Genomic DNA, 72,089 nt, shown 5'->3' with positions numbered 1-72,089 from the left:
ACTACTGGAAAAACCATAGCCTTGACGAGACGGACCTTAGTCGGCAAAGTAATGTCTCTGCTTTTGAATATGCTATCTAGGTTGGTCATAACTTTCCTTCCAAGGAGTAAGCGTCTTTTAATGTCATGGCTGCAGTCACCATCTGCAGTGATTTTGGAGCCCCCAAAAATAAAGTCTGACACTGTTTCCACTGTTTCCCCATCTATTTCCCATGGAGTGATGGGACCGGATGCCATGATCTTCATTTTCTGAATGTTGAGCTTTAAGCCAACTTTTTCACTCTCCTGTTTTACTTTCATCAAGAGGCTTTTTAGTTCCTCTTCACTTTTCTGCCATAAGGATTGTGTCATCTGCATATCTGAGGTTATTGATATTTCTCCCAGCAATCTTGATTCCAGCTTGCGTTTCTTCCAGTCCAGTGTTTCTCATGATGTACTCTGCATATAAGTTAAACAAGCAGGGTGACAATATACAGCCTTGATGTACTCCTTTTCCTATTTGGAACCAGTCTGTTGTTCCATGTCCAGTTCCAACTGTTGCTTCCTGGCCTGCATACAGATATACCTCTTATCTGTCACTAAACACTTGATGTGCCCTTAGTGTATCTCTAGTGCTCTTAGGTGTTAAAAGGTATACAAGGGTGCTGAAAGATATCCCTTCTTTCACCAAAGAAATAATATCTCACTTAATATAGTAGTAGTAACATAAAGAAACCAGAGACTAATTTAAGAGGATATATAATCCAATCCTATTGTTTATTTCTAGTTTATTACTCCTTCTAAAATGAATTCATACCACTTAACAACATTTTATTCTTGTGAAATAGGAAATAATCTTTAATCTATATACAAGACTTATTCCTATGCTACTATGTAGAAAAAGTCAGTCAACAAGATACACCTGAAATTTATCTTTCTGTGTTTAGTGTGTGAAGTGTAAGTTTTAGTGTCTTCTCCAACAGCTCATCAGTGAAGAATCTCCCTGTAATGAAGGAGATACAGATTCAATCCCTGGGTTGGGAAGATCCCTTGGAGGAGGAAATGACTACCCACTCCAGTATTCTTGCCTGGAGAGTCCCATGGACAGAGGAGCCTGGCAGGCTACAGTTCATGGGGTCACTAAGAGTCGGACACAACTGAGCATGCACACATGTATAGATTTGAATACAGTTCGGCAAAGAATTTCAGGTTTTATAGTGTCACATATCCCCTAAGTTTGTGGAATGCTATTTGGTGTAATAGGTATTTGGCCAATCTTGTGATTGGTTAGCTAATTCTTGTAATCAGTTTGGTTTTATATGTTTCAACTTTATATAGTGTCGTTAGGTAAGACCATTTTACTGTTTTTTATATATCTCAAATCATCTCTCTTTTTTCTCATCCTTTTGTCCCTCTAAATATTTTTAAGAAATTCTTCTCTGGTCTGTCTTTCTGAATACCAATTCTCTTCCATTTTTCTATTATGTATGATAACAATCATCTGTTGAATTCTTTATTTTGGTTCTTGTATTTTTTCCTATTCTAGAAATTCTCTTGCTTTAACAGATATGCTATATCACTTATAGTTTCCAGTTCTCTCCTAAACAATTTAGTCTTGTCTTTTATGTCCTTAAACATTGTAACCATAGTCATTTTTATATCTGTATTTATTGTTAACTAGGATGGAGGAGCCTGGTGGGCTGCAGTCCATGGGGTTGCTACAAGTTGGACATGACTGAGTGACTTACTTTCACTTTACACTTTCATGCATTGGAGAAGGAAATGGCAACCCACTCCAGTGTTCTTGCCTGGAGAATCCCAGGGACGGGGGAACCTGGTGGGCTGCCGTCTATGGGGTCGCACAGAGTTGGACACGACTGAAGCAACTTAGCAGCAGCAGCAGACTTATTATGGTGAACATTTTGCAGTATATACAAATATTGAATCATTATGTTATATATCTGAAACTAAAGCAATGTTATGTGTCAATTATACTTCAATAAAAAGGTAAAGCAATACAACTTTCTAGATCTAGTTACAGCCTACATCTGTTGTAGAGAGCTAGTTATCTTATTCTAGGTTCTACATTTGAATTCAGTTCTCCTGTGAAGAAAGCATTTTACTTGACTTGGAAAATGAATTTTCCTATACTTTAGTTCCAACTTAAAAATTCCAGGGCTTTTCAGTAGGCATCACTTTCCTTACAGTTAATAGTTGGAGCAGGGTTACACACAATAGTATTTATTTAGGAGGTCAAGTTAAATCATCTTTGGGGGAAGAAAAGGAACAAGAAGGAGCTTTAAGTGAAAGTGTGCAATAAAAGCTCTGTGCATATCTAATAAGGCTAGAATTCATAGATTACTTAAACATGTCAAGCAAGCCAATATATCAGAAAGATAAATTCTGTGCTGTCCCAGGGTATGTTTGCAACATGGGCAAATGGGGCCATAGTATCATAACATTAAACTCTCACAGTGATAAGTAACATTAAGGATACTGTGTTACTTAACAGTTCCTGTTCTTCCAAAGGTGAAATAGATAGTAACCCTAATGATAACCATTTTGATGAAGTGATTATCAATGTGTATTATTTCTGTGTTAGAATAATGGAAACATTTCAAGGCTATTGACTTCTTTTTTAAGACAAAGGAAGTAATCTTTTAAATATGAAGCTGGAGGATTTTTCTTAAACTCCTGAATTTATATCTTGGCAAGATCTTGGTGCTCATTGTTTGGATCTAGGTAGATGGTCAGGATGATGATAGAAGATGCCATCTAAACTCTTATTTGTTAATTACACTGCGGGAAGAATAAAACGGTGTTATTTTGAGGGGGCAGGGGGAGGTCAGAGCTGATTCAAATAAGCAAAAATTTCTGTGACTTATTCAAAGTCAACATGGATTTCAGAATAGTAGTAGTTGTTCAGTCGCTAAGTTGTTCCTGACTCTTTGTGACCCCATGGACTGCAGCATGCCAGGCTTCCCTGTCCTTCACTATCTCCTAGAATTTGTTCGAACTCATGTCCATTGGGTTGATAATGCCATCCAGTCATCTCATCCTCTGTTGCCCCCTTCTCTTCCTGCCCTCAATCTTTTCCATCATTAGGATCTTTTCTAATGAGTGTGCTCTTCACATCAGGTGGCCAAAGTATTGGAATTTCATCATCAGTCCTTGCAATGAATATTCACGGTTGATTTCCTTTAGGATTGACTGGTTTGATCTCCTTGCTATCCAAGGGACTCTCAAGAGTCTTCTCCAGCACCACAGTTCAAAAGCACCAATTCTTTGCCACTCAGTGTTCTTTATGGTCCAAATCTCACATTCATACATGACTACTGGAAAAACCATAGCTTTAACTAGATGGATGTTTGTTGGCAAAGTGATGTCCCTGCTTTTGAATACCCTCTCTAGGTTTGTCATAGTTTTTCTTCCAAGGAGCCAAGTATCTTTTAGTTTTATGGCTACAGTCACTGCCTGCAGTGATTTTAGAGCCCACAAAATAAAACCTGCCACTGTTTCCATTTTTTCCCCCATCTATTTGACATGAAGTGATAGAGTACTGCTCTTTTAAAATAAAAGAGAAGAGAATTCAATACATCAGGTTGTGGACACTATAGAGAACCATTGAATATTGCAAGTTTTCTTCTGTTTTTTCAGTTTTAATGTCTAAGAAGTCTTAAAAACAAAAATGTGCATATGATAATTCCAATATCTGAAGCCCTGTGGCTCTATTTGTGTTGGTGTTGTTTCTGCTGGTTTTCAGTCATGAACAAAAGCTGGAATTATTCTTGTCTGAGGACCCACAGTTCAGATAACAGTAAAAGAATCATCCCCCCCTCCACCCTGGAAAAATGTGCATTTGTCAAAGAATGGCTGAGTAGAATGACAATGTAGTAGGGTCATACTCTATAAAAGTATAGTGAAACATAATGGTTAAGAGTGACATGACTGGATTCAGGCTGCCTTTGTCCAAATCCCAGCTCCTTTATCTGCTAAACCTCAGTTTCCTCATCCTTAAGATGAAATACTTACTTTTTTTAATTGAAATATAGTTGATATTACAATATAACACAATATCATATAGTATACAATATGCTGTATTATATACAAATTAATAATGTTGTGTTAATTTCTGCTGTACAACGAAGTGATTCAGTTTGTGAATTCAGGATGTGTGTACACATTATTTTTCATATTTTCCATTATGGATTGTCACAGGATATTGAATATAGTTCCCTGTACTATACAGTAGGACCTTGTTCTTTATCTATCCTATATATACTAGTTTGCCTTTGCTAACCCCAAACTCCCAATCCACCCCTTGCTACTTCCCTCCTTTTTAGCAACTGCAGGTTGTACCTATGTCTGAGTCTGTTTCTGTTTCATAGATTAATTTGTGTCATATTTTAGATTCCATATATAAATGATATTGTCTTGTATTTGTCTTTCTCTTTATGACTTAACTTCACTCAGTATGACACTCTCTAGGTCCATCCATGTTGCTGCAAATGGCATTATGTCATTCCTTTTTACAACTGGGTAGTATTCCATTGTATGTACATATCACATCTATTTTATTTATTCATCTGTTGATGGACATTTAGGTTGCTTCCATGTCTTGGCTATTGTGAATATGCTGCAATGAATATAGAGGTGGATGTACATAAGATGAAATATTATAGAGTTCTTATAAGTATTAAAAGAGAAAATGCACATAAAGTAATTAAACCAATACCTGGCAAGCACTCAATAAATGTTAACTTCATCGTTATTGTTAGATATTCAGAGGGAAGAGAGTCTCAAATTTTGCACATCTCAAATTTTGTTTGAGATGGTGTTGAAAAATGCATTCATTCATTCATTCATCATTTATTTTATTTGATATGTGCATAATAGTTCTTGAAATTAATAATTTGAGCAACTGATGGACAAAGTGAGCAGAATCCCAAAAGGAAGGTAGAGCTGTAAAGGGTCAGACAAGAGTAAAGGATATCATAGAAACAGCCAAAGCAAAGCTTGGAATCATGATTTATATGAGAAGATCACCATGGATGAAATGTATAAGAGAAAAATGTATACAGAAAAATAATGGGCAAGTGTATTATCTTGTAATGTTCTGTAATCATCTTATATACAGGTATACACTTCTGGATCCTGTCCCATTCCTAGTTCTATCCTGTGACATTAAGCTGATTATGTGTATAATAGTGCAGGAACCACATATCAACTAAACTGATGGGCTTTTTCCTAAGGAAATGGCAACCCACTCCAATATTCTTGCCTGGAGAATCCCATGGACGGAGGAGCTTGGTGGGCTACAGTCCATGGGTCGCAAAGAGTTGGACATGACTGAGAGACTTCACTTTCACTTCACTGAGTAACCTGGAAGGCTCCAAGCCATTAACGTCTTTAGCTCATGTGATCTGTCTTTTGTATGCACTGATAATCTTTGAGAGCCATTTTATCTGAAGCTACTCAAGCAGTGATTCTCAGGCTTGAGCATGCTTTAGTAAAACCTGGAGAGCTCTTTCCAGTGTCAGCTGCTGAGCCTCATCCTGAAAGCTGTGGATTTCATAGGTCTGGAGTAGGTCCCTAGAATCTACATTTCTAACAAGCTCCTAGGTGACACCCATGCTGGTGGTCCTGGGACCACATTGTGAGAACTACTATGTTAATGACCATACTGAGTACTAAACTATCTTAGAATTTCATCATGTTTTCTTTTAGTGGAATAACTTTCTAACTTGTGTATTTAGTTGTTTCTCCTACCTATGGAATTCAATTCTTTGAAATAACTTATGGGGAAATAAATACAATGCACTTTTTCATTTACATTTTATCTTAGCGGTTCCCTTATTCTGATTTTGGAGTTTCTTGCTATTAAGGTTAACTGCTTTGGGAGGCCTAAGCTACCATTAAGCTCCATTAGTAGTATAAATTTTCTAATATTTCAGAGAAATCCCATTGCATTATTCATAATGGGTTGAGTGGGGCTTTTTCCAAAAGTAATTGTTATAATAATAGGCCTTTCATAAATGTAAGCATGAATTCTTTCATCAGTACGTTCTTGATGTTCATAATATGTCAACATTTAAAATAAAGTACATGTGCAAATTTTATGGCATTTTCCCCCTTTGTGATCATAACTCTTTAAAGCAAATACACATCCCTTCAAATTCCTGTTAATTTTACCTGCTGCTGCCTCCTACCTGAATGAGTCACACCAAATTTTGCATGTCAGTTCTCCTGACAAGAAACTGAACACTGAAGTAATTTTCATATATTCTTTTTCACTTTTCCTCATAGTGCTTTCATGCACAATAAGCAGGAAATTACTTTGATGCAAAGAAGGGGTAAGAGGATGGTCAAAGCACATAGTGCCTAGATCATTCGCTCACCCTCAGCCTTCTCTTTCAGCTCTGACCTCCAATGTCTATTTCCCCATTGCTAGGCCTCATTTTATCTGTTTACTCAAATAAAACTAACTAAAGGCTTTTGTGCGTGGCCAGACTTCTAAATCTTGGTAGTAACAGGAAAGGGAAGATGGTGACAGCCAAGGCCTGCCTAGCTCCACAAATAACTTGCAACCGAATATCACACCACCATATTTACACTGAATCTCTCCGGAGGACTCCATATTGCTTCCACCCAGGCCCCTCTCACTCCCCTGCTCTCATCCCTTCTTTCCTTCTTGCTGGTCTCCCTCTCAGCCACCTTAATCTCTCTTACCCCGTTTCACAGAGTAGTTCAGCTCTCTTTTCTGGCTGTCATGCGTTTAAATTTTGGGCCAAATGTTCCCCATTTCTCCATTAAAAAACGAGTCAAGTTTCATCATGAAAGGATTTCTCTAAACAAACTACCTCTGTGGTGATTTGGATCATTTCCTTAGAGAGCAGTAAGTGGCTGCAGTCAGTATTAAGTGCCATTTTATTTTCTTCCTGGTACATTTGTTAAAGAAAAGACAATAGGGCTGCTTGGTGCTAAGAGGACTGGCACCAGGTTGTTGATGCAAAACCCCCCTCCCAACCCTCTCCCCTCGCCAAAAAAAAAAAAAAAAACAAAAACAAACCTGAGGTGAATTAGGAAGTATGTTGCTGGCTTAGAACTCAGATTCCTGGTCTTAGCTTTGTTTTTATTTGGCAGTGCAGTCATTAACAAGCCACTTTTCAGCTCCCAGGCTGTTGCTTCATTTTTTATTTTTATTTTTGGCTATCCTGTGTGGCTTGCAGGATGTTAGTTCCTCTACCAGGGATTGAACCGGGGCTGTCATCCGTGAAAGCACTGAGTCCATACCACTAGACCACCAGGGAAGTCCTGCTTTCATTTGTAAATGGAAAGAGTTGGGTTAGTGTTCTTCAAGTTTAAGCAAAAACTGAAAGGAAACAAAAACATTTCAGAGTGACTCCCATTGAAGTCCAGACTCACCCTCTTAATTCTTCTTCCCCAGTGGCCCCTTGAGCTTTCTCACAGTGTAGTTCTGAAAGCACTGACCAAATTTTTTTTTTTTTTGGCTCTTTGTCATGTGGGATCCTTGTTCCCCAACCAGGGGTCAAACCCATTCCTCCTACACTGGAAATGCAGACTCTTAACCCCTGGACCGCCAGGGAAGGTCATAATCTAGATGGTTTTCATCCCTCATTGTTCTCTGATTTTCTGGAATTTATGACTGGAGTTTCACAGTTTAATGTGAATGCTCCTCATAATTAGAATGAAGACAAATGATTGGAATAATTGATTTCATTGAATCATTGACTCATTGATCAATCAACCAATTCCAAATGATTGAGAGAGAAACTCTCCACGACCTGGCATAGCAGAGGGATTTTGGAATTGTCTGATGTTCAGTCAGGCTTCCCTTGTGGCTCAGGTGGTAAAGCATCTGCCTGCTTGACTGAATGATATTCAGTCATTAGTTACTTGTAGCCTTGAGCTAAGAAGTAATCAAATCTCCCTTGCTACCTTATGTATTTCCAATATTTAAAAGTCCTTTGCAGGTCTGCTTATTTTAGAAAAGATGTCACTCTTGAAAAATACTTCTAAAAAAGAGATGGGGATCATTTTGATTGAAATTTGCCCTTCAGAACTTGACAATAATTGATGAACATCTGTATTGTCTTAGGATCCCTGTGCAGTCAATAATATAGAAACCCATCTCACTAGCAGCTGATTCCATGAAGACAACAGCAATCACTCAGACCTCTCTAACAGGGTTTGGTGACATACCACCTGACACCTCAGGCACTTGATTTATGCTTATCTGTGAAGGAGAGTCTCCTGCAGTTGCCAGAGACCCATGTCAAATGGGCACATGGGGCCAAGAATGGTGTCAGTCCATGGATGTAGGCACAGATGAAAGTAGGGTAATGCTCCATGGGACAAGCCTCAGCCAGTGGTATGTATGAATAGGTAGATTAATGTCCTCACCCCCGCAAACATCAGTGGTATCCTTTTGAGGCATATACCTTGCAGTTTCTCATATTCTGTCCACATGAACTCAGTCCTGTTGGCTCACAACAATAATAAAACTTTGATTTTCTTTCCTTCTTTCTTTGCCCCACTTTCCCTACTCTGTCACTTTTACAATCCTGGGGTTACCTTGCAAATAGTTCATCTGCCCCCAAGTCCTTGTCTTAAAATCTCCTGTTGGGAGACCCAAGCTAAACTTGATGCAATGGAATAATATACAACAATGGAAAATAATAAAATAATGCAGTTTGCAGCATTGCAGCATTGTGGATGAACCTAGAGATTCTCAGACCAAGTGAAGTAAACCAGATAAAGACAAGTATCACATGAAATTAAATCATAAAATGATGTAACTTATGTGGAATGTAAAAAAGAAAAATACAGATGAACTTATTTACAAAACAGAAATGGACTCACAGACATAGAAAACAAACATGGTTACCAAAAGAGAGGGAGAGGGATAAATTAGGAGTTTGGGATTAACATATACACACTAAAATAGATAAGAAACAAGGACCTACTGTATAGCACAGGGAGCTCTATGCAATATCTTGTAATAACCTATAAAGCAAAAAAAAATCTGAAACAGGATATATATATGTAACTGAATGATTGTGCTGTATACCTGAAACTAACATAACTTTGTAAATCAACTTTATTTCAATAAAGTAAAAAACCTCACAGATTAAGCTACTAACTTTCAGTGCTGTTACAAAAATGCATAGTGTGCTGTCTATTTTGAACTCTGTGACCACTCTTACTTTTATATATTCACTCTTGTTTCAACAAATCCTACTGTGCTCTTGATGGCCCAAGCTGAAGAAAAGCAGGATGTAGGTAATTTTATTTTTCAGAGAATTATAAATCAATGTGGCCATGAATTGCATGATTCTAAATTTTATCATTTTAGGTCCTAGAACCAGTTTGTTGAGGATTTTTAAGTCATTGGGGGAAAAAAAGTGATACAGCTTTATTTTTACCAGGGAATTGCCCCCCAACTGTGTCAAAATTCCTTTCCCATAGATCAGATACTACCTTAAAGATATTTTAGACAGATTCTATAACTCTCTTCTTGCTTTGCATTCCTGGAAGAGGACCATTTCATTTCAGATAATTAGTTCCTCCCCATTGAAAGGCAAGAGAATAATTTGTCTTCATGAACACCCCCTAAAAGACTGGCAACCCTTTCCCCTCCTGCATATTCTCTTAATATTGACTGGGAAAGCAGGGTGGTGTTGGTTGATGGTAAGAATCATACTGTCTTGTCACACTTCAGTAGGCCTGAGGGGAAGAGGCTGGGTTGAGCTATTAGCTCACTGGTGGTTCATTGAACTTGGAGTGTCCTTAACCTTGGGTCTTAAAAATGTCATCTGCACCCTCTTATGGCATGTTTACTTAGCTCTAACAGTCTGACAGCAAATTAATACGTATGTCCTGAGTTCACATCAACAAACTTGTTATTGAGATAAGTCAATTTGAGTTTTAGAGATTTATCAGCTATGATTTACTCATGAGTCAGTGAAAGTCAGATAAGGGAGATAACAAAATCAGAAGCATCAAAAAAAAATCATGACTAGAATAAAACCACTGTTGGTTTTAGTGCTGAGAACTACAAATAAAAAAAGATTAAATTCAAGGATATTAGGGATTAAAAAATTAAATCGTAAAATGCTTGAAGCATGGACTTCCTTGATGGTTATCCTTCAAGGCCAGAGGGGAAATGTTTATGCTCAGAAAAGTTACATAAGTAGCTGCTGTACTCAATGATTGGGTGTGGGGGAATATAATCAATTCAACCATGAGAGTCCTTATATCTGTGGATTCTCTGTGATATTTGAGCCATTAAGGTTGATCTTGGAAGACATATAAGAGAGAAGAATTGCTTTGGTTCATAGAAAATTGATCTTTTCTTTTACTTCAAATGGTTCCATCTCAATCATTGTGACAGAAGCTCTTCTTCCAGAAGAACATCTTGCGTGATAGAATGTTCTTGATAATGGCTACTTTCCTGCCCAAACAGTTTCGCCTTCATCACTTAATTGCCCTAGTACCTCTTCTCTCCCATTTCCTTCTCTCTCTCTTTCACTGCCCCCCCTTACTTAATTTTCTCTCCCTTCTCCCTCACTCCTTGGGGTCTAAATTGGCTGTCTTTCTATTACAAGGTTCATTCTTTTCTTGGTTATCTCTGGTCAGTTAGCTTCACCCACAATTGCTTTGAGAACTTTGTTTTGTGATTGCTCTGTGCATCCAAGGGCATTTCCTATTTCCTTCAGGGAGCTGTTGTCATTTTAACTGGGCTTTGTATCTTTTTCATTTAATAGAACATTTCCGAAGAATACACCTATTCTGGGCATGTGTGATGGCTCCTCTTTCTCTGTTTGGTGGAAAAAGTCAAAACTACATCGATTTGGCAGACAGACTTTAGTGTAAATTCTGATCCTCCCAGTTTGTAACCTTAATCAAGTGATTTATTTGTTCTTTATTCAGTTTCCTTACTGTAAATGAGGATAATAGCCACCTCCAAATTTGTTGTGAGATTAAATAAAATGAACTACTTAAGTTTTGTGAACACTGTAAGCTGAAAACTTTTAATTTTCTTCTTGTTCCTATTTCATTTCTCATTTCTTTTTCTAATGTTTTTCTAGATTTTCAAACTAGATCAAGGTACCAAATGATCCAGTCCATTCAAATCCAAGTGCACAAAGTTTTCTTCTTCATAGATTCATTTGTTTTCAGCTGAGGGAACATTTCTTAAGTGGGCAAATCCTACTCCAGGAAGTTTCAGAGTTGTAGGGATTTTTCTCTTATTTTCTCACACTTACTTCATTTAAATCCTGAATAATTTCTTCCCATTTTGTTCTATTATTAAGCAGTGTAAGGAACAATGCTGATAGGGGAGCAAATAGAATAGTAAAGGTTAACAACAACCTGAGATATAATGGGAGCTGCTTTCATTTTGTAGAAATATTAGTTACTCTTCTGAATTTTTTAAAAAAAATTTATATGTTTTAATTGAGCTATAGTTGATTTACAATGTTGTATTAATTTCTGGTGTATAGCAAACTGATTCAGATGTACATATATTTTTTTTCAGATTCTTTTCCATTATAAGTTATTATAAGATACCAGTTTAGTTTTCTGTACTATACAGTGCATGCTTAGTCACTTCAGTTGCATCCGACTCTCTCTGCAACCCCATGGACCATGGCCCACCAGGCTTCTCTGTCCATGGGATTCTCCAGGCAAGAATACTGAAGTGGGTTGCCATTTCCTTCTCCAGTGATAAAACATGAAGTGAGTGAAGTGAAGTCCCTCAGTCGTGTCCAACTCTTTGTGACCCCATGAACTGTAGCCTACCAGGCTCCTCCATCCATGGGATTTTCCAGGCAAGAGTACTGGAGTGGGGTGCCATCGCCTTCTCTACTATACAGTTCAGTTCAGTTCAGTCGCTCAGTCGTGTCTGACTCTTTGCAACCCCATGAATCGCAGCACGCCAGGCCTCCCTGTCCATCACCAACTCCCGGAGTTCACTCAGACTCATGTCCATCAAGTCTGTGATGCCATCAAGCCATCTCATCCTCTGTCGTCCCCTTTTCCTCCTGCCCCCAAGCCCTCTCAGCATCAGAGTCTTTTCTAATGAGTCAACTCTTTGCATGAGGTGGCCAAAGAACTGCAGTTTCAGCTTTAGCATCATTCCTTCCAAAGAAATCCCAGGGCTGATCTCCTTCAGAATGGACTGGTTGGATCTCCTTGCAGTCCAAGGGACTCTCAAGAGTCTTCTCCAACACCACAGTTCAAAAGCATCAATTCTTCGGCACTCAGCCTTCTTCACAGTCCAACTCTCACATCCATACATGACCAGAGGAAGGACCTTATTATTTATCTGTTTTATGTAAAGTAATATAGATCTGTTAATCCCACTCTTGTAATTTGTGCCTACCTCTCCTTTCCCCTTAGGTAACCATAAATTTGTTTTCTATATCTGACAGTCTCTTTTGTAAATAAGTTTATTTGTATCATTTTTTTAAGATTCTGCCTGTGATACCATATTATGTTTGTCTTTGACTTCACTGCTGCTGCTAAGTTGCTTCAGTCGTGTCTGACTCTGTGCGACCCCATAGATGGCAGCCCACCAGGCTCCCCCGTCCCTGGAATTCTCCAGGCAAGAGCACTGGAGTGGGTTGCCATTTCCTTCTCCAATGCATGAAAGTGAAAAGTGAAGTCGCTCAGTCATGTCCAATTCTTAGTGACCCCATGGACTGCAGCCCACCAGGCTCCTCCGTCCATGGGATTTTCCAGGCAAGAGTACTGGAGTGGAGTGCCATTGCCTTCTCCTCTGGACTTCACTACTTATATAATAATCTGTGGGTCCATGCATGTTGCTGCAAATGGTATTATTTTGTTCTTTTTTGTGGCTGAGTAATATTCCATTGTATATATACCACACCTTCTTTATCCATTCATCAGGCAATATACATTTAGGTTGCTTCCATGTCCTGGCTGTTGTAAATAGTGCTACAGTGAACATTGGCCACATGTATTATATCTTTTCAAATTAGAGTCATTTTCTGAATACGTGTCCAGAAATGGGATCGTTGGATCATATGATAACTGTTTTTAGTTTTTTAAGGAGCTTCTGCACTGTTCTCCATAGTGGTTGCACCAATTTAAATTCCCACCAACAATGTAGGAGGGCTTCTTCTGGAATTTTAGAGTCCAAAAGCATCACTGGAATTGAGTCACTGCATTGGTGCAATGTATCATTTTGACAAAATGCTGAACCCCCAGGTTTATTACTTCTCACTTTGGCAATACTTTATAAAATACCTGTCCTCTTCTCCAGTTCACACCAGAGTCTTGATAATTTTCCTTTCAGTTAAAAAATAATCCTGTGAGGAATAGATGTGTTGGAATTGTGAAGCATGCAGTGAGTTTCTGTGGAGTTCGTTCAGAGAGATTTTCATATTCTGCCATCATTTGTTCTATGAACATGTATGAAATTTCTGAAGTGGAAATAAAAACATGAACAAGACAGCTTCTACCTACCCCAGATTCACAGGTGGATAGGAAGGGGAGAGCTACAAACAGCTACAACCTCCATTTATTTATTGCTGTTCTTTTTTCCTATGTAAACCTAAAGATCTCTATTTAATCTCATGCACATTGTCTGGTATGGCAGGCACATTTAGTTCATTCCCTGGAAACTATTTTTAGTCCTTTTTCTCACTGGCCTCCACTGTGGAGGCTAAAAAATCCTGAGAGTTACTTCCCTGTTCTTCCTTGTCAATGAGATATAAAGGAAATTCAACTGGGGCTTCTTAGAAAGTTTGTACTTTCTGATAAAAGGAATGACGTGCATGAGGGGAAAGAGTGATTTGGATTTAATTTCTGTCACATCCTGCCTTTGTTTTCTTGTTACTGTGACACTTGGAGCTAGGAAAGTCATCTTGCAGTCATGAAGCAAATAGCCAAGGGACCATATGCTGACTATGGTAGAACTTAACAAGAGAGAGAGGCTAGATCTTTGGTCACATGGGTGAGCCACCAAACCAACCTGACATTGCTCTTCCTCCAGTGGTTTATGTCACTGTAGCTTTAGCACCCTACTCCAGTACTCTTGCCTGGCAAATCCCATGGACAGAGGAGCCTGGTGGGCTGCAGTCCATGGGGTAGCGAAGAGTTGGACACGACTGAGCGACTTCCCTTTCACTTTTCACTTTCATGCATTGGAGAAGGAAATGGCAACGCACTCCAGTGCTCTTGCCTGGAGAATCCCAGGGATGGGGGAGCCTGGTGGGCTGCCGTCTCTGGGGTCGCACAGAGTCGGACACGACTGAAGCGACTTAGCAGCAGCAGCAGCAGCTTTTTTATCGTTGTTGTTCCTGATATCACTGTTACTTACTGCCCAAAGCATTCCTCATTGATAGATCTGGAAAGAGTAATCTATCATACCATTAGCATTTCAGCTTTAGTCAGCTTAATTTCTCAAACCTTGTAGGGCCTGAGTACATTTTGAATGTACTTAGTGGGTAGAACATGAAAAAGACAAAAAGTGAGTACCACATGATGGAATGTTGTTGGGCCCCAGGGAAGAAATACTACTTTAAAAACAAAGAGAAGAAAAAGGGAATGCAGAGTACAAGTTTTGCCTCTGCAGTTGCACCTGGGGTGCTCCTCGGTACAACATTTAAGGAGAAATGTAGTGTTGGTAATTTGCTCTGTGCTGTGTAATACAGTACTTACACATGAACCGTGGCTATCAATTATTCATGAACTCAGTGTTTTTGATTTTTTTAAGAATTGAAGTATAGTTGATTTGGGCTTCCCTGGTGGCTCAGATGGTAAAGGATCTGCCTGCAATGTGGGCGACCTGGGTTCGATCCCTGGGTTGGGAAGATCCCCTGGGAAAGGGCATGGCTACCCACTCCAGTATTCTTGCCTAGAGAATCCCATGGACAGAGGAGCTTGGCAGGCTGTAGTCCATGGGGGTCGCAAAGAGTTTGACATGACTGAGCAACTGACACTTTTATACTTTCACTTCATAGTTGATTTATAATGCTGTGTTAGTTTCTGCTGTACAGCAAAGTCAGTCAGTTATACACATGCATATATCCCCTCTTTTTAAAGATTCTTTTCCCATATAGATCATTACAGAGGATTGAGAAGAGTTCCCTGTGCTATACACTAGGTCCTTGTTATCTATTTTATATATAGTAGTGTGTATATGTTAAACCCAACCTAATTGACCCCCTCTTTTTCCCCTTTGGTAACTGTAAATGTGTTTTATATGTCTGTGAGTCTATTTTCTAAATAAATTCTTTTGTATCATATTTTAGATTCTACATATAGGCGATATCATATGGTCTTCATCTTTGTCTGTCTGACTTAAGTTTACTCAGTATGACAATCTCTAGGTTCATATTTTTGAGTTTTTAAGATGTGTTTACCGAATGCTTGTTTTAAATCCTCAGGGAATGCCATTACAGACAGGTGGGAACTTCAAAAATGTACGTTTCTCAATAGATTGAGTTACATGTATCTTTCTCTTGCCTTTCAGCCTTCTCCCTACATAAAGAAACACCAACCATGCCTTTGAATGTCCTCTTGCTCTTAGATGAGTCATGTGCTGATGTGACCCTTCCTGTTAGCACCTCTTCTATGCTGTTGGTCACTTACAGCAAACCTAGCAAATGTAAATTCGAAAGATACCCCTGTACTATGCGTATGTATCTTACAGGAATAATTACTTACTCAAAGTATTTTCATAAGAGCTCTCTTAGGTAGGAAGACTTTATTGTTTAATAAGACATATTTGAATTACAGTTGACCCTTGAACAATGTGAAATTGAACTGTTCAGGTCCATTTAACAGGCAGGTGTTTCTCAATAGTAAATTCTAGAATACTACACAGTCTGTGGTTGGATGAATCCATGGTGTGGAGGAACCATGGTTATGGAGGCCTGGCAAGCTATATGCAGATTAACCTCCATGTTATTCAAGGGTCAACTGTAGTACATTTTCAGAAACACTCACTGTGTAAAGCAGAGTAGATCTTTATTAACTTTTACCTTTTTGAAGTTTTTGTATATGCATTCAGTTATCAGAAGCTTTGCTTGAAATTCCAGGTACAGGTATAACTGGGAAGTATTTGATGCTTGGGAATCCCTGAAGGCTCAGTGGTAAACAATTTGCCTGCAATGCAGAGGACGCAAGCTCTATTTCTGGGTCAGGAAGATTCCCTGGAGGAGGAAATGGCAACCCAGTCCACTATTCTTGCCTGGGAAATCCCATGGACAAGAGGAGCCTGGTGGGCTACAGTCCATGGGGCTGCAAAGAGTCAGACATGACTTAGCAACTAAACCACCACGACCATGTAATGCTTTTCTATTTAAGAAATTCAGACCAATGTGTTGCTTTTTAGGTGGCTCTAAAAATGATGGAGATTACCTTTAATGTGTGATATGTATTCAGTTGGTTGTCATAGAATAGCTTACTCAATAATAATTTTTATTACAAAAGTTAGTAACTTAAAGTACTAAATATTGGCTTTTGACTAAATGAAATAAGTAATTTTCCTGAGATCTTTTTAGGCTACGAAAGGGTAAAGATATTTGCAAACATACTTTGGATTTATGTGCTACTTTTCCTGTGTACTGAAGTTTTTGAATAGTGGTACATATGATGGGTACTATCCATCCAGTGTGCGCCACTAATTTTACTTTTTAGTAATTACCATAATTGATTCTGAGGCAAAGAGCTTGAGGAGAACACTAACAATGGAAGAAATTGAGTAGGTATAGATTGATTTGATCTTAGAGGATAGAAAGGATTTCATAGCATAAAAATAAGTCTTGGATCCATAAATGAAAAAGAAAATGGTTTATGACTAATTACAAATTTAAAAGTTTGAAACATGAATATATACCCAAGAAAAGTGGCATCTAAGTAAGAGGTCCAGTTGTCTTCTTACTAAATATGTGTTAAGATGTGAAAGTAAATACAAATTCCCAATCTTAGAACTTTTGGAAATAGACAGTTGCGATTCACTAGAGTGGTTACAGGAGAGCAGTGGGATAAGAGTTAGATTACTGCAATTTGAGAAGTGACTGGGACGTAGATTGGATACAAAGTGTAGCCAAGCATTTCAATAAATTCAGGAAATGTGATGAAGACTGTATAGTAGATTGACAACAATGTGTATGTATTTTAGACTTGTTTATAGGCTAAGGCTTTAGGAATAAGGGAGAAGGCAATGGCACCCCACTCCAGTACTCTTGCCTGGAAAATCCCATGGGCGGAGGAGCCTGGTAGGCTGCAGTCCAGGGGGTCGGGAAGAGTTGGACACAGCTGAGCGACTTCACTTTCACTTTTCACTTTCATGCATTGGAGAAGGCAATGGCACCCCACTCCAGTACTCTTGCCTGGAAAATCCCATGGACGGAGGAGCCTGGAAGGCTGAAATGGCAACCCACTCCAGTGTTCTTGCCTGGAGAATCCCAGGGACGGGGGACCCTGGTGGGCTGCTGTCTATGGGGTCGCACAGAGTCGGACACGACTGAAGTGACTTAGCAGTTAGGAATAAGTGAAATTGGAGTTTCAGGATAAACAAGAGCATGTTTGCAGGAACAAGGAGATGGAGGAGGGATGAAGGAATAAGGTAGAGGAAGAAGACATGAACGTACTAGATTTGAAAAAGGAGGAAGGTTGGAAGCAACCTAAATATCTCAACAGATGAATGGATTAAAAAATATGTATATATATACAATGGAATATTACTTAACCGTAGGAAAGAATGAAATAATACCATTTGCAGCAACATGGATAAACCTAGAGATTATCATGGAAAAGGCAAAGGCACCCTACTCCAGTACTCTTGCCTGGAAAATCCCATGGGCGGAGGAGCCTGGTAGGCTGCAGTCCAGGGGGTCGGGAAGAGTTGGACACAGCTGAGCGACTTCACTTTCACTTTTCACTTTCATGCATTGGAGAAGGAAATGGCAACCCACTCCAGTGTTCTTGCCTGGAGAATCCCAGGGATGGGGGAGCCTGGTGGGCTGCCATCTATGGAGTCGCACAGAGTCGGACACGACTGAAGTGACTTAGCAGCAGCAGCAGCAGAGATTATCATACTAGGTGAAGTCAGGCATATGATATCACTTATAGGTGGAATCTAAACTATGATGGCAAAAGAATTTATCTATGAAGCAGAAACAGACTCACAGGCATAGAGAACAGACTGGGGGTTACCAAGAGGGAAAGGGGTGGGAGAGGGATAAAGTAGGAGTTTGGGATTATCAGATACAAATTACTAGATATAAGATAGATAAGCAACAATGTCCTACTATATAGCACAAGGAACTATATACAGTAACTTGTAATAACCTATAATAGAAAAGATTCTGAAAAAATATATATCTGAACCATTTTGCGGTATACCTGAAACATTGTAAATCAACTTCACTTAAACTTTAAAAAATGTAATGAATAAATGTTTATTTAGTGATACTAAAAGTCTTAGAGGTCGTTGCAAGAAAGTCTTATCAATAACTAGAAACATTTTGTGGCATAAAGAACATAGAATTCCTTTATCACAAATGCAATTTGAGATCCACGGCAAATGAGTTTCCCCCATCTGTGAAATCGGAGTTACAATTTCTTCTCATATACATTACAGTGTGGTTATTAAAAAAAAAAGAGGAAATGTAACAAAAATCTTTAAAAATAAGAAATGAGATTATGTTTTTTGAGTAACATGTTTTTATTGATATCACATTTATATTCATTTGGCACCATGGCATGTGTTGATTACACATTGGTCTCTTTCTGGGGAACCTGGAGGAATAGCATAAACTGGTTTTACACTATATGAAAATTTATTTTAAAAAAAGCTGAATTCTTCATACTTTTTATTTATGTTACATGTTAAGACTGCAAGGACAAGGATTCAAGTCATTTATTGTATTTGCAAAATTAGTGAGGTGAATGACTAGAATTATCTGTCAACATCTGTATCTATCCTGGAAACATGTAGATTGACATCTTTTACTCATTTCTTGTTTTTTTTTTTTTTAATTTCTTATCTTTTAGTTATTCATTATTGTTAGGGTTAAGAGATATGTGTGTGTGTGTTAGTCGCTCAGTCGTGCCCGACTCTTTGTGACCCCATGGACTGCAATCCACCAGGTTCCTCTGTCCATGAGATTTTCCAGGCAAGGATACTGGAGTGGGTTGCCATTTCCTTCTCCAGGGGATCTTCCCAACCCAAGGATCGAACCCGGGTCTCCTACACTGCAGGCAAATTCTTTACCGACTGAGCTACAAGGGAAGCCCCTCCCTCAGGTTAAGAGATGACAGCCTTGAATTTTTCAAGTCCAGCAGAATTGCTCACATCTTCTTAGTTGGAACTCACCTTCAGCCAATTATTTCCTGACCAATAGGCATAAGGAATGTCTTCAGTTCAGTTCAGTTCAGTTGCTCAGTCGTGTCCGACTCTTTGTGACCCCATGAATCGCAGCACGCCAGGCCTCCCTGTCCATCACCATCTCCCGGAGTTCACTCAGACTCACGTCCATCGAGTCCATGATGCCATCCAGCCATCTCATCCTCTGTCATCCCCTTCTCCTCCTGCCCCCAATCCCTCCCAGCATCAGAGTCTTTTCCAATGAGTCAACTCTTCACATGAGGTATCCAAAGTACTGGAGCTTCAGCTTTAGCATCATTCCTTCCAAAGAAATCCCAGGGTTGATCTCCTTCAGAATGGACTAGTTGGATCTCCTTGCAGTCCAAGGGACTCTCAAGAGTCTTCTCCAACACCACAGTTCAAAAGCATCAATTCTTCGGCGCTCAGCCTTCTTCACAGTCCAACTCTCACATCCATACATGACCACAGGAAAAGCCATAGCCTTGACTAGACGGACCTTAGTCGGCAAAGTAATGTCTCTGCTTTTGAATATGCTGTCTAGGTTGGTCATAACTTTTCTTCCAAGGAGTAAGCGTCTTTTAATTTCATGGCTGCAGTCACCATCTGCAGTGATTTTGGAGCCCAAAAAAATAAAGTCTGACACTGTCTCCACTGTTTCCCCATGAAGTGATGGGACCAGATGCCATGATCTTCGTTTTCTGAATGTTGAGCTTTAAGCCAACTTTTTCACTCTCCTCTTTCACTTTCATCAAAAGGCTCTTCTCCAATGCTGAGTCAGTACTATTGATTTCTTTGTCATGTTGTTATCCCACTTCAGTATAACACCTCAATACTTATTATTTCTCTACAGGCTAAGGTTTCTTATTGTAAGCATGTGCAACTTTGCTTGGGAACCTTTTCTGGCTTTTATTATATGCTTTGGAATATAAAGGTAAGCAGAAAAAAAAGAACAACTCCAGGATCTTAAAGCCTATGGAGAAAACTCAACCAGTGATAGGTAGGAGTTTGTTAGTAACTAACCCCAGCACTCTCACTTTCATTTGAGACAATTCTGAGCATGTTCTATATATTCCCCTAGCTGTTTCCAATGAAATTGAGCCTTAGTTGCCCGTAGCAGAAGCCCCTTGTTTTATGAACCTAGCACTGATTTGGTTCTTCCTTTCTCTGACTTACTACTGGTATTCCCTGAGATCACCTCCCACTTGTCCTCAAATCCTTGTCTCAGTCTCCTTTGAGGGCATCCTATACTTAGATAGACCACTTTAAATTTGTGATTTTGTCTTTTCAGTTGGTTCGCATCAGTACTTCTTGTTCCAGTGGCAGTAAAGCTCATTTATCATCCACGGCTGACCACTGTCCCATGGTAGCAGCCAGAGCTTACAGTCAGTGGTGTCCTGGTAAATGTTTAACAACCACCCCCTTTCCCCTCCAAGGGCAAACCCCCCTCATTTATAGCTTTTGTTGGTGACTGTGGTATACATACCACCATGGCTGACTTCACACTACCAATGTCACTGAATGTGAGATTGAACAGAGATGTACACATTTGACTCTTGTGAGTCCATACACACTAGCTATAGCATGCCAGTAGTGCTCACTGGGGTGAACTGTCAATAGAATAGGGTGCTGCAGAGATGACTGTTTGAATGCCAGAGTGTAAATATCAACTAAGTATCTATATTCCCTCATGGTATATAGATGAGGACCCTGAGGTCCAGGGGAGGAAGGGATCTCCATTTTCTAACACAGTCGGTTAGGGAGACCAAGAATCAGGTCTTTGTGGTTCTTGTCTATTGATGCAGATGACAAGGAGCAGAGTTCAGGTCACCAGGGAGCAACAAAAAGGATCTGATTTTCAAAGTTCAGTGATAATGGTAAAACATGTTTTGAGGGTGTAGGATCTATAAGGAGATATGATTAGGTCAGGAAAACATGGATAGTGCCTTAATAGATGGTTTTTCTATTTTACCCTGTGTCCACAAATATTTACTGATGCTTTCAATATGCCTGGAATGATGTTAGGACCCAGGAATTCAACATTGAACAAAACAGACAATTTCTGTCTTCCTCCAGTTGACATACTAGTGAGAATAAGGATCAGTTCAGTTCAGTCACTCAGTCGTGTCCGACTCTTTGTGAACCCATGAATCGCAGCATGCCAGGCCTCCCTGTCCATCACCATCTCCCGGAGTTCACTCAGACTCATGTCCATCGAGCCATCCAGACATCTCATCCTCGGTCGTTCCCTTCTCCTCCTGCCCCCAATCCCTCCCACCATCAGAGTCTTTTCCAATGAGTCAACTCTTCGCATGAGGTGGCCAAAGTACTGGAGCTTCAGCTTTATCATCATTCCTTCCAAAGAAATCCCAGAGCTGATCTTCAGAATGGACTGGTTGGATTTCTTGCAGTCCTAGGGACTCTCAAGAGTCTTCTCCAACACCACAGTTCAAAAGCATCAGTTCTTTGTCACTCAGCCTTCTTCACAGTCCAACTCTCACATCCATACATGACCACAGGAAAAACCATAGCCTTGACTAGGTGGACCTTAGTCAGCAAAGTAATGTCTCTGCTTTTGAATATACTATCTAGGTTGGTCATAACTTTTCTTCCAGGGAGTAAGCGTCTTTTAATTTCATGGCTGCAGTCACTCTCTGCAGTGATTTTGGAGCCCCGAAAATTAAAGTCTGACACTGTTTCCACTGTTTCCCCATCTATTTCCCATGAAGTGATGGGACCAGATGCCATGATCTTCGTTTTCTGAATGTTCAGCTTTAAGCCAACTTTTTCGCTCTTTTCTTTCACTTTCATCAAGAGGCTTTTTAGTTCCTCTTCACTTTCTGCCATAAGGGTGGTGTCATCTGCATATCTGAGGTTATTGATATTTCTCCCAGCAATCTTGATTCCAGCTTGTGTTTCTTCCAGTCCAGCGTTTCTCATGATGTACTCTACATATAAGTTAAATAAGCAGGGTGACAATATACAGCCTTGACGTACTCCTTTTCCTATTTGGCACCAGTCTGTTGTTCCATGTCCACTTCTAACTGTTGCTTCCTGGCCTGCATACAGATTTCTCAAGAGGCAGGTCAGGTAGTCTGGTATTCCCATCTCTCTCAGAATTTTCCATAGTTTATTGTGATCCACACAGTCAAAGGCTTTGGCATAGTCAAAAAAGCAGAAATAGAAGTTTTTCTGGAACTCTCTTGCTTTTTCCATGATCCAGCGGATGTTGGCAATTTGATCTCTGTTTCCTCTGCCTTTTTTTAAAACCAGCTTGAACATCAGGGAGTTCACGGTTCACGTATTGCTGAAGCCTGGCTTGGAGAATTTTGAGCATTACTTTACTAGCGTGTGAGATGAGTGCAATTGTGTGGTAGTTTGAGCATTCATTGACATTTCCTTTCTTTGGGATTGGAATGAAAACTGACCTTTTCCAGTCCTGTGGCCACAGCTGAGTTTTCCAAATTTGCTGGCATATTGAGTGCAGCACTTTCACAGCATCATCTTTCAGGATTTGAAACAGCTCAACTGGAATTCCATCACCCCTACTAGCTTTGTTCTTAGTGATGCTTTCTAAGGCCCACTTGCCTTCACATTCCAAGATGTCTGGCTCTAGATTAGTGATCACATCATCATGATTATCTGGGTTGTGAAGACCTTTTTTGTACAGTTCTTCCGTGTATTCTTGCCACCTCTTCTTAATATCTTTGCTTCTGTTAGGTCCATACCATTTCTGTCCTTTATCGAGCCCATCTTTGCATGAAATGTTCCCTTGCTATCTCTAATTTTCTTGAAAAGATCTCCAGTCTTTCCCATTCTGTTGTTTTCCTCTATTTCTTTGCATTGATCGCTGAAGAAGGCTTTCTTATCTCTTCTTGCTATTCTTTGGAACTAAGGGTGCTAAACTATTAAGTGCAAATAGAACAAGTACTCACTCCAGTGTTCTTGCCTGGAGAATCCCAGAGACGGTGGAGCCTGGTGGGCTGCCGTCTATGGAGTCGCACAGAGTTGAACACGACTGAAGTGACTTAGCAGCGACAGCAACAGCAGAATAAGTATTAAGAGAAGTACAGGGTGCTGTGTATTAACAGAGACCTAATCTAATCTGGTGGGGAAAGAAATGGCAACCCACTCCAGTGTTCTTTCCTGGGAAATCCCATGGACAGAGGGCAGGCTATAGTTCATGGTATCACAAAAGAGTCAGGAACAACTTAGTGACTAAACAACTGCAATCTAATCTGGAACTTTGGAGGAGAAGAAGAAGTCTAGGGAGAGCAAACAGACCTGAGGCTCAGAAAGACTGATTTGCAAAGTCAGCTTAAGTTCGGCCAAACAGCGCTGGATGGGTAATAAAATAGAGAAAATTAAAAGAACTTTCTGAGAGAGAGAGAGAGAGAGAGATTGCTGTTTATGATTGTAAGAGGTATTTAATTTGCTGTTTGTGGGATAGGTTGGGGAGTGTGACATGGGGAGTCACTGAGTAGAATTAACCAGAAGTGGTATGTTTTAATTTATGTTTTTAAGAAGATCCACCATGATTATGGACTAGAAAAGCAATGAAGTTTCAGCTAAACCAGGAGACTCATGCTGATATCATTAGGGTCCCACAAATATTTGGTGGGTGATCACACCAGTAATTCCTTAATGCTCCATTGGTTTAGCTTAGCAATTTGATAGGGTATATATAGTATAAATATTACCTCTGACATTTAACTTTTTTTATATTTGCTGATGTAATTTATAATCTTTATACTACCCTACTAAGTATCTGGCTGGGATTCCCTGGTAGCTCAAATGGTGAAGAATCTGCCTGCAATGCAGTAGACCCAGGTTTGATCCCTGGCTTGGGAAGATCCCCTGGAGAAGAGAATGGCTGCCCACTACAGTACTCTTGCCTGGAGAAACCCATGGACAGAAGAGCCTGGGAGGCTGCAGACCATGGGGTCACAAAGAGTTAGACACGACTGAGGGACTAACACACAAAAAAGCAAATATCAGGCTATAAAACCTGAATCTTAAAACATAATAACAGTAAAAATACCAGGCATTGTTCTAAGTACTTTACAAATATTAACTCATTTAATATGTACAGTAATCCTATGATATATGGTGTATACTTTTCTTTATTTGAATAAACTAAAGCCCAGAAACCTATATACAGGTCAGCAAGCAACAGTTAGAACTGGACATGGAACAACAGACTGGTTCCAAATAGGAAAAGGAGTACATCAAGGCTGTATATTGTCACCCTACTTATTTAACTTATATGCAGAGTACATCATGAGAAACAGTGGGCTGGAAGAAGCACAAACTGGAATCAAGATTGCCGGGAGAAATATCAATAACCTCAGATATGCAGATGACACCACCCTTATGGCAGAAAGTGAAGAGGAACTAAAAAGCCTCTTGATGAAAGTGAAAGAGGAGAGTGAAAAAGTTGGCTTAAAGCTGAACATTCAGAAAACGAAGATCATGGCATCTGGTCCCATCACTTCATGGGAAATAGATGGGGAAATAGTGGAAACAGCGTCAGACTTTATCTTTTGGGGCTCCAAAATCACTGCAGAGAGTGACTGCAGCCATGAATTTCAAAGACACTTACTCCTTGGAAGGAAAGTTATGACCAACCTAGATAGCATATTGAAAAGCAGAAACATTACTTTGCCGCCAAAGTCCATCTAGTCAAGGCTATGGTTTTTCCTGTGGTCATGTATGGATGTGAGAGTTGGACTGTGAAGAAGGCTGAGTGCCGAAGAATTGATGCTTTTGAACTGTGGTGTTGGAGAAGACTCTTGAGAGTCCCTTGGACTGCAAGGAGATCCAACCAGTCCATCCTAAAGGAGATCAATCATGGGTGCCCATTGGAAGGAATGATGATAAAGCTGAAGCTCCAGTACTTTGGCCACCTCATGCGAAGAGCTGACTCACTGGAAAAGACTCTGATGCTGGGAGGGATTGGGGGCAGGAGGAAAAGGGGACGACAGAGGATGAGATGGCTAGATGGCATCACCAACTCAATGGACGTGAGTTTGAGTGAACTCGGGGAGATAGTGATGGACAGGGAGGCCTGGTGTGCTGCGATTCATGGCGTCACCAAGAGTCGGACACAACTGAGCAACTGAACTGAACTGAGTGAAGTAAATTCTCTTCAGCTATGTGATTTGCCACTTTGACTATATATATATATATATTTTATAACTTTGTTATTTGGTTAGAATCATTGAGGGGGCTTCCCTGATAGCTCAGTTGGTAAAAAAATTCCACCTGCAGTGCAGGATACCCTGGTTCGATTCCTAGGTTGGGAAGATCTTCTGGAGAAGGGATAGGCTATACACTCCAGTATTCTTGAGCTTCCCTTGTGGCTCAGCTGGTAAAGAATCCACCTGCAATGCAGGGGACCTGGGTTCAATCCTTGGGTTGGGAAGATCCCCTGGAGAAGGGAAAGGCTACCCACTCTAGTATTCTGTCCTGGAGAATTCCTTGAACTGTATGGGGTTGCAAAGAGTCAGACATGACTGAGTGACTTTGACTAGAATCATTCAACTTCTTATTCAGATAATATGAGTCCAAAAGTCATAGGCTCTTTTTCCTCTTTTATTTCTTAATGAACACATTTGTGTTATTTATTAAGTAGCAGAACTGTTATGGGAGGCACACTGACTGAAACCACCCACCCTGGCCAGGTACCATAGTAGCCATTTGCATGAGTTGTTTTACGACAGGAGGTCCTGGTAAGGAACAGGGAACTAATAAGCCACCACCAACCGGAAGAGTTCAGAAAAGGTCAAAAGGAGACACCACACCTCCCAGAATCCTCTCTGGCATCCATCTTGGCTGAACAAGGCATGCACCACCAGGAAGGACTCTAAGTCAGAATGATTGGCTAAAGACAACCCAGAAACTAATCCCATCACCATAAAACCCGAGACTGCAAGCCACCTGGCAGAGCTGTTCTCCTGGGTTCCCTTACCCTGCTATTCTGCACCCGGGTGCCCTCTCCCAATAAAATCTCTTGCTTTGTCAGCACATGTGTCTCCTCGGACAATTCATTTCTGAGTGTTAGACAAAAGCCCAGTTTTGGGCCCTGGAAGGGGTCCCTCTTCCTGCAACAGAACTACTGTAAATGTTTTGCAGACACTAACTCATCACAACTGAACAAGTTGTACTCATTTCCAGTAGAAATGTACTGTCATTTCCATTTTAGAGGTGAAGTAACTGAGGCGCAAGGAACTTAAATAATAAGGCTAAGATCACACAGTTTTTAATCTAAGAATAATTGGGAACCAAACCTAGGCAACCTAGTTTAAGTGTCATGCTTTTAACCTCTAGACTGCATGCAGAACAGTTCAGCTGAGTCCCAAAGAACTATATTAAATGACAAGAATGAATTTTTCACGTTTTTAGACTAAATATGTTCAGTTCTTCTAATCTTTCCTGATAGTACAATTTGGCACTTACATGCAGTGATTATTTTCAGTTCAAGATAGGAAAGATAAAGTGAAAGCAGTACAGTATTCTGAGCTTGTCGTATAAACTACTTGAAGGTTAATTCTATAGTGTATAATTGTTTAAACCTCTCACAGACCTCAGGGTGGAAGAGCCGTGATAGGTGCTCCATAATTTGCTTCTTGATGAATTAATCTATTTTTAATTTTCATATTAGGATTGATATTCTTTTTAGGTCCTACCTCATGAACAGCAACAATAACAACAAATATTTTGCCTTATCAGATATGTCTAAATGTGAATTACAACTGGATCTCTATAAAAATCCTTCTCATGTCATTTATATAAGTTAGAGAATAGATAGCAGCTATTTTTTAAAAAATTGTATTTAGCTTTTGTAAATGGAGCTGTAATGGCGTATAATTAAGGGAAATCACTTATCAGTGTCATCTGTCATATTAGCTCTTCATCATTACTACTTCTTGAACAAGTACTTGAAACAATTGCAAATCTGCACCATGCCATTCTGTGCGTTGATGGGCTCAGCTAATAAAGAGTATCATTTTAGCTTTAAATAACATTTCTAGTTTGGGGAACACTTTCAGGTAACCTCTTTTGATCTTTCTTTCTGACTTTCTATACTCCTTTCACTTCATCAGTAATTGTTTTTCCTATCAAACAGAAACTCCAGGTGTTGTCAAAATAACCAGAGAGAAAGTGATGTGGGGTTTTAGTGTAAATATGTCAGGCTGAACTTCAAGCCAGTAAAATTCAGTCAAGTGCTATCATTTAAAAAGCTGTCATAATGGATTATATGACTCACAGTACACATTTTATTTTTATAGGTGACTAATGCTTCACAGATGTGTGATTGTTTGGTGATTATAATGACAAAGAATGACTTTGCCCTTTGATTCCTGGATTTAATCCATCCTTTCCCTCTTCCTACTTTCTTTGACCTTGATAAGATCCACCTTGAGTGTATAAGTGTTTTCACTACCCAGATTCTTAAAATGGTCTCCTGGCTATTTGTTTTTCCTGGGGCTATTGTTGAACTACCCACTGGAAAAAATGAGCTTGTTGAGTTGAAGAAACATCCAAATCTTTGGGAGAAAGGCACCCAAGCAAGATCTCCTGGGCCATTTAATTATTTAGCAGACACTGTTGAGAACCCAGTAAATTCTTGGCATTGGGCATGGAATTAGGTATTCAAAGATGAATAGCATTGACCCAACCTCAAAGGGTTCTTGGTTTCTTGGTATATGAAACCAGAGAGGTAGAAATTGATACCTGGATATTCTACTACATCAGCTGTCTTTCCTGTGTAAATTGAGACCTAAGAGAGTAAGTAATTATTAAATACTTTAACAGGCTTTGTACATATCTCATTTAATTATTCCCCAATTTGTCATTGTGTGTCCAACTCTTTGCAGTGCCGTGGACTGTAGCTCACCAGGCTCCTTTGTCCATGGGGTTTTCCAGGGAAGAATACTGGAGTGAGTTTCTGTTTCCTCCTCCAGGGTATCTTCTGAACCCAGGGATGAAACCCATGTCTCTTGGGTGTCCTACATTGGCAGGCAGATTCTTTACCAGTGAGCCACGTGGAAACCCCTAACTTGTCAAGAAGGGGATAAAGCTGCAAATTTTACAGATGAGGGAATGTAGAAAAGTTAAATAATTTGCTTAAAGTTACAGAGCTGGCAGAGCTGAGGTTGAACACAGGTTGAGGCTGAAGCTCAACCTGACATGTCAGAGATATCTGTTGTGTCTAAGCTCATGAATCCCCATCATTCCAGCTTGGCTTTTAACACTGAAAAAGTCCCAATTAAAAAAGGGAAAAAATGTGTGAGAGAAAAAAGGCCGACAAAAAACCACAAAGTAAATTGGAGTAACAGCTAGGGCTTAAAAAGTGTGGAAATTTAGATTGAAGGAACAAATTTTATCTTGTACCATGGAGTAGAATATAACGTCTTGTGAATAGCTATATGAGATGTGAAAATGCCTAGCCTCTGGATGTTGGAACTTTAATGACCATAAGACCCCTTTTACATTAGGCTGGTTAACATCCTCTGCTATTAATATTTCATGACTGAGGGCCAGTCAGCTATTTCAAGCAGTTTCAATGACAGAAAATGAGTGTAATATTTGAGATAGTCCATCATATTTGTAAACTAATGCCATAGTAGTAATCAAATATGTAATACCTGTGATTTCTATTAATGGGTCCTAGTTCTGTCCCTAAAGCAACATAGAATTTGCATAATTTACAACATTAGAATTTACATAGTTCTATGTTGGAGCAAATGCTGTTTGGCTATGTCTCAAGTGTGAATTGGAGAGAATTCTTGGTTTCCAGGGGAAGAAAATCTGGTTATCTGAATTTGCAGTGTTCTGGTTCCTGTAATAGTTTTTTTTTTTTTTCTCATTGTGTTTTGTTAACTTGTTTAGTGTCAGTAGACCCCTATCCACTGTTAGTGTGTGAGAGGAGTGAAGTTTTTGAGCCTTGGCTGAGGGTGAAATCCTTCAAGTATTTTTTTATTGGAGTCATAAGTAATACTCTAGGACATTTCTCAGTAGCCAAGCAGCTGGGGCTCTGGTGGGAACTCACCACTCTGACCTTGCTACATGGAACATGCACATCTTTATGATATTCTTTTTCCATGCCCGGATTCAATTAAGTATGGAATGCTGTGGGAACAGTTTGGGCAGGTAGCCCAGATTTGGCACGAAAAGGTTTTCTGCAATAGTCGGCAGACATCAGAACTAATTTCACAAGTTAGAAGAAGAATTAGCCAGGCAAAGCTGAATAATGGGAGTAAGGAACAGGGTACCTCCAAAAGAGAAGGAATACTATATGTGATGGTACCGAGGTGAGAGAAAACGTGGCATGTTTAAGCAACAAGAAAGGATTCAGTATGACTTCTTAAAAATTTTCCAACTTTTTTGAGATGTAAACAATAGATATAATTTATATACAGTAAAGTACATCCATTTAAAATATACATTTTTATAGGGTTTTTAATTGTTCTGTGAAACATAAAATTTACCATGTTAACCATTTAATGTGTATAATTGGGTAGTGTTAAGTATATTCACATTGTGGTACATAGTCTCTTTTGAATAAAAACATACTCAACCTCCTTCATAGGACAAGAAAAATAATATAGCATTACTTATATTTTCATGACACTTGGATTGCAAATATGTTGGTAATGAGGACATTGATCAAATGAAGTTCAGATTGTAATCATTAAAGCCAATTAATTTTTCTCTATCATTATCCCACTCACTTCAATGGAAATAGTTCTTTCCCTTGTCCAGGATGAAATCTGAGTAAGCTTCACAACTTTTTTTCATCACTTACACAACAGCAAATCTTGTGGTCACTCTGTGTGAAAGTCAGTCAGTCGTGTCCGACTTTCTGTGTCCCCATGGAGTATACAGTCCGTGGAATTCTCTAGGCCAGGATACTGGAGTAGGTAGCCTTTCCCTTCTCCAGAGGATCTTCCCAACCCAGGAGTCAAACCTAGGTCTCCCACATCACAGGCAGATTCTTTACCAACTGAGCCACAAGGGAAGCCTTGTGGTCACTGTAAGGATCAGAATAATTTAATATATTGCCTGTGGCCAGGAAATTAGTAGGTAGGGCATGTCATATTAAAATAAAATTCCTTTCATTCTGAGTGTAAAAGTCTTTCCCACATTCTTTGATAAAAACATATAGCAGTGAGGATAAAGATGAAGAAATGGGCAGTAAATGAAAGTGGCCACCACTGGCCTTTGCAGATGGTTTTCCACTATGGGGAAGGGTTTTAAGAGTTGATTCATTTTCATTGCTACATAAAATTTCATGGTATAAACATACCACTGTTAAATCACACAACAAATTGTGTTTCAAATATTTTGCCACGTCAAACAGTGTAGTAGAAAACATATTTTATGCCTAGCTCTTGTGCCTGTGTGCAGGAATCTCTCTACATAGTTTATAACAGAGTAAAATTCCTGAGTCATAGAGGGTGAAGATCATCAAAATTTAAAGGTATTGGCAAAGTGCTTTTTAGGAGTTTGTCTCATTGCTATCTTTTTAAAAAGGAATTTTATTTATTTATTTATGGCTGCACTCGGTCTTTGTTGCTGTGCATGGGCTTTCTCTGTTTGCAGCAAGTGGGAGCTACTTTTCACTGCAGTGATCCGGCTTCTCGTTGAGGTGGCTTCTCTTGTTTGGGAGTGTGGGCTCTAGTGCACTCAGGCTTCAGTAGTTGTGGCACACAAGCCCATTAGTTGTGGTGCCTGGGCTTAATTGCTCCATGACATGTGGAATCTTCCCAGATCAGGGATTGAACCCATGTCTCCTGCATTGGCTGGCAGGTTCTTTACCACTGAGCTACCAAGGACACCCTCATTACTATCTTTATAAAAACATTTAAATGTTTACTTATTTGGTGAGTATGAAATTGTACTTCATTGGCATTTTAATTTGCATTCTATTTATTATAAATAACATATTAAATTGAATTTCCATAGCAAGTTACCACAGACTGGGGTGGCTTCCCTGGTGGCTCAGATGGTAAAGAATCCACCTGCACTGTGGGAGACCTGGGTTTGATCCCTAGGTTGGGAAGATCCTTTGGAGGAGGACATGGCAACCCACTCCATTATTCTCTCCTGGAGAATCCCCATGGACATGACTGAGCAACTAAGCATACCCACAGGGGTGGCTTAAACAATAGAAATGTGTTTCTTATAGTTCTGGAGGCTGTAAGTTTGAGATCAGAGTGCAGTCATGGTTGGTACTGATGAAGGCTTGCTGATGGCAGCCTTCTCATTGTGTCCTCACATGGTGGAGAGAGACTCAGCAAAGTCTCTGGTATATGTTTTTTATAAGGGCACTAACCCCCTTGTGAGGGCCCCTCCCTCATGACCTCACCTAATTCTTACTACCTCCCAAAGGTCCCATCCCCAAACAGTATCGTATTGGAGACTAGGGCTTCAACATAAAGAAATTTGATAAGCCTTGATCCATGTATACACCCATGAAAATGCTACTACAGCAAATTTACGGAATACTTCCAGTTTCCTAAGGCCCCTTGGAGTCAATCCTTTCCTCCACCCCTGGTCTAAGGACAACAATGATTTCCTTTCTGTCTCTGTGGATTAGTTTCCATTTTCTAGAATTTTATGTAAATGGAATCATACAGCCTGTACAATTTTTTTGCCTCACTTCTTTCACTGATTTTGAGATTTATTCATATTATGTCTATCAGTAATCTGTTCCCTTTTATTACTGAATATTATTTCATTGTATGGATATTCCACATTTTGTTTATCCATTTACTTGATGGACATTCATATTGTTTTCAGTTTAGGGCAGTGATGAATAAAACCTTGTATGAACATTCATGAATGAGTCTTTTGGGGGATCATATATTTTCATTTTACTAGCAAAAATGCCTAGGAGTGAAATGGCTGGGCAGTTTGCTAAATGTCTAGTTTCGATGCAGGGTACAGGATGCTTGGGGCTGGTGCACTGGGATGACCCAGAGGGATGGTATGGGGAGGGAGGTGGGAGGGGGATTCAGGATTGGGAACACGTGTACACCCGTGGCAGATTCATGTTGGTGTATGGCAAAACCAATACAATATTGTAAGGTAAAAAAAAATAAAAAAATCTGAAAAAAAAGAAAAAGAAATGAAAGTCAAAAATAAATAATAAAAAGGAAAAATGGAAAAAAATGTCTAAATTTAAAGAAGCAGACAAAAGTTTCAAAGTGGTTTTACCATTTTACTTTCCTAACAGTAATGTGTAATAGTTTCATTGTTTCCACCTCCTCTCTAACACATGATATTGTTGCTGTTGACTTTTTGTTGTAGTCATCCTAGTGGTCATATACTGGTATCTCATTGTCTTTTAATTTGCAGAGAGATGATATGGGGAGAGAGGTGGGGGGGAGGGCGTTCAGGATTGGGAACTCATATACACCCATGGCGGATTCATGTCAATGTGTGGCAAAACCAATACAGTATTGTAAAGTAAAATAAAAAATAAATAAATAAAAATATTGCTGAAAAAAAAATAATTTGCATTTCCCTAAAATTCCAGATATATTTTAAAGAAATTGGATACTTTTTTCATGTGCTTACTGGTCGATTATATATCTCTCTTAAGAAGTTCTTGTTAAAGTCTTTTGCCCATTTTTAATTGGGTTGGTTTTTGAAGCATAATATATCTTTGTATATTCTAGATGCAAGTTCTTTGTGTTGTATTTTCTCCTGTTCTTTGGTTTACCTTTTAATTTTCTTAGTAGTGTCTTTTAATTTTGATGAAGTCCAGTTTATCCTGTTGTTTTTGATGGTTCATGCTTTTATAAGTGTCTTACTAAGAAATCTTTTTCTACACTAATGTCACAAAATTTTTTTCCTGTTTTCTTCTAAAAGTTTTATAGTTTTAGCTTTACATTTCAGTCTGTGATCCATGTCTAATTTATTGTACATCATATGTGTATTATATATGTTGCATATATCACAGTAAATTATTATATGTATCATATATAATATGATCTAAACTAATATATGTGTGTATATATTATAACTAATATGGTTTAAACTATTATATGGTCTACATTAATATTGTAATAAATATACAATTATAGTGCTGTAATTAATGTATGTATTATATTAGTGTGTATATATTAGCTTAGCTCATATATGCCATATATGCACATATACACTGTAATCTGATAAGATACTAATTATAGGTAAGGGCTGAGGTTCATTTTTTTCTCATATGAATATCGATCATGCAAACACCATTCACTGAAAAGATTACCCTTTCTCCATTGAATTTTCTTGGTGACTTAATTGAAAATCAACTGACCATATATTCTTGGTCTACTGATCCTTTAATTCTGTTAAATGTGTCTATCGTTTCACTGGTACTACACTATCTTTATTCCTGTAGCTTTATAATAAGACTGAAAGTCAGGTAATGTATGTCCTCCAACTTGTTCTTCTTTTTAAAACTGTTTGGCTATGGTTTTTCCAATAGTCATGTGTAGATGTGAGAGTTGGACTCTAAAGAAAGCTGAGCACCGAAGAATTGATGATTTTGAACTGTTGGAGAAGACTCTTGAGAGTCCCTTGGACTGCAAGGAGATCCAACCAGTTCATTCTGAAGGAGATCAGTCCTGGGTGTTCATTGGAAGGTCTGATGTTGAAGCTGAAACTCCAATACTTTGGCCGCCTGATGCGAAGAGCTGACTCATTTGAAAAGACCCTGATACTGGGAAAGATTGAGGGCAGGCAGAGAAGGGGACGACAGAGGATGAGATGGTTGGATGACATCACCGACTCAATGGACATGAGTTTAGGTGGACTCAGGAGTTGGTGATGGACAGGGAGGCCTGGCGTGCTGCAGCTCATGGGGTTGCAAAGAGTTGGACATGACTGAGCAACTGAACTGAGGACTAATGTTGTATTTGCATTCTGGAAAACAAGTGGAGCATAAATTGAGGGATAGGGCAAAGGCAGAAAAACTAATACCTAGACTATTTCAGTAATATTAGAAAGAGATGAGCTCTCCTTTAAAGCATTGAAGCCAGAACAGCCCAGCAGAGCTCTCTGGTATGATGGTAATGTTCTAGAGCTGCTCCGTCTGATGCAGTAGCCATTGGCTACATGTTTCTCAGCTCATTTCAGTCGCTTGTTTGAGGCCAACTCTTTGCGACCCCATGGACTGCAGCACGCCAGGCTTCCCTGTCCATCACTTAACTCCTGGAGCTTGCTCAAACTCATGTCCATTGAGTCGATGCCATCCAAACATCTCATCTTCTGTTGTCCCCTTCTCCTCCTGCCTTCAATGTATCCCAGCATCAGGGTCTTTTCCAATGAGTCAGTTATATTCCAGTAAGTCATGTTTCTACTAAGTTCTTATATGACCACTGGGACTAGGGAATTGACTTTCTAAATTTTATTTAATTTTAACTAATGTGAATCTGAATGTAAATGTCTACATATGGCTCAGCGCAGAGCTCAGGGAAGGAATAGACTTCAGAGATAATAAGGAGAAAAAGTGGGAAGTGTTTCATCACTCATGAAAGTCAAAACACACAGAACAAGGGTAAGTGGAGAAGAATAAAAAGATGACACTCAACTTTCTGTATTGTATTAATTAGTTATCATGTATGTTACCATTAGAGTATAAACTTAATGGGGGTGGGGACTGTTTTTTAAAGATTTGTTTATTTATGTTTTAATTTTATTATTTATTTATTTATTTTTTACTTTACAGTATTGTATTGGTTTTGCCATACATCAACATGAATCTGCCACGTGTGTACACATGTTCCCCATCTTGAACCCCCCTCCCACCTCCCTCCCCATACCATCCCTCTGGGTCATCCCAGTGCACCAGCCCCAAGCATCCTGTATCCTGCATTGAACCTAGACTGGTGATTTATTTCTTATATGATATTATACATGTTTCAATGCCATTCTCCCAAATCATCCCACCCTCTCCCTCTCCCACAGAGTCCAAAAGACTGCTAACAAACACATGAAAAGATGCTCAACATCACTCATTATCAGAGAAATGCAAATCAAAACCACAATGAGGTACCATTTCACGCCAGTCAGAATGGCTGTGATCCAAAAGTCTACAAGCAATAAATGCTGGAGAGGGTGTGGAGAAAAGGGAACCCTCTTACACTCTTGGTGGGAATGCACACTAGTAAAGATTTATTTTTTTATTGGAGTATAGTTAATTTACAATATGGAATTAGTTTTAGGTATACAGCATGGTGATTCAGTCGTGTGTGTGTATGTATTCTTTTTCAGATTGTTTTCCCTTATAGATTATTATAAAATGTTGAGTATAGTTCCCTGTGCTATACAACAGATCTTTTAATCCCAAACTGCTAATTTGTGCCCCCCACCCCCCACCTTTCCCCTTTGGTAACCATGAGTTTGTTTTCTCTGTCTGTGAATCTGTTTCTGCTTTGTAAATAAGTTCATTTGTATAATTTTTTTTTTAGGTTCCACATATAAGCAATATCATATTTGTCTTGGCTTATTTCCCTTAGTATGACAATACCTAGGTACCTCCATGTTGCTGCAAATGGCAAATTTTTATTCTTTTTTTTTTTTTTGCGTAGTATTCCATTTTGTACACCTCCCCCCACCACACATCTTTATTTTTGGCCATACAGTGTGGTATGCAGGATCTTAGTTCCCTGACCAGAGACTGAACCCAGGCTTCCTGCAGTGGAAGCATAGAGACTTAACCAATGGACCATCAGAGATGTCCCTATACCACGTCTTCTTTATCCATTCATCTGTCGATGGACATTAAGGTAGCTTGGGACGGTCTTTCTTAGTTATTGTTTTATTCCCAGCACCTTACATACTGCCTGGCATATAGCAGGAACTCAGTGAATATTTGTCAAAGTATGAAAGGAAAGGAGGGAGCGAAAACGATCTGATATGATATTAGCCACATTCAATATGATAAGAGACTAATGTGAGAAGGAAATCCAGGAGGAAGTAGATAATACTAGTAATACCTAATGTGTACTGAGGACCGTGATCAGGTGCTACTGTATGTTCCTACCTACATTATATCATTTAATCTGTACAACAATCCGGAGTCAGATATTATGCCCATTTTACAGATACAAATACTGAAAATCAGAAAATTAAGGAACATGAATAAAGTGACATTACCAAGTGGTAGAGTTAGAATGAGGTTAGTTTGGGCCAAGTGGTGGGACAAATAGTGGCAGCTCAAAGAGAAATCTCGACTCCAGATAACAGATTTTGGAATCATCAGTAAAAGATGTTTGCATGTGAATGGAAGTGTTTGTTTAGTAAGAGAAATTATAGAATGAAAATAGTGATCTGTTCGGAGAGAATCCTTGAAACTTGAGAAATACTGAGAAATGATGGATGGATGAAAGAGGAAACCCAGAGAAGGTCATGTCCCCAAAATCAAGGGAGACAAAGGATTGAGGAAGGGCGGGGTGTGGTCCGCATTTCATAGGCTGGAGATCTCTATGTATTTTATGGAGTTAGCAATTAGCAGTTTACTGTATTGATGACAGAAACAGTTTTCTGAACTGGTGGAAACAGATTACAAGTCACTGAGGAGTAAATAAGGATGTAGTGATAAGATATGAAATTCTTTGTTCATAAGGATAAAAAGATATGGTGGTATGGGAAATGAGACTGTGGGTTATCTACGTTGTTGTTTTAAAAAGGAAAATATTTGAGCATGCTTATGAAAGAAAAGGCTGTTGTGGTGGAGGAGGAGGTTGGAATATGAGGGTTGGAGAGTAAGAACCTTGACAATGGATTTTGTTATCTACACTAATGCTGCTCATTGTGCTCAGCAGACCCATGCCAGTCCATGCACTGTGAGCTACTGGTCTGAGACACTATGAATATGGAAATGAAAAATAAGCATGTAGGAATATTAATTGTTATTTGACAGTCATTTGATACCTATTGAATATAAATATAAGGGCTTCCCTGATAGCTCAGTTGGTAAAGAATCCGCCTGCAATGCAGGAGACCCCAGTTCAATTCCTGGGTTGGGAAGATCCACTGGAGAAGGGTTAGGCTACCCACTCCAGTATGTTAAAACTAGGAGCTTGTACTCTGTATATTCTTCTTTGGTCATTTTTGCTTTTGCAGTGATTCACTTTTATTATGTTTTACACAAGCATAAGACAAAAAATGATCCTCAGAAGACTGGATTTTTTTTTTTTAAATGGTCCTTCATCACAGTTTGAGAACCACTATGGAAAACGAACAAAACAACAGTATGATGAAGCAGGCATGGTAAAATGTTAACATTGAGGAGACCTGGTTGAAAGGTATATGGGAACTTTGTATTTTTAAAAAAAATATTCTATAAATCTGAAATTAAAAGTAAATTTTTTTTTAAACTTGAAGACTAACCAATGTAGATAACAAATCAGGGGATTAATCTTAAGGGAAAAATCGACAACTCTTCCACTCCAGTTGAAAGGTGGGAAGGAAGTGAGTGTGGATTAGGTTAAGTTTATTTTTTTTAACTTGTGTTTCATTGGAGGATAATTGCTTTACAATGTTGTGTTGGTTGCTGCTATACAACAAAGTGAATCACCTAATATGTCTGGTCTTCCCTGGTGGCTCAATGGTAAAGAATCCTCCTGCCATTGCAGGAGACGCAGATTCGATCCCTAACTTGGGACTATCCCCTGGAGAAGGAAATGGCAACCGACTCCAGTATTCTTGCCTGGAAAATCCCATGCACAGAGGAGCCTGGCAGGCCACAGTCCATGGGGTCACAGAAGAGTCGGACACAATTGAGCAACTAAACAGCAATGTACATATGTCCCCCTCCCTTTTGAACCCCCCTCCCACTTCCCACTCCATCCCACCCCTCTTGGTTGTCACAGAGCACCGAGTTGATAGGTTAAGTTTATAATTGGAGCTTTGACATCAAAGACCACCCCTGCCTGGGACTAGGGTGGCATCTCTATATTCTCTCTGGGGAGTAGGAGGTGAGTACTCTTGCTGAAAGGAAGTGCTTTTGTACCTTCTTGAGAAGGGAATGGCAACCCACTCCAGTATTTTTGCCTAGAGAATGCCACGGACAGAGGAGCCTGGTGTCTATAGTGTCACTAAGAGTCAGACACGACTGAGCAAAACTTTCACTTTTGTACCATCAGAGGTGGGCTCTGAGTCAGAGTTTGTGTGCAAGTAGTTTATTTAGAAGTTCATTCCAAGAATCACCATTAGTTTTAGTTAGGGAGTCAGGAGAGAGATGAGAAGTCAAGTGATAAAGTGTGTGTTATGGAATAGGTTTCTCCCATAGACAACTGGGATTCAGTCCTTCTGGGAAATGCTACGGAACAGTGCAGAACATAGATCATGATTATCCCATTTTAGAGGCAAGAGAACTGAAACCTTTGTCCTCCATCTGCCATCTATTTGTCATCTCCTGAGAGCTGCAGTAGGGTGAAGCTGGGACATACTGAGAATAGTGGGAGTTGAGGATTTGAAGGCACTGACAGCATCTTCTATGATGAGATAGGAAATGAGGGGAAACAGGGTTTGAAGAGAGGGATGAAAGTTAAAACATGATACCGGTAGGAATGGGCAAAGGAACTGACCAGGGAACATGTGATCGATTGCCATGATTCCCGTGTAGGCTTGAGAACTTGGTGAAGGTTGGAGTCCATGGATTTATCACCATGTCAGTCCTCCCATGGCCATAACAGTGGGTCACATATAGAGGCTAGGAAAGCAGTCAGATGTTTGACTTTTATTATTTTCCTTGGCAGCTGCATAAATCTATGAGCACATCTCACTGAGCTTTTAGGCTACAAGAGTAGTAGCTCACATCTTTTCAGATGAAGTACTCTCAAGCTTCGTTTTCACTTTAGGTATTTAGGCAGTTGATTTGCAAACCTCACTATAGAATTTACATCCGTATCATTCCAGTCTTTAGGTATCAGTAAGTTCCATAAGGTAATGAGGCCAGGTTTCCTTCAGCCCTGGATCCATAGCTAGTACATAGTGTGTGCTGAGTTGTGTCTGACTCTTTGTGGCCCCATGGACTACAACCCGTCAGGTTCCTCTGTCCATGGATTTCTCAGGCAAGAATACTGGAGTGGATTGTCTTTTCCTCCTCCGGGGGATCTTCCCGACTTAGGGATGGAGCCTGAGTCTCTTGTGTCTCCTGCACTGGCAGGCAGGTTCTTTACCACTGAGCCACCTGGGAAGCCAAAGTCAGCGTGTGTAGTGGGTATTATGTGAAAATAGGATGATGTGTGCACTCAAAAGCTCAGAGACTTGCAGGGGAACAGGAAGCTGTAAAGACATAAGCAGAGCACAGTGGATTGAGTTCTGTGATACAGCTTACATAGTAGATGCTCAATTAATATTCGTTGAGTGACTGAAGTGTGATCTAGTATACAAGATCCCTCTTGTCATGAAAAGCTTATCATATTCTTAGTGGAAGTTAAAAACTATAGACTTAAAGTGGTTCCAAGAAAAGATGGCAGTATTTGCTATCATATGGTGAGAACATTTTCTTCACTCTTCCATAAACAAAATGGAAGAAAACACTGAACCCATTAGTTTGCAAATTTTGTTTTTATTGGAGGAGAGACTGAGACAGTCATTTTCATTTTGTTAACTAATTATCTCATGATTATTGAGCCATAGCGGTCACACTGCTTCTTCTATGGCTATTAAATTTAACAGAGTAGCATCATTTAGGCCTCAAGACATCTAACTCAGTAGTGATGAAATGTTTATGATCTGAGAATGATAAATAACTCATCTTACCTTGCTATTCCCCCAAAATAAAAATCTTTAATGGCTAGGTTTCAACTATTACAGTTTTTTTGTAGCCATGCAACAATTTCTTAACAGTCATTGCATATAACAGACAAATATAGAAAAATTCTAATTCTTGCTTTATCTTGAAGAGCTCAAAATATTTTTATAACATTCTTTCATTCTTAATAAGATTTCCATTTTATTTTGAAAAAGTCACTACTTCCTCAATATGGTGGGGTGGTTGTATTACTAATTTTAAATTTTTTTCACATAATATTATTCAACAGTGATTATATTCATAAGAGTAGACTAGAGATAAAGCATATTAGGTCAAGAAAGGGCTTCACAGGTGGCACCTAGTGGTAAAGAACCCTCCTGCCAATGCAAGAGACCCAAGAGATGCAGGTTTGATCCCTGGGTGGGGAAGATGCTCTGGAGGAGGGAATGGCAACCCACTCCAGTAATTTTTCCTGGGTACTCCCATGGACAGAGGAGCCTGGTGGGCTTCAGTCCATGGGGTTGCAAGAGTCAGGCATGGCTGAAGTGACTGAGCACACACTCACATGGGTAAAGAAAAGAGGTTTCTGCTGTGCAAAGCCAATACAGTATTGTAAAATAAAGTAAAATTTAAAAAATAAAGTAAGGAATGGTAAAAAAATAAAAATAAAATAGAAAAAGTTCAGAGCCTTGCACGGGGGAAGGACTTGTAAGTAGGCAGGAACAGTGACTGATGTGCCTTCAAATCCTTTGAAGGGAAGAAGAAATCTCCATTTAGAGAAGTTAGTGGAGACTTTAAGAGGACATCATATTTTTAATTGATCTTAGGGGCTGGGGAAATCGTTTTGTAGCCATTGGGGAGGAAGATGTAGTTTGGGAGTTGGAAAAGGAAGGGGGAAATGGAAATAGAAAGGACATGCCAAAGGGAAAAGCAGATACACAGAGATCATGGTTGGCCATGGAATATTCTGGATGGTGGAGAGTCCTAAGGGATGTGCCAAGAGCTTTGTCCTGTACTTTGTGGGGCAGCTGGGGCTGAACAATGGGGCAGCACTGCTGTGGTCACCTTTAAGATACAGGATGGACTCCCTGCCCAAATATAATGTGATCTCTCTCTCTCTCTCGCCATACACACACACACACCCCCCCCAACACACACCCCTGAAGGGGTATGAAAAGATGAATCTCTCACATAGTAAGGCTTTCTGGGCAGAATAGGTTCCCAAATAGTCCTAAAATAGATTGAGAGAGCGAGCAAGCAGGGAGAGAAGACTGTCTCAGGGTTTTATGGTGGTTAAGGAGTGGGATGAGGATAAAGGTTCCCATGCCTGGGAAAGGGCTTGTATGATTGAAATATCCCACAGGCCCCCCAGGAAGGAGCACACAGGTTCTTTGTAAGTTGGCCTACTTGTGGAACAGAAGGAGAAGAAGGTGGGGTGAAGCTTGAAAATTGTTAGTAGTCAACCATCAAAGATGGAGACATGGGACTTCCCTGATGGTCCAGTGGCTAAGAGTCTGCGCTCCCAATGCAGGGGGCCCGGGATCAATCCCTAGGCAGGGAAGTAGATCCCCACGTGATGTAACTAAGGATGTATGCCACAACTAAGAGTTCACATGCTGCCACTCAAGATCGTGCATGCCACAGTGAAGACTGAAGATCCCACATGCCGCAACTAAGACCCAGTGCAGCCAAATAAATTAATACTTAAAGAAAATTGTGACATTACATGAGGATAATCAGATTTGGGAAGGAAAATCACCAGGAACAGTGAGAAGATAACTTGGAAAAGGATGAGGAGGCTAGTCCAGAAGAACCCTTAGGAGTCTGTGGCAAGTTGCTGGGTAAAAATGAAATGAAGACCTGACTGTGACCACGAAAATAAGGATGCTTTGAGGAATGTTCCCAAGGAAGAGTTGAGATTGGTACCCAATAAACCTGGTAGTGAGTGAGCGAGGGTGCTCCAGGATGAATATGAGAGCTGGTTGTACAACTAGAGAAACAATGAAAACAAAAATAGGCTTTATGGGAGAAGGGACAGGTGGTGAGGAGGAGACCAGGAGTTACTCGTTTCATGTGTTTTGAAATGTCATGGCCTAGAGTCACCACATCCTTTGAGAAATGCACCACAGGTCTTCTAGACTCTGCCCTTTTCTGGGTCATCTTGAGTGTCACAGGTCAAATACCATAATGCTAAAAGTTAAAGTCTCTCTGGGAAGCCCAGTTGAACGTGACTTCCTTTTCTTTTTCTAAGGAACATTTATTGTTTCTTATTATAAAACATGTTTCATGTAAACAATTATGGAGTATAGACAAGTATAAACAGGAAAAGATAAATGCCCCATAGTTCCTCCCTATGGAAATGATAACTAACATCATATTAGTGTATTTTTTTTTTTTTGTAGAGAGGGCCATTGGAGATCAAATGGGAGAGAAACTTAGTCTAAAAGAGTGATAAGCTTCAAAGAGGAAGTAATGTTTTATCTGGGTATTTGAAGATTTTGAGAACATTTGCTTACCATAAAGGGAAAGAAAGTGGGCTGAGAGTGGAGGAAGTATATGAGAATAAGAAGGATACCCATTTTAAGATTGAAGTCATATGTTTCATTGTGGTTTATAACTCACAATTGTAAGATAATATCAGCACAATGTTTAAGTAAAATTTTTGCAGTGAAATATATGCATAGGAAACATATTGTATCATATCTCTTGCCTTTAGGAAAGACCACATTGGAGATTTTAAAATCTACTTCCTGAAATGATGTTTGGGGACTGTGGACTAGCCTGCCACAGAAGTCTGTTACCACCAACTCAGTGTTAGTTTCTGAGCATTGGGCTTGCTGGCTTCCTTTTTGACTCAGGCTCCAGAGATTAGCAAGTGTGATTGCCCAGATAGATATCTCCCTCATATTTGAAAATTTTCACATGATGATATTTCGGTTTTTCTGTTGTTATAAATTATAGATCAAAAATTAGGCTGAGAATTCCCAAGGACTCAAAGTTTAGCTGCAAGTATTCCCACCCCCACCCCCACCCGGGTTCACTGAGTAATCATTGACATACATCACTGTATAAGTTTAAGGAATACAGCATGATGGATTGATTTATTTATATGATGAAATGATTACAAAAAGTTTTTCTAACATTCACCATGCAAATTTTGCTTTTTAAAAAATGTGGGTGTATTGTAGCAGAGAAGTCAGTTGCTGGACTATGAGTACCAGTGATGTGTGCTCTTGTAGGTCAAGAAAAGGGATTCTGGGACTTCCCTGGTGGTCCAGTGGCTAAGACTCCCAGCTGTCAATCCAGGGGGCCCAGGTTTGATCCCTGGTCAGGGAACTAGATCCTCCATGTTGCCACTAAGACCTGGCACAGTCAAATAAATATTTGACTCTGCTGAAAATGCTGTTGGGTTCTTTAGTTATCTTTATTAGAAGATTCTATTGATGGATAGATGTGATTGATTTCCTGTGATTCTATTGATGGATAGGATTTTTCCTGCTTGGTAATTTTGGCATTTGTTTCATATTGTGGGTGAAGTATACCAGATAGTCAGCATTTCTGACTCTGTAATTAAAGCAAAGAAGTTCTTAGATGTTCTTTCTGTCACTTTCTATGTCAGACCTGATTAAATGTCTGGAGAAGGAGGATCTCACTCTGTAAGTTCAGTTTTCATGAAGAGCTATTTTTTTTTAATTTTCAAGAAGCACTGTTTTAAAATGCAGTTATGACTCCTCTTAATTAAAAGCAAATCTTCAGTCTTACAATTTTGCTGACCACTGTGAATTTTGAGAGTATATATTTTTTGGTAATGCAGAATAATTGGCCCCTTCTCATTGCCTAAAGCATTAAACTTTATTTAAGCCTCTGTGCAAGTCAGATTAGTCAGATTCTTCCAGTACAACTCATTTCTGAGAAGCACTTTTGGAAACTGCATGAAGTATTTTTCAGTCCATTGGATTATTTACCATAGAAGTGATTTAATGCACTAAATTCCTAGAGTGGCTTCAGTGTCAAAAGAGAGAACACTCTGGATTCCCCATGAAGTCTTGACAGCCTGGGGTTCCATGAGTGGTTCCATTAGTAAGTTGTGTGCATCAGTTATGTGTTGCTGCAATGATGCTAGATAGTCAGCTAGTAGACCTTAGTAACTTAAAATCCGCAACCAGGGACTTGGCTGGTGGTCCAGTGGTTAAGAATCATTCTGCTAATGCAGCTCACACAGTGATGGGTGAGCTAAGATCCCACATACCATTGGGCAACTAAGCCTACATGCCACAACTAGAGAGCCTATGTGCTGCAAGCTCTGGAGCTCACGTGCCAAAACTGGAGAGAAGCCTGCATGTGACAATGAAGAGGCCATGTGTCACAAGGAAGATCCTGGGTGCTGCAACTAAGACCTGACACATTCAAATAAATAAATAAAATTACAACCCAAGTTCCACTTCCAGCAGGGAAGTGAGACATGCTCTGTAGACCAACTCCCCCAGAAAACTGATGAAAATTATTTTTGAAACAACCATTTAAGATTTCTGGAAATGGCCTTAAGGGTATACAGCACATGAAGAAATATATCTTCAAGGAAATCTGTTAAAACAAGGAGACAGCAGCAAGTCTTAAGGGATTTGAATTGATACCCACTCCATCCTTCCTCCCTCCCATTCAGCAAAATGGAAACTCCACTCAGGACTGGTGCAGCCAAGGACACAGGGCTCTTCCCTCCAGCTCCTAATCCAAGGGCTGTCTTTAGGAGAGGGGCTGGACATTAGTGTTTCTCATTCTGCCCCCTGTTATTTGTTACTAAGGCTGTGTTCTGGGCAAGTGTGGCTCAGAGATGGGGACTCGCTTCTTCCTCCTAATTCCTGCTCATGGGATAGAGGTTCTACCTTGGGTGCATCATCCCTGAGTATGCTGGGACCTGATCACCCTTACATGGGTTATAATTCATGGGTGATGCACACTTGGAGAGGCAAACTGAGAAGACCTGAGGCTACCTCACCCTCAGGTATTCAGCTCCTAAAATAGGGTATCACACAAGAGAGGAGCTCCATTGTCCCCACTCTCAGCTCCAGAGCCAAGGCTCTGCATTATCAGAGGTGATGCAGGCCCTAAAACTGAATCTCTTACCAAAGGAACTGATTTCAACAGAGCATGGAGAAGCTCATATCTAAAGGCACTCTCAAAAACAGTGGAAGTTGTGTTGAAAGGCAATTGGACAGAGATTGGGAGATTAATTGAGAGATCCAGACAAAGCTATAGGCTGGCTAGTTTTTTGGAGAGAAACTGAAAAAGTGACACCTGGGAGGAGCCTTCCTGAGAACAGAACAAACTTAAACAGTGACTAAGCAACTAAACTTTCAAGAGAGCCTGGGTTGGATTATACCAAGTATATGGTACAATACATGCCCTCAGGGAATTTTTAAAAACAACAGGGCAATCAACTAGTAATTAGTGGAACTTAAAGGTTGGGTTTGGTCAGAGAAGAGATAAGAGAGTTCTGCGGAAATGAATGTTCTGTTGTTCCGGGGTGTCTGGGTTCATACCCAAGTCCACACCCCATGAAGAACATCAAAGGCTTCCTCATGTGACAGGAAGCTGTAGACTTCAGTAAAATAATCCAGCCAATTACTAAACAATTAAACAGAGAAATAATAATAAGCACTCTGTGGGACCAGTGACCAGTTCCTGCAATGTGTTATCTAAAATTTCCAGTTTTCAACAAAAAATTGTGAGACCTGCAAAGACACCAGACAGTATTATGACCCATAAAGCAGAATAAAAGTGTAAGTGTCAGTCGCTCAAGGGTCTCTGAATCTTTGCAACCCCATGGACTGTAGTCTGCCAGGCTCCTCAGTCTGTGGGATTTTCCAGGCAAAAATACTGGAGTGGGCTGCTATTTTCTTCTCCAGGGGATTTTCCTGACCCAGGGATTGAATTTGAATCTCCCACATTTCAGGCCGACATTTTACCATCTGAGCCACTGGGGAAGGAGACTAGAGCAAAAGCAGACAACAAAAACTTGTGAGAGCAGCCAGGTGTGGGATTTAGTAGACACAGACCTTCAAGTTACCATTATAAATATGTTCAAAGGAAATACGTTCAAAGGACTAATGGAAACCATGATTAGAAAAATAAAGGAGGATATGATGACAATGCTACATCAAATAGAGCATACCAGTAAAGAAATAGAAATCATAAAGAGGAACCAAATGGAAATTCTGGAACTGAAAATTACAATAAATGAAGAAATTTTACTGAAGGCCAGTAGGTTTGAACTGGTAGAAGAAAGAATGATGAAGTGATGATGAAGATAGGATAATTGAGATTTCCTAGTTTGAGGAGTAGAAAGAAAAAAGATGAAGGAAAATGAAAGGAAGTTATTCAGGCTGAAAGCAAGTAAGCAAGCAAGCATCTCCAGGCAGTAATTCAAATCAATTTTTTAAAAAAGGCAAGTACTGATAACTATAACTTTAAAAGACAATATAGATGCATATTTCTTTTCTTCTCTTAACTGATTTAAGAATTGTGTAATGTAATGGGCATGTAAGATATGAAAATGCAATCTATATATGTGTATATATATGTATATATTCCAATAACAGCACAAAGGGATTGGAGTGGAAGCACAGATGTACTGAGTTAAGTAAATGACTCCAGATGGTAACTGGAATCCATATGGACAAATGAAGAGAACCATAAATGACAGATAAGCAAGTCAATATAACACAATCTATAAATACATGTTTGTTTTCCTCTCCTTGTTTAAAGTTATAAATATATAAAATTATATAAGGTAATTATTATGTTAATACATTATTGATTTTTTAGAATCTATAGATTTACTATGTATAAGTAGCACTGTGAAAGGGGGATGATTTGCCTTGGCTGATCATGACTGGGCTCACATATCTAAGGCCTTCAAAGGGACAACTGGGCTGATTCGGCTCAGCTTCACATGGTCGGTCACCCTCCAGCAGGCTATCTTATGCTTATTGGCATGATAAGAAGTAGGTGTTTCAAGTAAGAGTAAAATTACATGGAGTCTGTTTAGGACCAGACCCATTACTAGCCCACTATCACTTCCACATTTTAGGTGGTAAGGTCAGTCTAGATTTAAGGGATATAGGCACCACATCTTGATTAGAGGAGCTACTGAGTCACATTTGAAAAAATGAGAATGGGACAATTGTGGCCACTTCTGCAAATAATCCACTACACAGTATTAGAACCATTCATCCTGTTTTCTTAAAACTTTTCTTAATTTTGGTGGTGATGGTAGCAGTTTAGTCACTAAGTCGTATCTGACTCTTGCAACCCATGGACTGTAGCCCGCCAGGCTCCTCTGTCCATGGGGTTTCCCACGCAAGAATACTAAAGCGGGTTATCATTCCTTTCTCTAGGGGATCTTCCCAAACCAGGGATTGAACTCTGGTCTCCTGCATTGCAGGCGATCTCTTTACCGTCCAAGCTACCAGGGAAGCCCCATTAGCTAATTAGAAAATATATATGGAAATTGTGTGCATGTTCATCTAGATTTGAAAGATGGATCTAAGTGCCAAGAAGTCTGTTAAAATCCAGATTCTTTATTGCTTGTGGGTAGATACAAGGTCATCTCAACCTCCCTTCTTACACTCATGTTCAGTCACACTTACTAGCTTTTATTTAAACACTCCAAGTACTTTATCATTTTAGAGATTTGCCTGTGCCATCTTTCTGGAATGTTCATTTGTCTTGCCACATCTCTGCCTCATTCTAGGTATAGAAGGTGAAGTCAGTATCCTGGCCAAACCCCAACAGCCTGTACAATTTAGAGGCATATTTGCCTAACTTTCAAAGGTCAGAACCTGTATTTCTTTTTTTTTTTTTTTCAATTTTAAAAACTGTATTTATTTTGGCCATGCTGTGTGGCATGTTGGATCTTAGTTCCCTGAGCAGAGATTGAACCCTCGCCCCCTGCGTTGGAAGCATGGAATCTTAACCACTGGATCACTTGGGAGGTCCTAGAACAGGCGTTTCTTTGTGTGAGGGCTTTTATTAGATTGTCAGAACCCACCCTGCCTAATTGCATGGTAGTCCAGAATGCTGAGGCATTATCTTCCCCTGGAAAGTGTGTTTTCTACCTCAGAAGTTTTTCATTGATATTAAGCTGATTAATAATGAACACTTTGTTTGCTTTCTTCACTTCCCAGCTAGAGTTTCCTGGGATTGCTGGCTGTGATAGGCTGAACAATGTTGTTATTGAGTCACTTTGTGTCTGACTCCTTTGCAACCCCAGGGACTGTAGCCCCCAGGCCCTACTCCATGGGATTTCCCATGTCAGAATACTGGAGTTGGTTGCCGTTTCCTACTCCATGGTATCTTCCTGACCTGGTGATCGAATTCGTGTCTCCTGCATTGAAGGCAGATTATCTACCACTGAGCCATCAGGGAAGCCCTAACAGGCTGAGTAAGTGGCCACCAAAAATAACCAGTTCCAAATCCCTTAAATCTCCAAATGTTTCCTTATATGGCAAGAGAGAATTCACATATAAGATTAGGTCAATGATCTTGAGGTGGAAGATTATTATGTATTATCTGATTGAGTCCAGGTGTAAACACACATGTCATTATTAGAAGGAGGAAGAGAGAGATTTGATACAGAAGGAGGAAATTTGACCCCTGAAGCAAGATGCTACATTGTTGGCTGTGAAGTTGAAGAAAGGGGACAAGAAATAGAAGGAATGTATAGAGAGCCCTGGGGTCTGGAAAAGGCCATGAAACAGATTCTCCTGTGGATCCTCCAGAGGATGGCCCTGTTGGCAAGTTGTTTACAGCCCAGTGAAACTGTTCTGAACTTTTTACCTCCAGAATTGTACAAGACTAAATATGTGTTGGTGTAAGCTACCAAATCTGTTTTAGCAACCATAGGAATCTAATACAGATTTTGGTACCAGGAACTAGGGTGCTGCTGCTGTTGCTAAGTCGCTTCAGTCGTGTCCGACTCTGTGTGACTTCATAGTCGGCAGCCCACCAGGCTCCTCCATCCCTGGGATTCTCCAGGCAAGAACACTGGAGTGGGTTGCCATTTCCTTCTCCAATGCATGAAAGTGTAAAGTGAAAGTGAAGTCGCTCAGTTGTGTCCGACTCCTAGCGACCCCATGGACTACAGCCTACCAGGCTCCTTCGTCCATGGGATTTTCCAGGCAAGAGTACTGGAATGGGTTGCCATTGCCTTCTCCAAGGGCGCAGCTGTAACAAATACCTAAAAGAAGAAGTTGCTTTGGAATTGGATAGTGGCTATAGATTGGAGTAATTTTGAGGAGGATGACAGACAAATGCTAGATTGCCTTGAACAGTTAATAGAAATATGAATGTTGAAAGTGCTGCTGATGAGGGCTCAAATGGAAGTGAGGAACACAGTACAGAAAGCCTATATTGTCATAGAGAATACCTAAATGATCATAAATAGACAATTTTTAGAAATATGAACATTACAGATGTTGCTGAAGACATTTTTCTTAAAAAATGTAATTTAATTTTTTGTGGTTGATTTCCAATATTATGTTAATTTCAGATGTATAGCAAAATGGTTCCTATATGTAATCTTTTCAGATTCTTATCCCTTATAGGATATTGCAAAATATTCAGTATAGTTCCCTGTGCTATTCAGTAGGTCTTTGTTGATTATCTATTTTATATATGATAGTGTGTATCTGTTAATCCCCAAACTCCTAATTTATCTATTCCCCTCCTTCCCCTTTGGTAACCATAGGCTTGTTTTGAAATGGTTGTTCATCTATTTCTGTTTTGTATATAAGTTCATTTGTTTTGGCTTTTGGGGGCTTCCACATGTAAGTGATAGCATATGATGTGTCTTTCTCTGTCTGACTTCATTCACATGGTATAACAATCTATAAAGTCCATCCCTGTTGCTGCAAATGACATTATTTTGTTCTTTTTAATGGCTGAGTAGCATTCCATTGTATATATGTACCACATCTTTTTTATCCATTCACCTATTGATGGACACTTAGGTTGCTTCCATGTCTTGACTGTTGTAAATAATGCTGCAATGAACATACGGGTACGTGTATCTTTTTGAATTACGGTGTTCTTTGGATATATGGCCAGGAGTGGGATTGCTGGATCATATGGCAACTCTATTTTTAGTTTTTACAGAATCTCCATACTGTTCTCTACAGCAGTTGTACCAACTTACGTTCCCACGAACAATGTAGGAAGGTTCCTTTTTTCCCACACCCTCTGCTGGTGAAGATTTGGAAGGAAATATGGAGAATGATTTTGGAAACTTGAGAGGATTCTTATTACACAGTAGTATAAAGTTTAGGTGAATTGTCTCCTGCAGTTATGTGGAAAGCAGAACTTAAAAGCAATGAATTGAAAATTTAGCTTAGAAATTTAATTGTAATTTAATTGTGCAAATTGTAAGCTAAATTTTACATAAATTTCAGTTAAATAGAGAGGATTTCCAAGATAAGTGTTAAAAGCATGCCCTTGTTTCTTCTTGCTACTAGTAGTGAAAATGGTAGAGAAAAGACAAATTGAGGGAAGATCTGTTACTCAAAAAGGAACTTAGGACTTAAAGATACAAGAAAGTCTCAGCCTGTCCAGTTTGCAAAAGTACATTAAAATGAAAGGATTCACTGTCAGGAAAGTGTTCTGAAGAGAAAAATGTCAAGGATGTAGCTAGATATTTTTTGCTAGTTACCTCCAAGGTATCAGAATACCAGAATATACAAACAGAGGGCTCCATGAAGCAAAATGGGCTGTGACTCATCTCAGCAGAAGCAAGGAATAGAGAATCTCTGAATGAGCCTTTTGTGTAAGGGCATGGATTCCTCAAGACACACATGGAAGTCTGCAGGACTCTTGAGCATGTTAAATCAGCGTGAACAATGCCATCTCTAACTGAAAGGATAGACAGAAGATGAAATGAAAGGAGGCTAATGCCATCTCTAACTGAAAGGATAGACAGAAGATGAAATGAAAGGAGGCTGTGGGGCTCCCAAAATCTGACAAGCAGAAAACAGGCTGATAAAGCTACTCAGCAGCAAACATGTGTTCCATTCAAAATAAAGGCAAGATGATTCTGAAGGCAGAGCCCAGGGCCTAGAGGGCAGAGCTATGGTCAGGGGGTGAAGTTCTGGAGTCAGAAGGAGGAGCCTCAAGCCACAGAGAGTTATTCCCAGGCCTTGAAACCTATGGAGGTTTGCCTGCTTGAATATTGAAATTGCTGGAATCAGAGGGTTCTTTCTTCTACTTTCGCTTTGGGAATTGAAATAGCAGTAACTGTTATCAGCTGTACATGAACCAGAAACAAGCAGAAACACAAACTTTGCAGAGATGACAATTAAAATGAGGGAGGAAAAAAAATGAGAAAAACATCTCTCGTGCTTTGGCTTCACCAAGGACAGCCAGGAAGAGAAACATCTGAACTTAAACTGAGCGCCAAGTGCACTTTCTCTCTCTTTATAATGTTTACCAGGTTCTGATGAATCCATTAAGCATCTCATCGTAAATTCCAAAATGATCCAAAGATATTTTTCAAACTGTAAAATCAAGACACATAATAAACACGAGGTGAACATGAGTTCACCTCCAATACTTTGGCCACCTGATGCAAAGAGCTGACTCATTTGAAAAGACCCTGATGCTGGGAAAGATTGAGGGCAGGAGGAGAAGGGGATGACAGAGGATGAGATGGTTGGATGGCATCACCGACTCGATGGACATGGGTTTGGATGGACTCCAGGAGTTGGTGATGGACAGGGAGGCCTGGCGTGCTGCGGTTCATGGGGTCACAAAGAGTTGGACACGACTGAGCAACTGAACTGAACATGAGTTAAAAGATTTTATTTTACTCAGTGAAGGAATGGAAAAGTGTTATGACTTGTTCCAAAGAGAAATCAATTGTTGGATACAGGAATACTGATCAAGAATATTTAAATGAATGTGTACATGGAAGCAAAACTGATTTCATGACATCATGAGAAGGGGACAATTTAATCTCTTCTATACGGAATCTCTTATATGTTTGTGAGTAACCTCCAACTAACCGAAGATTTTCAAAGACTTCAAAGACAGTACAAGGCTAGAATCAGATGGTGTGGTCTGGTACCCTAACGAGAGGGAAAAGTTTGCCAGGGAAACATCTGTACAATGTTATAGTCAAGTACACTTCCCTCGATATCAGGGGGCAATGGGGTGACCAGGTTTCTGACATGGACGTGGCTTGGCTGAGGCCTGATTAGGGCACAGTGGAAACCAGTGACATCCCAAAGTTGAGGGTGTTGCAGAGGTAGTCCCCTGATTAATGGGGGACTAGAGCACAGGGATAAAATGTGTTGGGCTCAGTGCACGTGTCTTAAGAGACTCAGTCCAGCAGGAAAATCAAGCAGAGCTTGATCTGCAGAAGCAAAGCCAGCAAACAGCATGTCGGAAGAACGAAGTGAGGAGTGCTCTTACCACACACCAGCCCATCCTGTACCCTCCCTGCTACAGTTCCTCGTGTGCCTCTTGGACTGTCTTCTGCAAGAGGATGAATATGTCCACACCCTGAGTTCATCCAAACAGATTTCCTTCTTTTCCATGCTCAGTTATCTCACTGACTACATTCTGGCTGGATCTGGTCAGCACTGAGGCCAATGGCAGTGTGCAGGTCTCTCCACAGGGTGCAGAGAGCCCGGGGGGCGACAACACAGAACCTCATCACTACTTGACGAATGTGCCCTTCACTCTGTTTGATGAGATGCCTGGATCCAGAAGGAATGGCTGAAGCTGGGTCCCCAGAGCTTGGCAGGAGCCTTCATAACCTCAGTCCAAAGCACAATTTCTCAGCTGAGGAACCCCAGCTTCTTTCATCAATAAATCCTATTAAAGTGTTTAAATCCATGTCTGTGTTTCTGACTGCTCTCTTTCTGTCATTTGTTGTTGAGGCGTCTGGGGGACATTGGTGAGGGGTCCTCTCATGGAGAGTGGAGGAGTGAAAGGTGTGGTCAGGGTGGGATGCTGAAATCTGTGATTTCAGGGAATGGTTTCCAGTGGTGACAGTGTGGGGAGTGATTCTGGGGGGAGTCGCTGACTGAGGTTTTGGGATGAAGACTTCCTCACTGGCTCTGAGGGAATCTGGGCTGGGAGGTTGTGAAATTGGCTGGAGAGGGGGCATGTTGAATTCCACGAATGATGGTGGTAACATGGGAGGGGCTACAGACAGTGATGGACAAGCTGAAGGCTTTATTCATCATGGGGAACACCTGAAAGTGGGTGATGATGACAAGGGGGATGATTAGAGAGAGTGGAAGGGCATCTAGCATGAAATTTATTCATGATGGGAAATATCTAAAATCAGAGGTGATGGCAATGGGGTGAATGGAAAGGGTGGTGTAGAAGTTGGCGTTAACTTAATGGGGCAGGACCTTTAGATGGAGATCGAGAAATGATGGGGAAACTGTAGAGAAATACGCATAAAAGAAGTTGTTGTCTGGTTTGTTTCCTTTATTTATGTCATGCTTCATTCCAGAAAATATTAGTAATGTATTTTACCATGTTGGGTAATATCAGTGCTATGTTTTCAGCAGAATATAGCCTTCTATCCTCTTGTGGACACGAGTAAATTAGCCTGGACCTGGTTCTCACATCATTGCTGGATGCTTGGGCCTCTGTGAAAACCTGAGCCTGCTGAATTTTGTGGGGAGACAGAGAGTGAGAGTGCTGTACAGATGAGGAAGCCAGGGCTACATCTGGGAACCAGACAGTCCTCACCCTAGTTCCCTTTTTGCCCCCCTCTGTTTGGTGACACCCTCTATTTCCCTCCTTTCACTGTTGATGGAAGCTTGGAGCTGACTTAGCTTTTGGCAACTTCTCAGGAGTGTCTTGAGAGTAACCATGTTGGGTGTGCTTAGAACTTGATGGAGTTGGTGCTTGTTCAATCGACTTTTCTTGGGATATTAATATATGTATAATTATGGCTGATTCACATTGTATGTCAGAAACCAATATAACATTGTAAAGCAAAAAGTCGCTCAGTCGTGTCCAGCTCTTTGGGACTCCATGGACTCTACAGTCCACGGAATTCTCCAGGCCAGAGTACTAGAGTGGGTAGCCTTTCCCTTCTCCAGGGGATCTTCCCAACCCAGGGATTGAACCCAGGTCTCCTGCATTGCAGGTGGATTCTTTACCAGCTGAGCCACAAGGGAAGCTGAATTATCCTCCAATTAAAGATAAATTTAAAAAAAATTAATAAAAGAAACTGTTTTCTCACTGTCAAGATGGATGTTCACCACACAGATTTGTAAATCATTAACGAGAGCCATGGCATCCTCCTGGCCTTAGCCAAGCCTCCCTCTTAACCCTCCTGCTTATTTGAGTGGCCAGCAGGCTTCTCCCCAGCGATGGCAGGTAGAGAGTGTCCTTCAGCTGGTCACATGAGGACACCAGCCATGCCACCCTGTCCCTGAAGTGGAGCATCTTTATGTCCAGGACATGGTACCTCATCTTCCAGTGACTTTCAGACAACAGGGAGTGCCTCCAGGGTGGGTGGTACCAGGGAATCAATCATGGTACTCACATCCTGCCAGGTTGGTTAAATAGCTGTGTGGTTGCTTAAAGTGGTTGATTTTGGCTTATGGCTGTGGCATGTTATAACACAAGATGTAGTCTCCAGGATATGTCACCAGAAGTCACACCAGAGGATCCATTGAGGACCAGAGAAGTCATAGTAGGTGGATAAACTGTGTCAGGTTAGCAGGTCTGTGTGCTCAGTGTCACCTTATAGTCCATGCCGTGTCAGCACTAGTGGCCCCTGTGACACCTGCAGGGAGCCAGGCTTCCTGGGCTCTTTAGACTCTCTGTTTGATGACTAGGTTTGGAGGTTGAGCTTTTCTGACCTCGTGTGGGCAGGCCATGTGCAGAGTCACGTGGACAGGGGAGACTCAGGCAGAGCTGTACCGCCATCCCTTTAAGAACTCACAGCTGTGCCTGTGGGTTCACAGGAGACACGGGGGCCCTGGGCAGCTTGTCCTCCAGCTAACTGCGGCACCCTGCCATACCCCTCTCCTCCCCAGGACCAGGGGTCCTCCACCAGGGGAGGAAGGCAGGCAGAGGCTGAGAACCACTGCCCTTGGGAAAGCAGGAGTCACCCAAGGTTAGGCTTTTCGTGCATTTGGAAAAGACGGAAGGGGACTGGTGAGGGAGGATTTGTTCTAACTTGAGCCCTGCAGAGACCAGTGACAACCAGTGCCCTTGGGAGTGTGAAAACTAAAACCAGTGTGAGTGGGAGCAAGGGCTAGAGAGGGCATGCCTGCCAAACCAGGTCTGTGACCAAAAGCAGTGTCAGGGCAGGCCGGGGTCAGACACAGACACAGGTCAGCACAGGTGAAAACATCACGTGTGAGATGTCATGAGCCCGAGTCCAGCCTGGAAAGACCTTGGAAAGGAATGTCAGATTGCTGTCGGCGTGAACACAAGGCCTGGGAATAAGGCTGGCCTCCCTCTGAAGACAGCCTCTGAGAAGAGGTGTTTCGAGGGCCCAGGCTCCCCTGGCCCCTGAATCTGACAGGTCCTGTAGGAAGTTGCCGGAGACCACCTGACTTTACAGAGGGCTTTCAGAGCCTCAAAATGAGATTCAAGGAAGAGGAGACTATATGAACAGCAATATACGATGTCCCTAGAAAACAAATTACAAAGTGGCCACTTAGCAGACCTAATCTAGTCAGCAAATGGAATTATTAGGCCTACAGTGACTATCTTTTAAAAATCCATTTATTTATTTTTGGCTGTGCTGGGTCTTCATTGGTGTGCACGGGCTTTCTCTAGTTGTAGCAAGCAGGGGCTCCTCTCTAGTTGTGGTGCAAGGGCTTGTCATTGCTGTGGTCTCTCTTGTTACAGAGTACAGGCTCCTGGCATGTGGGCTCAGTAGATGTGGCTCTCAGGCTCTAGATCCCAGGCTCAAGTAGTAGTGATTCAGGGGTCAGTTGCTCTGCAGCATGTGGGATCTTCCTGGACCAGGGATTGAACTCGTGTCCTCTGCATTGGTAGGCAGATTCTTTACCACTGGCCCACCAGGGAAGTCCCCTACAGTGACATTTTTAAAGGAAAATTCATTATCAAGCAACATGTACGAATCAAAAACTTTTTGCCTGAAAAATCTCAATTTTTTTGGTGAAAATCAAAATATCTGGCCATCCATGGCTATAGTCCGATGATGTCTGACTGCTTGTACCATTCATCCTGGGCCTTTCCTTTCTCTGTTGTATCTCACATGTGACCCACTTCACTCATTTATAGCATATTGCTGGCTCCTAAAGATATTTGAGTTCATTGTTTCCATTGTAAATTAATTGTAAAACCACAATTTTATGAAAGATAAAATCCTCTCATTCAGTAAATTAGTGTAGCATAGTTCTCTTCAAATTGTTTTGGTATAGTGTCAATATTTTCTGTTACTGTGCAAGTTCGTTGCAAACTGATACAGCCTTATTTTACGTGACTATTATGAAGCTTATATATGACACTTCACTGAAGTTCAGCCACACCTGGACTAATACATCTTCTGTTCAACAAGATGATTCCACTCACCTAAGTGTTGTTGTATAGCCAGATTGCTAGAATGGTCAGTAAATGCTAACTTGTGATTTCTGTAGGTCTTGTCGCTGACTAGTAGACAATAATGACCCCATGCTGCTGCTAAGTCTCTTCAGTCGTGTCCGACTCTGTGCGACCCCATAGATGGCAGCCCACCAGGCTCCCCTGTCCCTGGGATTCTCCAGGCAAGAACACTGGAGTGGGTCGCCATTTCCTTCTCCAGTGCATGAAAGTGAAAAGTGAAAGGGAAGTCGCTCAGTCATGTCCGACTCTTCGAGACCCCGTGGACTGCAGCCTACCAGGCTCCCCCATCCATGGGATTTTCCAGGCAAGAGTACTGGAGCAGGGTGGCAGTACCCAAATCATGTTTGCAGAGCAGTGCAATAGTAAATTTGTTTCATTTTATTCTTTGAGGAGTATAGTTTCAAATCTAAGGAAAGGCAATGAGGAGGCCCTGAGTTTAGTGTTTCATTTAGCATTTCTCCGTCAGAGTCCTTAATGTGGACAAAAGGTTAAGCGCATGCTCAGTTGCTCAGTCATGTCCGACTCATTGCAACCCCATGGTCTGTAGCCCATCAGGCTCCTCTGTCCATGGGATTTCCCAGGCAAGAACACTGGAGTAGAGAGGCCATTTCCTTCTCCAGGGGATCTTCTTAACCGAGGGATCAAACCCCGGTCTTTTGTATCTCCTGTGTTGGCAGGCGGATTCTTTTACCACTGAGCCACCCGGGAAGCCCCACACAAAAGATTATATTACTCTCTTATATTTAGAGTTCTCGAATCACTGTGGGGAAAATATCTCTAAACTTCTGTACATACACAATCAACTAAAGCAAAAAACTGGTTTGCTACAGGGAGGCAGGTTAGATTCTGTTGTTGTGACATCCTTGGGTTCTGAGATGTAGTATGAGAAGAATTCACCCACTGAACTGTGGAAGAGAGTCTTCATGTCACAGTGGGGCAAAATAGTGAAAGAAGAAGGGGGCAGACTGGGTTCTGGTCTCCCGTAAGTGTAGTTTACTTGGGGCCCGTCAGCTTCCATGGCTATACAATGTGGTTCTGATGTGCTCAGTCGTGGCTGACTCCTTGTGACCCCATGGACTGTAGCCTGCCAGGTTTCTCTGTCCATCAAATTTTCCAGGCAAGAATACTGGAGTGGGCTGCCATTTCCTTTTCCAGTACAGTGTGGAGGTTGGACTAAATTATCTCAGAGATCTGCTTGAGGTGTACAGTTCTCAGCTTATGATCTTTTCCTAGCTTCCCTGATAGCTCAGTTGGGTAAGAATCCACTTGCAATGCAGGAGACCCTGGTTCGATTCCTAGGTCAGGAAGATCCTCTGGAGAAGGGAAAGGCTTCCCACTCCAGTATTCTGGCCTGGAGAATTCCATGGATTGTGTAGTCCATGGGATCACAAACAGTTGGACACGACTGGGCGACTTTCACTTTCATGATCTTTTCCTAAGGAAAATTTTCTACCTAAAGTGGGTGAACAGGGCACAGAACAGGGATTTTTTTTTTTTTAAGAGTATTCATTTTATAGCTGAGGCCACTTTGGCCCAGAGATGCTGATGAGTTCTCCCAAGGTCCCATGGCAAGTGGGTCGCAGGGTAGGGATGAGAATCCAGCTCTGCCACCTGCTGTGGAGGCTCTTCCTCTGCTATATCCTGATAAATGGTGGTCTTGACATAGGAAGGTTTTAATGGTCTCCTCTGGGGGAAGAAAGCCAAATGCTTCAATACAGAGGTGTTGATTTCTTACAAAAGGTGTAATTTGGTTTCTGGGAGAATATATTGGCTTGGTCCTAAAGTATGTTCAAGTTCTTCCGTAAGATGGTGCTGCTGCTGCTGCTGCTAAGTCGCTTTAGTCGTGTCCGACTCTGTGCGACCCCATAAAACGGCAGCCCACCAGGATCCCCCGTCCCTGGGATTCTCCAGGCAAGAACACTGGAGTGGGTTGCCATTTCCTTCTCCAATGCATGAAAGTGAAAAGTGAAAGTGAAGTCGCTCAGTCGTGCCTGACTCTGCAACCCCATGTACTGCAGCCTACCAGGCTCCTCCATCCATGGGACATTCCAGGCAAGAGTACTGGAGTGGGGTGCCATTGCCTTCTCCAGAAGATGGTGCAGGGACACCCAAATGAACTTTTTGACTGACCCAGTATATTGTTTAAATGTAGCTCAGTTCAGTTCAGTCGCTCAGTCATGTCCGACTCTTTGTGACCCTATGAATCACAGCACGCCAGGCCTCCCTGTCCATCACCAACTCCCGGAGTTCACTCAGACTCACGTCCATCGAGTCAATGATGCCATCCAGCCATCTCATCCTCTGTCGTCCCCTTCTCCTTCTGCCCCTTAAGGTACCATAATTCAGTTTCTTTAGTCTCAAGGAAATTTAGGAATAGTCAGTTTGTATAAACAATCTATCGGGATATGTCACTCAGAACAGAACCCCTTTAAGAGATTTTATAATCAACTGTAGTCCATTATAGTAGTATCATTTGAAGATAGGAAAACATCACACACTCAGATAATCAGAGGTGAGGGCATTTTTGAGTTACAGACATGGACATACAAGCATGGAAAAACAGAGATTATAGCTTCAATGTTATAATTTTAGCCATGGCTCAAGTAAATATCAAAAAGTGTTCTTCTCTAGAGGGTATGATTTGAAGAAGCTAATAGACAAACAAAGACTGGAAAACCAGTTTCTCTGTTGTCTCTCACTCAGTGGAGCCTAGATCTCTGTGAACCTATTTCAAGAGGTCACCAGATGGTCAGATCCTGAAACCAAATTCTCCACCATTTCTGCCAACAATGGGAATAACTTATCAGCTATAAATGAACAAAAACAAAACCACAAAATTACTTCAGAGGAAAATTTTAAAATTAAAATTAGAAAATCATAGAAATCCTCTTGGTTTCCATCAGGCTTTGGAATCACCTAGAAGAAACAAGACACTCCTGGGCTTTAATTGAGAATGTGGCACTTTTCTGTCTTGGGAGTTTACCTGGCTCTGACAGGGGAGTCCATGGGCATATCCATGTGACCTCCAAAACAGTTAAAAGATATTTTTAAACTGAGAAAATCATGACACTCTTAAAGATATGAAATGTACATGTATTCAAAGAATCTGTTTAACTCCTGAGGGGATTGGCAGATGGTATAACAAAAGGTAAACTGAAGAACAAACATATAAGTTTTGAAGCAGAGTATTTTAAATGTGTAATTGGAGGCACGATTGGTTTTATTACAATATGAGAAGGGAGACAAATGGATCTCCCCTGGACAAGGCATTCAGTATGTCTCTCAGTGACCACCAATTTACAGAGGGATGTGAACCAGTTCAAAGATAATCCAAGCCTAGGCTCAGATAAGCTGAAGTGGTGTCCCAGAGACAGGGCTGTGTTTCCATTAAAACATTCTTTTTCTCTCCATGCCCCCCGTTTGTTTGTTTATTTATTTTTACTAGACTGTTACAGTGAAATAGAAAGAGTTCCCTGTAAAAAGAGGGAACCATTTCTAGGCCAGTCCTGATCCAGGGCCCAGTGGCCACTGATGACATCACAAAGCCTGAGCTGTCACAAAGGCAGCTCCCTGAGCAATAAGAGACCTGAGCAAGGGGACACAGCCACCAGAAAGACACTGGCATCTCAGGAGGCCCCAGCCAGCGGGATCATCAGTCTGGGCTTATAGAGGCAGCATCCAGCCGACACCATGTCTCGGAGAAGACACCTCCAGAACTGCCATAGCAGTAAGAGACACTCCCTCTCCCGTTCCACCAGGGCCGAGCTGCAGTTCCCTGTGAGCCGCGTGGACCGCCTCCTGCGAGAGGGTCAGGGCGCCCACCGCCTGAGCTCAGCAACACCTGTGTTCCTGACCGCAGTCCTTGAGTACCTGACGGCCAACATCCTGGACCTGGCGGGGCAAGAGGCTGGCGCCAACCACAGGGTACGCATCAGCCCGGAGCACGTGCAGAGGGCACTGATCAACAATGAGAATCTCCGCTGCCTCTTCCAGCCCAGTGCCTTCTCTAAGCCCACAGCTTCACCACCTGCTCCCGAGAGGAAGTAGGGATGCCCAGGCCCCCGAGCCCAGCCACACCTCATCAGCAGCTTCATCTCGCCCCAAACTGCCCACAGACGAGGGAGGCCTGGTCTTCTGCCCTTAGCACTGCTATTAAAGCGTTCATGGCTGTGCTTGTAACTGCTTGCTTTCTGTCATTTGTCCTTGAGGCGTCTGGGCGACATGGGGTGGCAGGGGGGTCCTCTCATGAGGGATGGAGGGGTGGAGTGGGTGGTCAGGGAGGGATGCTGGAATCCTGAAATCGGGGAGTGGTTTCTGTATTGTGTGTGGTCCTAGAGGGAGTCGCTGGCTAAGGTTGCGGGGCAGGACTTCCTCACTGGCTCTGAAGGAGTCCAGACCAGGGAGGTTGGGAGGTTGGCGTGGAGAGGGCCTGTTGAATTCCCAGAAGGATGGTGGTAATGGGAGAGGGGCTGAAAACCATGAGGGAAGAGCCTAAGGCTTTATTCCTGATGCTGCTGCTAAGTCGCTTCAGTCATGTCTGACTCTGTGTGACCCCATAGATGGCAGCCCACCAGGCTCCCCCATCCCTGGGATTCTCCAGGCAAGAACACTGGAGTGGGTTGCCATTTCCTTCTCCATATTCCTGATGGGGAACATCTAAAAGTGGGAGGTGAAGCCAAGCGGGGTGATTGAAGAGGATGGCAGAGCAGTCAGTGTGAACTTAATGGGGCAGGACTTTTACATGAAGATTGAGGAGTGATGGGGAAACCATAAAGAAATACACATAAAAGGAATTATGGCCATGTTGAGTTCATGTATTATTTATTTTACCGTCTCATTCCAAAAAAGAGACTTGAGACAGGGCTTATTAGGCAGTGCTGTGACACTCTCTGTGGACCTTCATCAGATGGCAAAGGGCCCCCTCTGCTGCCTCCTGGCCTGTCATACGGGACTGGTCAGAGGCTGCCCAGCCGGCTTTAACAGAGGGGTCAGTGGACCTGGGTTTGCCATCCCAGTTCACCACTTTCTGGCTGTGTGATCTTGAACATCCGTCTGTTTCCTGTGAGCAGCAGCTTCCTCATCTGTAAAACAGGGATAATCAGAGTTCCTCCATCTTGGGGTTTTCCCAGAGATGAAGTCACCATGTGCCTATAAATTGTGACTCAACACAGAGCCTGGCACAGGCCACACCCTTAACAGATGGCTGCCTGTGTCTCCCTCCCCGGCTGCTTAGACAGGTCCCCCAAGGGGCGGCCAGGCCTGGTTCAGTTATTCTGTTGAGATACAGAATCTCTGCTTTTGGGGGCAAAGTACAAAGTAGGTAGCCCAGAGAAACATATTTCAAACTTCTGACCTCCAGAATTAAAACCAAATAAATGTTTTATTTTTTTATTTAAGCCGAGTCTGTGGTAATTTGTAAGTGCAGTTTTAGGAAACTAATAGAGCTGAGGAATGAACTTTTGCAATCTTTTAATAAAAGCAGACAGATTTGAGGAAACTAGAGCAAACTCTCTAACAAAACTTAGTCTTTTTTACTGAGAGCAAATGCAGTTCTCAGATTTGAGTTCAATATTAAATTTGATACTAAATTACCAGAAGCTGTTTTTTAAAATTATATGAATAAATTCATGAAAACTAAGTCAGGCTTGGAAAAATGTAATACAAATTTGTGCTATTTTTCAAAGTTGATTTCCGTACACCTTCTCTACTTTTCTGTATTAAGTACATACATGCTTAATTTTGTATTTCAGTACCATCTTTCCTATTCTGGAACAAAATGTCATTTTACTTTAGAACAGAAATATTCTCTTTTTTTCCCTGAGTTTTGAGGCTCATAGTAGGGTCTCAGTGATGTATATTAATTAAAAATTTTAATTAAAGTCACTTTTATTTTGCAGAGAGGTCTGGGGGTCCATAACTGTGTACGTCATGTGATTTTTTACTGGACTAGGTCACATACATACCTAACCCACCTCTTTTAGCTACACACATTCCTTATATGTACAGCTTCTCAGTGTGACGAAAGTGAGCATATTGATCAACAGAACTGAAGATGTAGCCTCCTTGCAGCATGTACAAATAAGCACAAATGTATAAATTAAAACTATAGCTAAATAGTGTTTCACTGTATTATCTTTTAAATAATAAAACCATCCATTATGGAACTCAAGTTAGTGTCATCCAAGGTTTTTAGTTACCTAAGGATTTTGAAATGCTCTCAAGCTGACATACCTAGAACTTTATTATTGCAGAAATTTAGGTTTGTCTGCAAAATAACTGGATTTGATTAAACAGATTTTTCAAGTCTTAAAGTTTTGTTGGAAGGAATTCTAGGTCATTTGATCAGTAAAAGTGTATAAGTTTTGGAAAAAAAATACCCTAGTAGCTTAAAAAAGTTTGCTTGTATTACACCTAACATGGATAAATGAAGGATGATATAGTTTTCACAAAACCTGAACTGTTAAGCTAGACTTGTTTGGTAAAAATTTAACCACATTTTATGAATTTGAGTTCTTAAAATGGTTGTTAGTTTCTTAGAGAATATGTATTATTTCAGTCTAGCTCATTTTAAGTGTCACAGTTCCGTTTCTTTATTTTCAGGGAATTTAAAGAATACTTCCTTTATATAATTAATGATTTATTAGATATGACAATCAGAACAGAGCTCCTTTAAATTCAGAGTTTTCATGATCTAATATATTAATATCTCCCAGATGAAATAAAGGACTTTGCAGGTGTGATTTTGCAGGTGGCTCAGTGGGAAAGAACCCACCTGCCAATGCAGGAGAGGCAGGAGATGGAGGTTCCATCCCTGGGTCAGGAAGATCCCCTGGAGGAGGGCATGACAACCCACTCCTGTATTCTTGCCTGGAAAATCCTATGGACAGAGGAGCCTGGCAGGCTACAGTCTATGGGGTTGCAAACAGTCAAACACAACTGAGCAACTAAACACACACAGATGAAAGAAAACATTATGCATATAATCAGAGGTGAAGACATTTCTGAATTAGAGCCACATAGACGTATAAGCAGAGAGAAATAGAGCTTATAGCTTCAGTTCTACAACTATGCCATGAGTTAAGGATAGACACAGAAACCAAAGAACTCACCAGTCCAGATAGCAAAATGCTGTTTTCCTCCTAAAGGGTATGAAATTCTTAATTGATGTGAGCTCAAGAATAGGTAAACCACAAAAGAAAAAGACTGAAAAACCACATGTTTTTGTCTCATCCATCAGAGATGAGATCTCTATAAACCATCAATCCATGTAGAGAGATATCTAAATGACCTGACCCTAAAACGAAATTCCTATCCCTGCCAACAGTGGAGAATAACCTATGGGGCTATAACATATCTGAAGTAAAACAAAGACTTAGTTAGTAGATCACTAAATTAAAACTAGAGAAACAGAGTCAACAACATTGCTTTGGTGCTTTGGGTTTACCTAGACCACCAAGAAAAGACATGTCTGGGCTTAAATTCTGCACGAGGTACACATTGTCTATCTTTGAATTTGATCTGCTCTAGTAGGTATCAATGTATTTATTAGATGTTTTGATTTGACCTCTAAGATAACTGAAAGGTATTTTTTTTGGGGGGGGGGGTTTAGCTTAATTCATTTAAAAAATTTTATTTTTATGCAATTTTTAAAGTTTGTATTCTGTGTGCAGTTATTACAAAATATTGGCTGTATTCCCCTTGTTGTATAATGCATCTTTGTAGGCTATCTTATACCCACTAGTTTGTACCTCTCACTTCTCTACCCCAAAATTGCCCATCTCCTCACTAGTAACAAGTAATTTGTTCTCTATATCCATGATTCTACTGCTTTTGTGTAATACTCATTGTTTTGTTGTAATTTTTAGATACCACATATAAGTGATGTCATACAGTATTTTGTCTTTCTCTGTCTGACTTATTTCAATTAGCAAAATGCCTTCCAAATCCATCTGTGTTGCTGCACATGGCAAAGTTTTATTCTTTTTTATGGTTGAGTAGTATTCCATTGTGTGTGTGTGTGTGTGTGTGTGTGTGTGTGTGTATGTATGTGTGTGTATCACATCTTCTTTATCCATTCATCTATAGATGGATACTTATATTGATTCTCTATCTTGACAATTATAAATAATGCTTCACTTGAACACTGAGGTGCATGCATCTTTTGTAATCAGTGTTTTTGTTTTTCTTGGCTATATACCCAGAGTGGAATTGCAGGTAGTTTTCTTTTCTTTTTTTTTTGGAAGCTCCACACTGTTTTCCACAGTGGCTACACCCATTTAATTTCCCGCCAACAGTATATGAGGATTCCTTTTTCCCATCCTCATCAATATATGTTATTTGTGCTCTTTCTGATGATAGGCATACTGACAAAAGTGAGGCAATATCTCATTGTGGTTTTTCATTTCCTGTTTATAAAAATGTCTATTCATTTCTTTCACTCATTTCTAAATCAAGTTGTTTTTGGATGTTGAGTTGTATGAGTTATTTATATAGGTTGTGTATTAATCCCTTATTAGTCATATCATTTGCAAATATTTTCTCCAATTCAGTAGATTGTCTTTCATTTTGTCAGTGTCTTCCTTTGCTATGAAAAAGCTTTTTAAGTTCCATTCGGTCTCACTTGTTTATTGCCTTTACTTTAGGAGACAGATCCAAAAAAATATTCCTGTGATTTATGTTATAGTTTTTTCCCTATGTTTTCATCTAGGAGTTTTTTGGTATTCCATTTTACATTTAAGTCTTTAATTAATTTTGAGTTTATTTTTGTATATACTGTTAGAGAATGTTCTAATTGCATTCTTTTACAGTTTTCTCAGCACCACTTATTGAAGAGACTGTCTTTTCTCCATTGTATATTCTTGCCTCCTTTCTTATAGATTAATTGACCATAGTGGGTTTATTTCTGGGCACTCTATCCTGTTCCATTGATGTATGTGTCTGATTTTATGCCAGTACCATGCTGTTTTGATTACTGTAGCTTTGTAATACAGTGGGAAGTCAGGGAGCATGATTCCTATAGTCCTGTTCTTTCACAAGATTATTTTGGCTATTTAGGATCTTTTGTGTTTCCATACACATTTAAAACTCATTTTTCTAGTTTTCAGAAAAATGCCATTTGTAATTTGATAGGGATTGCATTAAATCTCTAGATTGCCTTGGGTAGTATGGTCATTTTAATAATATTAACTCCTCCAAGCCAAGAACATGATATATTTTTCCAACTGTTTGTGTCATCTTCAATATATTGCATTAGTATCTTTTAGTTTACAGAGTATAGGCCTTTGACCTCCTTAGGTAGGTTTGTTTATTCATAGGTATTTCATTCTTTTTAATGCAATGGTGAATGGAATTATTTCCTTAATTTCTTTTTCTGATATTTTGTTAGTGTGTAGATATGCAATCAATTTCTTTATACTAAATTTATCATAAAGATAATTTTTCAGTTCAGTTCAGTCACTTAGTCGTGTCTGCCTCTTTGCGACCCCATGAACTGCAGCAGGCCAGGCCTCCCTGTCCATCACCAACTCCTGGAGTTCACCCAAACTCATGTCCATCGAGTCGGTGATGCCATCCAGCCATCTCATCCTCAGTCGTTCCCTTCTCCTCCTGCCCCCAATCCCTCCCAGCATCAGAGTCTTTTCCAGTGAGTCAGCTCTTCACATGAGCTGGACAAAGTATTGGATTTTCAGCTTTAGCATCAGTCCTTCCAATGAACACCCAGAACTAATCTCCTTTAGGATGGACTGGTTGGATCTCCTTGCAGTCCAAGGGACTCTCAAGAATCTTCTCCAGCACCACAGTTCAAAAGCATCATTTCTTCAGTGCTCAGCTTTCTTCATAGTCCAACTCTCACATCCATACATGACCACTGGAAAAACCATAGCCTTGACTAGACGGACCTTAGTCGGCAAAGTAATGTCTCTGCTTTTGAATATGCTATCTAGGTTGGTCATAACTTTCCTTCCAAGGAGTAAGCGTCTTTTAATTTCATGGCTTCAGTCACCATCTTCAGTGATTTTGGAGCCCAAAAAATAAAATCTAAAAAAATAAAACCTGCCACTGTTTCCACTGTTTCCCCATCTATTCACCATGAAGTGATGGAACCAGATGCCATAATCTTAGTTCTCTGAATGTTGAGCTTTAAGCCAACTTTTTCACTCTCCTCTTTCACTTTCATCAAGAGGCTTTTTAGTTCCTTTTCACTGTCTGCCAAAAGGTGGTGTCATCTGCATATCTGAGGTTATTGGTATTTCTCCCGGCAATCTTGATTCCAGCTTGTGCTTCTTCCAGCCCAGCGTTTCTCATGATGTACTCTGCATATAAGTTAAATTAAGCAGGGTGACAATATACAGCCTTGACATACTCCTTTTCCTATTTGGAACCAGTCTGTTGTTCCATGTCCAGTTCTAACTGTTGCTTCCTGACCTGCATATAGATTTCTCAAGAGGCAGGTCAGGTGGTCTGGTATCCCCATCTCTTTCAGAATTTTCCACAGTTTATTGTGATCCACACAGTCAAAGGCTCTGGCATAGTCAATAAAGCAGAAATAGATGTTTTTCTGGAACTCTTGCTTTTTCCATGATCCAGCAGATGTTGGCAATTTGATCTCTGGTTCTTCTGCCTTTTCTAAAATCAGCTTGAACATCTGGAAGTTCATGGTATATGTATTGCTAAAGCCTGGCTTGGAGAATTTTGAGCATTACTTTACTAGTGTGTGAGATGAGTGCAATTGTGTGGTAGTTTGAGCATTCTTTGGCATTGCCTTTCTTTGGGATTGGAATGAAAACTGACCTTTTCCAGTCCTGTGACCACTGCTGAGATTTCCAAATTTGCTGGCATATTGAGTGCAGCACTTTCACAGCATCATCTTTCAGGATTTGAAAGAGCTCAACTGGAATTCCATCACCTCCACTAGCTTTGTTTGTAGTGATGCTTTCTAAGGCCCACTTGACTTCACATTCCAGGATGTCTGGCTATAGGTGAGTGATCATACCATCGTGATTATCTGGGTCGTGAAGATCTTTTTTGTACTGTTCTTCCATGTATTCTTGCCCCCTCTTCTTAATATCTTCTGCTTCTGTTAGGTCCATACCATTTCTGTCCTTTATTGTGCCCATCTTTGAATGAAATGTTCCCTTGGTATCTCTAATTTTCTTGAAGAGATCTCTAGTCTTTCCCATTTTATTGTTTTCCTCTATTTCTTTGCATTGATTGTTGAGAAAGGCTTTCTTATCTCTCCTTGCTATTCTTTGGAACTCTGCACTCAGATGCTTATATCTTTTGTTTTCCCCTTTGCTGTTCACTTCTCTTCTTTTCACAGCTATTTGTAAGGCCTCCCCAGACAGCCATTTTGCTTTTTTGCATTTCTTTTCCATGGGGATGGTCTTGATCCCAGTCTCCTGTACAATGTCACAAACCTCCATCCATAGTTCATCAGGCACTCTATCTATCAGATCTAGTCCCTTAAATCTATTTCTCACTTCCACTGTATAATCATAAGGAATTTGATTTAGGTCATACCTGAATGGTCTAGTGGTTTCCCCTACTTTCTTCAATTTAAGTCTGAATTTGGCAATAAGGAGTTCATGATCTGAGCCACAGTCAGCTCCTGGTCTTGTTTTTGTTGACTGTATAGAGCTTCTCCATCTTTGGCTGCAAAGAATATAATCAATCTGATTTTGGTGTTGACCATCTGGTGATGTCCATGTGTAGAGTCTTCTCTTGTGTTGTTGGAAGAGGGTGTTTGCTATGACCAGTGCATTTTCTTGGCAAAACTCTGTTAGCCTTTGCCCTACTTCATTCTGTATTCCAAGGCTAAATTTGCCCATTACTCTAGGTGTTTCTTGACTTCCTACTTTTGCATTCCAGTCCCCTATAATGAAAAGGACATCTCTTTCGGGTGTTAGTTCTAAAAGGTCTTGTAGTTCTTCATAGAACCGTTCAACCTCAGCTTCTTCAGCGATACTGGTTGGGGAATAGACTTGGATTACCATGATATTGAATGGTTTGCCTTGGAAATGAACAGAGATCATTCTGTAGTTTTTGAGATTGCATCCAAGTACTGCATTTCGGACTTTTTTGTTGACCATGATGGCTACTCCATTTCTTCTAAGGGATTCCTGCCCACAGAAGTAGATATAATGGTCATCTGAGTTAAATTTACCCATTCCAGTCCATTTTAGTTCGCTGATTCCTAAAATGTTGACATTCATTCTTGCCATCTCCTGTTTGACTACTTCTAATTTGCTTTGATTCATGGACCTAACATTCCAGGTTCCTATGCAATATTGCTCTTTACAGCATCAGACGTTGCTTCTATCACCAGTCACATCCACAACTGGGTATTGTTTTTGCTTTGGCTCCATCCCTTCATTCTTTCTGGAGTTATTTCTCCACTGATCTCCAGTAGCATATTGGGCACCTACCGACCTGGGGAGTTCCCCTTTCAGTATCCTATCATTTTGCCTTTTCATACTGTCCATGGGGTTCTCAAGGCAAGAATACTGAAGTGGTTTGCCATTCCCTTCTCCAGTGGGCCACATTCTGTCAGATCTCTCTCCCTTGACCCACCCATATTGGGTGGCCCCACATGGCATGGCTTAGTTTCATTGAGTTAGACAAAGCTGTGGTCTGTGTGATTAGATTGACTAGTTTTCTGTGATTATGATTTGCGTGTCTGCCCTCTGATACCTCTTGCAACACCTACCATCTTATTTGGGTTTCTCTTACCTTGGGCGTGGAGTTATCTCTTCACGGCTGCTCCAGCAAAGCACAGCCACTGCTCCTTACCTTGGATGAAGGGTATCTCCTCATAGTTGCCCCTCCTCACCTTCAATGTGGAGTAGCTCCTCTTGGCTCTCCTGTGCCTGAGATTTTTAGAACAAAATAAATCACGTAAATACAGATGTGAAAGGAACACATGTTGAAAGATTTTTGAGTCATGAGAGAACCAGGAGATGTTAAAACCATTAAAAAAAGTGAATACAAAGAAGAGATATAAGAATATTGTTCTGTAGTATTGAAATGTGCTAGAGGTCAGAACCTAGGGTCAGCCCATAGGGTGAAAACTGTATCCCACAGGGTTGAATTACAGGCCACGGACTTCAAGCCATACAGGATTATTTTCAGGCCTTGAAACCTCAGGTAACTTCCTGGCTAGATTTTTATTTGGCTTGGGCTAGTGACTCTCCTTGTTCTCTTTTGTGAAATGAGAGTATCCGTAACTATGCCTGTCCCACTACAATATTTTGAGAGTAGATAACTTATTTTCTGGTTTCACAAGTCCATAGATGGAGAGGAATTTTGCCTGAGAATCTCACTCATACCTGATCAAGATGATGAGATTTTCCACTTTGAGTTTGTTCTGAAATAGTTTGAGACTTTGGGGATTGAAGAGTTTGGTGAATGTATTTTGCACCTGGGGGGGACATGAACCTCTAGGGGCCAGAGTGTGGACTTAGGTAGGCTGGATAGTGGCTCCAAAATATATCTGGGTTCTAGTCCATAAACCTGTGAATATTACCTTATATGACAAAAGAGATTTTTTTTTTCCTGCAAATATGATTAAGTGGAAGATTTTGAGTGGGGGAGAATATCCTAGATTTTATGCATGGACCCTTAGTGTAATCGCAAGTGTTCTTATAAGAGAAAGGTTGACGGAGAGTTTTGACATAGAAGAAAGCATGGTGACTACTGAAGCAAGATGCTATGCTGTTAGCTTTGAAGATGGTAGAATGGACCATAGATGAGGAATGTACCTCTAGGAGCTGGAAAAGGCAAAGAAACAAATTCTCTAGAACCTCTGGAGGGAGTGTGGCCCTGCCAGTGCCCAAGTTTAGCCCAGTAACAATAATTTCAAACCTCTTGACCTCTAGACTGTAAGACAATGATTGTGTGTGTGTGTTTTAAGCCACCAAGATTATGATACATTGTTTCAGAAGCCATAGGTAACTAAAACTTCTCTCAAACTGCTTTTACTCGAATCCATGTCTCAGCATCTGCTTCTAAGGGAACCCAAACTAAGATACTCGGTGAGGATAAAGGATCTACCACCCAATTGATTGTTCCCTGTCACCTTCCTGACATATGATGCATATGATTATGTTTTGAGATTGGGTAAAGCCGTGCAAATTAAAAGACACTTACTCCTTGGAAGGAAAGTTATGACCGACCTAGATAGCATATTAAAAAGCAGAGATATTACTTTGCCAACAAAGGTCCATCTAGTCAAGGCTATGGTTTTTCCAGTGGTCATGTATGGATGTGAGAGTTGGACTATGAGGAAAGCTAAACGCTGAAGAATGGATGCTTTTGAACTGTGGTGCTGGAGAAGACTCTTGTGGGTCCCTTGGACTGCAAGGAGATCCAACCAGTCCATCCTAAAGGAGACCAGTCCTGGATGTTCATTGGAAGGACTGAAGCTGAAGCTGAAACTCCAATACTTTGGCTACCTCATGTGAAGAGCTGACTCTTTTGAAAAGACCCTGATGCTGGGAGGGATTGGGGGCAGGAGGAGAAGGGGACGACAGAGGATGAGATGGCTGGATGGCATCACCGACTCGATGGGCATGAGTTTGGGTGAACTCCAGGAGTTGGTGATGGACAGGGAGGCCTGGCCTGCTGCAGTTCATGGGGTCGCAAAGAGTCAGACACGACTAAGTGACTGAACTGAACTGAAAGCCGTGCAAGACTGTGTAAGATGAAACAGAAGAAATAGGTCTCTTATTACCATTTAAATTTTGTCAGAGATGAAGCTCCCTGGGAGACTTTTACTCTGGAATAACTGGCACTAGAGTAGCCCTTCTGCCAAAAACAGTAACAGAACTGGGCAGAATATGTGAGCTGACTGTTTCTGAGCATTGTACAACATGCAGCACAAGGTTGTGATTCCAGAGACAAAGGAAGCACACAGGTAGCTAAATCATCACTCCAGTTGTCTGCCTGGGGAAAACATTCCAATGGCACAGTAAACTGGATTCTAGGCAACACACAATGGTACTGCTGGGCTGTTGAGGTAGAAATCAAGTTTCAGTAAAGCTAAACAAGCTGGAATTTGCAAGACAAGGCATCAGAGAAGAGGGAGCTATGTAAAGGAAGATCTTCAAAAGTTCATTTGGAGGTTTCCCAAAAGTCTTTGGCTGAGGACTGAGCTGTATAGCCATAGGGAAAGACTACCTGAGACTGACCAGAGGGTACAGGGTTGAGAGAGGAACAGAGATATTACCAGCTGACCCATGCTGAGGAATGTTGGAGATATAGGAAACAAGTAATGAGTCCTTGATAATACCTCCCTTATATGTTGGGTATCCAGCTGAAACATCAGAAGCTTTAGGAGTAAAGATTATGCCCCATTGTA

The 72,089-nt window shown here is 40.7% G+C and overlaps 1 protein-coding gene across 1 annotated transcript; it reads left to right on the top strand.

Moving 5' to 3' along the window:
- The first annotated feature begins 60,424 nt into the window (after nt 1-60,424).
- Nucleotides 60,425-60,781, top strand: LOC128070536 (histone H2A-Bbd type 1). The gene has a single exon (XM_052663831.1). It carries the CDS (start codon nt 60,425-60,427, stop codon nt 60,779-60,781), a length of 357 nt encoding a protein of 118 aa, XP_052519791.1.
- The last annotated feature ends 11,308 nt before the right edge of the window (nt 60,782-72,089 follow it).

The sequence above is a fragment of the Budorcas taxicolor genome, chromosome X (assembly GCF_023091745.1).
Source record: "Budorcas taxicolor isolate Tak-1 chromosome X, Takin1.1, whole genome shotgun sequence".
NCBI lineage: Eukaryota > Metazoa > Chordata > Mammalia > Artiodactyla > Bovidae > Budorcas > Budorcas taxicolor.
The sequence above is the reverse complement of the archived record's forward strand: the minus strand, read 5'-3'. Positions and strand labels throughout refer to the sequence as shown.

Coding starts and splice junctions, on each gene's coding strand:
- LOC128070536 (XM_052663831.1), top strand. CDS start 60,425: ATGTCTCGGAGAAGACACCTCCAGAACTGCCATAGCAGTAAGAGACAC.